Genomic DNA, 72,089 nt, shown 5'->3' on the forward strand with positions numbered 1-72,089 from the left:
CTCCTAAAGAAAGGAATGGTCCAAATAATTGATAAAGGACCAGTTACATGAGAAGTGGCTGGTCCAGGCTGTCTGCTCGGCTATGAGGTGGCCGAACAAGGAGAGAAGTCTATCAGATGTTGAAGTAGAGGGAACACTTTGGAAGAGTCCAGAAACAGAGCTATTCCGTTAAAAAGTGATATCCCGAGAATATAGGATCTGTAAAAGATACCCAACGGGAATGGGATGTTCAGCTTGTTATGGAAAAAGAGTCCTACAAGGATTAAGGAAATAAACTGATAAGGGAACGAGAATCCAAGATATCCTGGTCTTCCTATACGAGGTAGGAAACCTAGGGCAATATGGATACTTGGGCAACAAGCATCCATGAATCTATAAATATGAGGTAAACCTAGAGGGAAAAGGTACGCAATACATTGCATTCATACGTGACTTCCTATTGATATTTAGGTTTACAATCAGTACGAGATACTAACAAAGGCATCGGAGGGCCTTTGCCACGAGAGGCAAAGGTGCGCTCACTCCTTGTCTGTTTTGCAGGTCAAGGGTTCCAATGACGAATTAGGGTTCCGGTCAAGAGGCACGAGAAGCCGTTACAATCTAGTGCTATTCAAGCACTAATTGAATTTGTCCACCTACAATTGGCGCTGTCTGTGGGAAACGAAAGAGTTCCCTTTGAAATACGACCATGGTGGAAGTAGATCCAGCAACACCGCACGACCCGAAGGACGTGTTAGATGGAGGAAGAGATAAATCTCCACCTAGGGCTCCAAGAAAGCCCGAGGGTGGACATAGGAGGACCACGAGTAAGGGCCGCCCCCTTACCATCCACAATAAAAATAGAGATGGAGAGACGGCTTTGAGATCCACGAGAAGGAGTAAATCCCATTGAAGGGATGAATCGGTTGCACACTCCAGGAGTGTGCACCGTAGCGAAGACGTTCTTGATAAAAAGAGGCAAGAAATTGAGGAGTATGCTCGTTTGATTCAAAAATGAGAACATGAGATCAGAGAACTAGAGAGAATCAGGGAACATCCAAAGGATTCCGGACTATCTCGAAGAAATTCTAGAGGTAGTGGGTATGCTATGGTACAATACAGAAAAGCTCCTTCACGAGGAAGAAGGAGCAGAAGCAGAAGCCCAACCCCAAGGCGACGTAAAGCTTCTCCACAAAAAGAGAGGAGCAAGACCCGAACGCCGGAGAGAAGGAGGGATTCTCCAAGAAAGAGGAAAAGTAGAGGTCGAAACTCTACCCCTGAGGAGGAAGGGAGTAGGAAACATCATAGGGACAGGTACGAAAGACCTGATTCCGATTGGGAAAGAACTAGACCCAACGAAAAGAAAGGACAAGAGGATGAAACCATGACTGCACGAGAAGCAGCACGGAAAACACTCAAGAATATAGCATCCTCCCCTTTTGCAAGAAAGTTATAGGAGGCTGGGTTGCCAATCAGAGTGAAACACGGAACGTTCATCCTCTACGAGACAGATGCTGATCCCGTGGCACATATACAGCATTACCAGCAGGCGATGTTTATGTATGAAGGAGATGATGCAATTATGTGCAAGATGTTCCCGTCAAGTTTGGGGAAGGTAGCTTTGTCTTGGTTTCACAGGTTGGGTTCACGCTCCATCCGAACATGGGTGCAGTTGGCCGAGAAATTCACTGCACGGTTTTTGACGAGCAAGAAAGCTCCAAAAACTTTTAAGAGTCTTTCCTTTATAAAGCAAGGCGAGGACGAGCTGATCAGGACATATGCAAAAAAATACTGGGAAACCTTTAACGAAATTGAAGGTTGCAGCGAAGAATACGCCATAGCCACGTTCAAGACAAGTTTGCCTATTCGGGGGGAGCTGCGTAAGTCCTTAAACATGAGCCCAGCGCAGACACTAGCAAAGCTGATGGAGCGAATTGAGCAGCACGCCAGAAACGAGGATGATATTCTTCGGGAAGATGGCAAGCTGGTCGCCGAGCAAGTAAAGGGGCCTATAAAGAAAGCAGACAAGCCAGAGCCCAAAACTTATCGTGAAAGGAAAGATTATGGGCAGGCAAAGAAAGAGCAGTACAAGGACAAACAAGCTCCAGATCCAAAGTCATTCTTCTCAATAAATACGGTCTGGAAAGAGCCCATTTACAGAATTCTTTATCGAATAAAGAATTAGCCCTATTTCAAATGGCCTCTAACTCTAGGTGGGAATAAAGATGCAAAATGTGCTACGAATCAGCACTGCAGCTACCATAAGGATTGGGGCCATATGACAGAAGATTGTGAGATGTTTAAATGGCATCTTGATGATTTGGTCTCACGAGGTTATCTCAAGGAATTTATCCAAGAAGATCTCAAGGACAAAGAAAAAGCAATGGAGTTGGATTACGAGCAGAATCCAAAGGGAGTAATCCATATGATACATGGATTAGCCGAGCCTTATACGAGAAATGAGGTGAGATTGCTTCAGAGACAAATAAAACATGACCCACATGTGATGCAGTTGGGAAAGAAGAGAGGGCGTAACGAGGAAGTATGCAACGAAGGCATAGTTTTTACAGATGAAGATCTGGGAGGAGTCCAGGTACCTCATAATGACGCTTTAGTCATAACCCTACGAGTTGGGGAATATGACATGGAAAGAATCCTGGTGGACTCTGGGAGTTGCACCGAAGTGCTGTATTACGATGAATTCAAGAAATTGGGACTGACTCAAGAAGACTTGGTACAATCAGTAACCCCTTTGGTCGGATTTGGAGCAGGAGCAGTCTGGCCATTGGGAAAGGTAACTTTACCTGTTCGGGCTGGTACAGTGGTGCTACGAACCGACTTCCTGGTGGTGGATGTACCGTCCTCCTATAACGTGATTATAGGGAGAACATGGTTACATAAGATGAGGGCAGTCTCTTCTACTTTCCATCAAATGGTAAAGTTCCCAGGATCCAATGGGATTGAACAGATCAAAGGTAACCAAAAGGTAGCTCAACAATGTTTGGTATCCATCATAAAAAGAATCCATAACGCCCACCATGTCAACACAATGGAAATTCCAGATCAGCCGACCATTGAGGATATCGGTAGGGACCCAACCGAGAGGGTAGTTGAAGGCTTGGAGAAAATTCAGATCAACGAGAATGATCCTGAAAGATATTTCTTAATCGGAGAATCATTACCAGCGGGCGAAAAGGCCGAATCAATAAGGTTTTTGAAAGAATATGTTGATGTATTTGCATGGGTACCAGAGGAGATGCTCGGAGTGGATGCAGGTGTGATCTGTCACCATTTAAATGTTGATCCTCAGCATAAGCCAATCATTCAAAAAAATAGAGGGTAGCCGTGCAGCATGTGGATGCAGTTATCGAAGAGGTCGATCGTTTGTTGGAGGCCAAAGCAATATGTGAAGTCTACTACCCAGAGTGGTTATCCAACACCGTTGTGGTGAAGAAAAAGAATGGAAAGTGACGAGTCTGCGTAGACTTCACAGACCTGAACAAAGCCTGCCCAAAGGATAGCTTTCCTCTTCCAAGGATAAACCAGTTGGTTGACGCAACTGCTGGGTAAGAGCGAATGAGCTTCCTCGACGCATATCGGGGATATCATCAAATTGCCATGTTCGGACCAGATCAAGAAAAGACTTCTTTTATTACACCACGAGGGTTGTACTGTTACAATGTCATGCCCTTTGGATTGAAGAATGTAGGGGCAACATATCAGAGATTGGCAACCATCATGTTCAGAAAATTACTCGGCAAAACTATGGAGGTTTACATAGATGACATGGTGGTGAAAAGTAAAACTGGGCAAGGCCATATAGCAGATTTGAAGGAGGCTTTTGGAATCTTGAGGATATACAAATTGAAACTCAACGCCTCGAAGTGTGCGTTTGGAGTCGGTTCTGGAAAGTTTTTGGGCCACCTTGTAACTTTGAGGGGGATAGAGGCGAATCCCGACCAAATAAAGGCCTTACAAAATCTGCAGAGTCCTCGGACAACGAAAGAAGTCCAACGGTTGACTGGGATGGCAGCGGCTCTTAATCGATTTATTAGCCGGTCAAGTGACAAGTGCAGACCTTTCTTAGCTGTTAAAGAAAAGGGAAGGGTTCAAATGGGGAGCAGAATGTGAACAAGCCTTCCAAGATCTGAAGGGATATTTGGCCTCTCCTCCCCTTCTTTCGACTCCAGAACCAGGTGAGTCCCTAGTTTTGTACTTAGCTGTTTCTGAGCATGCTGTGAGTGCAGTCCTTTTGAGAAATAAGGGATCCGAGCAAATCCCTGTTTATTATGTGAGCAAAACGTTGTTAGATGCGGAAACAAGATATTTGCCCCTTGAGAAGTTAGTCCTGGCACTAAGGACAGTAACCAGAAAATTGCCACATTATTTCCAGAGCCATAAAGTTGTGGTTTACACTGAGTTCCCATTAAAATCACTGCTACGAAAAGCAGACTTCTCGGGAAGGATCTCAACTTGGTCCGTTGAGTTGAGCCAATATGACATCGATTATCAGCCGCGCATAGCAATCAAAGGTCAAGTGTTGGCAGATTTTGTGGCAGAATTCTCACCCACAGTAGCACCTTTGCCTCCTACGAGAAAGGAGCAGGAAGCACTAACACCTGTAACGAAGAAACAGGTATCAGCCGAACAAGATCCCCTGGAATAGAAGCTGTTCGTTGACGGGTCAGCTTGCAACACTGGATCAAGAATCGGGGTTGTGCTTTTACCCCCTGAAGGATCAATGTTGGAACTATCTGTTCGGCTAGGGTTCAATGCATCAAATAACGTGGCAGAGTACGAGGCACTCTTAGCTGGTTTGAGAAGTGCAAAAACCCTAAACGCAGAACGTGTTAGGGTGTATTCTGATTCACAACTTGTAGTCCATCAACTGTCTGGGCAATATGAAACCCGGAGCGAGAAGATGGCGGCCTATGTACAGGCGACCAGAGATCTGCTCGATACTTTCGAAATGGTGTATATTGAGCAGATAAGTTCTGGAAAGAATGCTCATGCAGATTCATTGGCATGGTTAGCCGCAGCTGTACCATCTGAGTTTAAAAGAAAAATAGCCGTAGAGTATCTGACTGAGCCGAGCATTGGGAGAAGCGTGGAGATGGTCTTGGACGTGAACCAAGGACCAAGTTGGATGGACCCAATTGTGGAGTTTTTACGAGATGAAACACTCCCTTCAAACAAAAAGGAGGCTCACAAAATAAGGACCAAATCTGCTCGGTTTTGGTTATCCCCAGAGGGAAAATTATATAGGAAGTCTTTTACAGGACCCTATTTACTTTGTGTGCATCCAGAAATGGTGCAAAAGTTCCTCCACGAAATTCACGAGGGAACATGTGGAAGCCATGCTGGGGGGCAGGTCTATAGCCCATCGAGCAATCACCCAAGGTTATTGGTGGCCGTACATGCAAGAAGACGCTAAGGTATACGTTAAAATTTGTGAGAAGTGTCAGAAGTTTTCACCAATGATTCGAACACCAGCCGAGGATCTGGAGCCTCTGACAAGTCCCTGGCCGTTTGCTCAATGGGGAATGGACATAGTGGGTCCACTACACAAAGCAACTGGGTATCGAAAATTCCTGCTAGTTGCAACAGACTATTTCACTAAGTGGATTGAGGCAGAACCATTGGCCAAGATCACTGAACCTATGATAGAAAGGTTCGTGTGGAAGAGCATCATCACTCGTTTTGGGGTCCCTTATTCATTGATTATAGACAATGGGTCCCAGTTTCAGAAGAAGTTCAAAACTTTTTGTGCCCAGTATGGGATAAGAAATTACTACTCGACTCCAGCCTACCCTCAAAGTAATGGACAAGCAGAAGCTTCCAACAAAACAATTCTTGATGGAATCAAGAAAAGGTTGGATAAAGCCAAGGGGAAATGGCCTGATGAATTGCCATTGGTGTTATGGGCATACCGAACAACGCCTAGGAGGTCTACGGGAGAAACCCCCTATTCATTAGCGTATGGAACGGAGGCTGTTATTCAATTGGAAATAGGTTTGCTGACCAACAGGACCACTTTGGTTGAAAGTGGAGGAAATGATAGAGCCTTGGAGATTGAATTAGACCTTGCCGAGGAACGACAAGAAAGGGCCCTGGTGCACTTGGCCTCATACCAAGAGCAGCTAATCAAAGGCTACAACAAACATGTACATCCACGAGAGTTTGGTGTTGGAGACCTAGTGTTACGAAAGGTGCTCGGCAACACTAAAGTGGCCAATGAGGGAAAGTTAGGGGCCAATTGGGAAGGCCCATATCGAGTTACTGAGATTGTGGGCATTGGGGCTTATCGATTGACAGACCTGGACGGGAACCCGGTGGCAACACCTTGGAATGTCCACAACTTGAGAAAGTTCTTTATATGAATATGTTTGAGCATATTTTTTCTTTTTGCACATCGTGATTGTGTGAGAGTTACGAATAAAACTCTCCTGTGTTTTTAATTGCAAGGGGTACGAGTAATGCCCCCTTGAGTTTTTCAAATTCCAATAACATGTTCTTCTTTCAAATTTTATTCTGGGTTCTATAATATGAAGTCTGCCATTTCTTTTTCAAACATCCTTCATATTGGGGAGCAGGGCATGGTCCCATACGATTCCATACGCTTCTACGTTTTTCTTTGCTTTCTTTACATACGAGAAATGTAGGTTGCAGTATGAATAAACTGAAAACCAAGTACCAGTTTATACGAAATATATAGCTGAAATGCTTTACGTACGAGTATACTTAGGCATATATCCAAGCACAACTGTTCAAGTACGAAAAATCTTGGAAGCATACGAATACATGCATAAGTACGAGAAACTTAAACACTTGGAAGCATATGAATACATGCGTAAGTACGAGAAACTTAAACACTTGGCTTCATACGAATACATGCTTAAAGTACGAAAGACTTACATAAGTACGAAATACTTAAACGTTTCAAATATAGTATTCCAAGACCACAACACCCATGTTAAAACCCAACATTTGGAACTTGTACCATGAAGGGAACAATTCAAAATAGATGCCAAACAGAATGTCAAAAGATGATTGAACTCATTCATCTTCAGTGAGATCTTGAACAGTTGTAGGAGCAGTTGTAGGAGCTGCTGGTGCAGACGAATCTTTCATGGTATTTTTATCTCCAGGTTGACCACCACTGACTTCCTTTTGGCCAGGGTTGGTCATATCATTACCAGGTTCAACATCAGCAACAGGTGGCTCAGACGTGTGCACTTCTTGCTCTTCATCTCCCTCCTTCGTGATACCTTCCTCTTGACCAGCAACTGAGCTTGGTAGTTCAATGTTGGTCCAGAGGGGAGATGACTCAGGTATCTCAACTTTTGCAAGGCAAGCTGTCCAGGAGGCCACCCAAATTTGATCCTGTATCCCAAGCATCTGGTTCGTGTAGCTTTCCGTAGCTACTTTGATTCCTTCGTTGTATCCCTTTTCAAATGCAGCTTTGGCTTCATTCTGGCTCGCCTCAAGTTCTTTCAGAGTTTGATTCAGACTGTCCTCAGCCCCCTTCAGTTGTCCCTTTAAACCATCTGCTACCCCCAGGGCTTGGTTTCTTTCTCTCTCGAGCCTGATAATGGTACATTGCAATTTGGTATTCTCACTGATAAGCTTGGCACGTTGGGGCTCGGATTGGCTGAGCTTCTGGGCCATAGCCACCATCTTTTGCATCACCTGAAACATTCAAACAAATAAACACAGATACCAAAAGATATGGTTTACAAAGGGAAACTTTACCTTGGCATTATGGGACATGAACGAGCTCAGAAGGTTGTCAGGAGAGCTTGCCACTTCTTTTTGCATGTCTCCAGGTAGTAGAAAGGCTTGGGACAGGGCAAGAGCAGTGCCTTCAGACTTAACACTGTCCCGAGCAGTGATAGCTCGATTCCCGTGAGAGAAGGAAGGAGCCCATGTAGGAGCTGGAGATGAGGTGGCTTATGGGGGTCTTTCTTGAGATTCTTCCACCCGTTGACGTTTTTCTCGGTGGAGGGCTTCAATTTCCTCTAGAGAGAATCCTGGAGGTGCATCGGATTGAACCTGGGCACGACGCCCATGACCTTGAGGACCACCTTGTCCCCGAGCAGCATTCCTACCCCGGCCAGGAATAGTAAGAAGGCTTCCTAGGTCAATTGGCCAGTTCATTTCTGGAGGAGAGGGGGTATAACCGCTGGAAAAAGAACTGGATGGGGAACTGAAAGCCTCCTCAGCGAGAGGGATTGGTTCGTCAGAAATTGGAGGTGTTCGAGAACGCCTTTCTTCTTGCTTAGGGACTGGTCTTGAAGGACCAGCTATAATGGGGTTGTCGGCTGCAAGGGTTCGCCGATCAATAAAACCACCGTACGAAGCTTTGTAGCTGAGTAGTACCTGAGCTGCTCTTGCTCAGCCTGCAAGGTATGTCCCATCACCGTTGAAAGCAAGTGCTCGTTTGATATCTGCTACGTGAACTTGAGGGGTTATGATATTATATCCTCGATTGATGTTTGAAGCTGATACATAACACAAAGTATGAATAATTAGAAGCATGAGAAAGCTTTTAATTTGAAAAAAGAAAAACCATATGAATTAGGAGGAAAGCACTAACGTGGGCTCCCGAATACGTGAGGAGCATGAAAACCAATCACTTGGCCGTCCTCATTTCTGGGTTCGAAGTTGCCCGTAACAATCAGAAAGTCGTCGTCATCCCCTTGAGCAGAATCAGGGAGTTCAAGGACAAGTTTCTTTCTAGAATCCCTACTTTTTAAATAATACGTAAGGGCATCCCCGGTTCTGGAGATACTGTATAAATGGTGAATGTCGTACAAACCTAAAGAGGTCCCTAACATCTGATTTAGGGCATTTATACCCATAACCACTCGAAAGAAATTGGCAGAAACCTGCATTGGGGAAAGCCTATAGTACGTTAGGACCTGACGAAGCAAGGGAGCTAATGGAAACCTAACCCCGCCCTCAACGACGGCAACTACTGGAATATGAAGGGTGTCAAAGTCAAAACTTTCACGGATGGCATCCTCAGGAGCCAAAACTGTAGCTACGTTGTCAGGAATCTCATAACGAGATCTGAAACTTGACATGGTTTGAGGAGTATTACAATGCCTCCGAAATCTCCCCATAACCAGACAAGCTATTTGGTTCTTTGAAATATAGAGAAAGGGGGACGACGAAACCCAAAAAAGATTGTAAGCAAATCCACCAGAGAAATGGAAGCGAAAAAGAATGGTGACTTACGAAATTGGAAGATGGAATCCCTAAAGCAGAAAGGAGGAGGCCTTGAGATGATGAATAAAGCTTCAATGGCGGGTAAAAGCTTGAACCTTCTTTTCTGCAGAGGGAGTCTAAGAGAGAGATTGGGGTTTTGAAAAATGGGACGAAAACCCAAAAATACCCTAAAAGTGGGATGGCGTATGTGAAACGTCACCCCAGACGCCGTTTGGGTGTTCCGTTCCCCAAAACACCTCTGGCCGCATTTAATGTAGGCAATACAATGATCGACACGTGTAAAGATTAGGACTAAAAGCCTGTACCAGTCAAACGAAGAGATGTTTTCGACTTGGCAAAAGGATGAAAAGTTGCACCAATATATGAAATAAGATGCAGGAGCAGAATAAATTTGCTCGGTAAAAGAGGTTTAATCGTCATCTGAGTAAAACATAATGAGTAAAACTGGGGAGCAATTGTACGTAGGTATTCCCGAACAGGCCCAAGAAGAGCCCGAACACGGTGTGAAGAAAAAGTCAACGCGCTATGGACCAGTGACATGAGAAGTCAATGGTCCAGAGAGGTTGTACGATTCTCAGTTCAGTAAAACATGAGAAGTTATTGGACCAAATAAAAGGAAAAGTGACATGTGATGCCACTGTTCAAGTAATTTGTTCGGCGACGAGAAAGCCGAACAGGAGGAGAACTCCTAAAGAAAGGAATGGTCCAAATAATTGATAAAGGACGAGTTACATGAGAAGTGGCTGGTCCAGGCTGTCTGCTCGGCTATGAGGTGGCCGAACAAGGAGAGAAGTCCTATCAGATGTTGAAGTAGAGGGAACACTTTGGAAGAGTCCAGAAATAGAGGTATTCCGTTAAAAAGTGATATCCCGAGAATATAGGATCTGTAAAAGATACCCAACGGGAATGGGATGTTCGGCTTGTTATGGAAAAAGAGTCCTACAAGGATTAAGGAAATAAATTGATAAGGGAACGAGAATCCAAGATATCCTGGTCTTCCTATACGAGGTAGGAAACCTAGGGCAATATGGATACTTGGGCAACAAGCATCCATGAATCTATAAATATGAGGTAAACCTAGAGGGAAAAGGTACGCAATACATTGCATTCATACGTGACTTCCTATTGATATTTAGGGTTTACAATCAGTACGAAATACTAACAAAGGCATCGGAGGGCCTTTGCCACGAGAGGCAAAGGTGCGCTCACTCCTTGTCTGTTTTGCAGGTCAAGGGTTCCGACGACGAATTAGGGTTCCGGTCAAGAGGCACGAGAAGCCGTTACAATCTAGTGTTATTCAAGCACTAATTGAATTTGTCCACCTACAGAATAAACCCCAAATCCTCCAATTCTTGCAATTGAATCTTCAATTATCTCAACTCGGCTGGCGCAAAATGATAAGGAGGTACGGAGATAGGAGCGGTACCAGGAAGCAGATCAATAGAAAATTTGATTTCCCTCTTAGGTGGTAAATCGGGTAACTCCTTCAGAAACACATCCGGAAAATCACAAACAATAAGAGGCAACTCCCTACACGCGGATACATCCTCATCTAAGGCAAAACTTGCTAACAAAGCATACAACGACTCTTGCTCCCAAGACCCACACAGATATGGCTCTAATGGTTCCTGACGCTCCCCAAAGAATTCAAAACAAGCAACCCTAAGCGGACAAATGCAGACTTGACACTTGAAGCAATCTATAGTGGCATGAAATGCAGACAACCAATCCATTGCCAAAATAAGATCGAACCCTGACATATTTAGCACGATGAAATCAAAGGTAAAATGACGATCTTGAATGATAAGCTCACAATCCCGACAAACACGATCTAGTAGCAACTTACCTCATATAGGTGTCTTAACAAATAAAGGAGGACTAATATTTTCAATTTTCAATCCCAAAGCACAAGCAAAAGATGTAGCAATGAATGAATGCGATGCTCCAAAACCAAATAACACTCTAGCAAAGAAGTTAAATAAGAGAAATGTACCCCTCACAACTAAAGTTTCTAGGGCCTGAGAAGTAACAGGAGGTGGTGTAGGCGGTATAGCTGAAGTGATAGTAAAAGCCCTACCCTGAGTCATCAGGCTTTGAACATGTCCACCCCGCTGGCTAGAACCCTGAGTAGGCGTAGATGAACTAGCTCCCCTCTCAACCTGAGATCCCTAAACCGAAGTGGTCTGACAAAAATGGGGCTCCTGTTGCCTCTGATTACCCCGAAATGGTTGGTGATTTGAACTCTATCCACCCCTCGGTTACTGCATCGAACCCGACTCACTATGAGTCCCATCCCCACACGGACAATTCCTTGCAAAATGGCCTGATTTCCCATAAGTGAAACATGTTCCCAAAAGCCGCGGACACTAGGCACGAACATATCCCGCTTGACCACACTCGTGGCATACGATCGAAGGTCTATTGGAGACTCTCCGAGTCCCAAACGAAGAAGAGGGTGAAGGCCTAAAATTTGACGGACCCTGCGAAGTCAACATTTGATCTCGTTGTCTCTTCCTCCATTGACTACCGAAACTTCCCGACGAAGAACTCATACCTCCCACTGGTTGTCTTGGTTCCCAAACCTTAGGATTTTTGGGTGCCTCCTTAGGCGTCTGAATGCTCCTCGCACACTCAACAACTTCAGAAAACTTCCCTTTGTGTTGTGCCATAACTTACTTCTTCACGGTGTCGTGCAAGCCCCTTTCAAACCGTCTACATTTCCTTTCTTCAGTAGCCACTAACTCCGGCGCGAAACGGGACAATGATTGAAACTTTAAGGAATATTCCGACACGGTCATATCCCCTTGCTCTAACCTTTCAAACTCATCTCTCAATTGGTCATGGCTCATTTTCGAAAAATATTGCTCCTCGAAGAGCACCTCAAATTCGGCCCAAGTTATGTTCTCAACATCTAGCTCTTTTGCTTGAGACGCGGTCCTTGCCGCTCTCCTTGCATTCTTTCGTGATTCTAGCACCGACTCCCACCACTCATTTGCTTCCCCGGTTAGTTGAACGACCATAATATTGACTCGCAAGTCATCCTCCGTGATTTTAAGAGCCCTAAAAGTTTTCAAATTTGAGCTAGCCAATGGTCGGCTACAAGAGGGTCACTGCTCGACCCATCGAACGTAGGTGGATTTCTTTGACTAAACTCTCTCATTGCCGACAAAGCACAACTATTTGCACTCTCCCTAGGAGCAGGGTTCAAAAGGTTCGCAGCAGCAAGAGCCGCGACAAAATCCCTAGCGAAATGATTTTGAACAATCGGTACTTCCTCTCCTTGACCATGTTCTGCCCCTTCCCTCGGATTCCCACTCGAATTTTCCCCATGGTGGCTAACTTTATCCTTAACCGGCACTTCTCGGCCACGACCACAACCACCCCTACTTTCAGCCTCACCTGCCCTATCTCGCGTTCTCGGAGGCATCTTACTACAAGTTATAAGAAAAGAATGGTTCATCAATACAGCATCAATTCATGAGGTCAAAGCCCAGAACTATCCCAACCTGGGTCAAAGCAACTCTACGCCACTCTACTATATTGAAACGAAATGCCACATAAGTCAAATAATATCAATGCACCCAAGTACACATATGTTATGAAAATGGCATGACATTTTGAACCCATGAGACTAGAAGTCTCCCCATGGTCTCAAAGTATTCAAACCTAGATGCTCTAATATCAATTTGTCAGGCCCTCGATTTTCAACATAAATAGATAATCCAATTTAATAATAGATCCTCGCATAACATAAATAATACCCAAAAGAGTTCCCCACTGTTTAACTTTACATGCAAGTCCCCAAAAGTTAAAATTTCTACAACTTTGGCTCCACGGCCCAAATCAACTTAATTACAAGTACGAATCTATTTAGAATATTATAAACTTTTTAGTCAAAAGGAATTTAAGAACAATTAGTTACAAACTCATCTTTACCAAAAGTAAATCAATTACAAAAGATGATTAAGTAACTAAAAACAAGGTTAGCTCCCAAAAATCTTCATGTCCAAGCACAAGAATGCAAGCAATCTATTGCCCAGCATTTTGTCCTGAAAAGAAAGATTAGGTTGAGCTACATAGGCCCAGTAGGAAAATCTTTACCAATCTTATATGTAAATATGAGGATAGATGCAAAGAAGGAAGAAAAGTGCAAAATATGATGTCAAAGAGAGGTAGCTCAATCATGAGATAACGATTGGTTCATAGGTGAATCGACATTCATTATGTTTGTTTAAGATATACCAACATCACAATTAGCCACACAATTTATAAGACTCCAACACTCCCCAATCGCAACACGACTCGCTATTCCAAATTCTCACCATCGGTATTTCCACCTCTTGTGTTACCGTATACACCATGTGGATTATCGTGTTACCACCCCTTGCATCATAGTGATCCCTAACAACTCGGTTCACCGTATTACCACCCCTTGCGTTACGAGACTTCCTAGTCCATCCCTTGGCTCATTCGCTTACCCTCGCACTCTACAAGCCAACTAACACTTTACCTTAATCACACATTTACATGAAACGTCATACGGTGTTTCTAACAATGCTCTAAGTATGCCACAAACATAATCGAGAATCAATTTATCATTAAGATGTATTTTTGACAAAACTCTAATAAAGTAAAATTCTTATTCGGTTTTTGCTAACGGGAAGCCAACGGACCAAGGAATACATTGAACCATCATAGGAAGTCAATTAGACATGCTTAAGATTGCTTAGGAGGTGCCCAAAAGGGTTTGGAATGATCGGGGGTCAAAACAATGGAGTTTGGAGCAAAACAGCAAAATCTGATTTTAAGCCTGTTTGTATCGATATTAGCAATCCTAGTATCGATACAGATGGACTTCAAAACACAATAGAGAGTCTTGTATTGATACCAATTTGAGCTATATCGATACAATACTAGTTCGAGCATAATTTCTACAGAATTTCAAGGATTCAACCACAACATCAACAACTATTATAGGCGCGATATTTGCATGAAATCAACATATTCAGACATAAAGAAGGCAAAGAAATCCCTACCTCGAGTCAAGGAGTGAAACCCAAGAGATTCGAATGAGCCCTAGCTCCAAACTCCTTGAAATCAACCGAAATCCTCTCCTCCAAGCTTAACCCACGAAATTTTGAGCTCAAAGACGAGATTGGAAGACTTGAATGAGGTTGATTCTTGAAGTTTTGGAAGAGTTTTTAAGAGAAGGCAAGAGAGAGACAGATATCGGTGGAGAGAGGGGGGGAGACTGGATGAGAGAGGGAGAAAAAGGGAGATGAAATTATCTCCTACAACACATATTCCACTATATATACTCACACACAAGTAAATCACACTCTCACCCCCTTTAATCTCTATCATTTCACTTTTATCCCCAATCCAATTAACCACAAATAAACCATACTTTCTCAATTTAGGCATTTTAACAATAATTTTCAAAATTTAAAAATATTCACATCTCTACAGAGATTGATTAGAGGGCCAGAAGATCGATCTCACGGCCGAATAATTGATGTCTCGGCCGAAGGATCAAAGTCGCGGCTGTGTAATCGCTTGGGTTCCAGAGCTTTATAAAAGGCCGCGACCTCGGCGTTTTATTTTCATTTCTCTCCTTTCTCTCTTTTCTCTTCATTCTCTCCGCATCTGAGAACTCCTTTGGTTTCTTCGTTGGGCTTGAGTGATGGGGATATGCCAGCGTGGCTGGCATGTGTGGAGGGATACCGCACCGTTCTTGGTTCTGTCTTGATGCTTGATTAAGGACCCTTGCATGGGGGGCTTGCTTCCTTGACATGGAACTTCTGGGGTGGCGCTTGTACACGGTATGATGATTTTTCTAGGCCACGTGATGTCTCTTCTGCACCGCAGTACTTCTCTGGTATACGTCACTTCAGGGGTGTCCTCTTCTTTTTGCAGCTGGTCTCTGGTGTTCGGACTACCAGAGGATTCGGCATCCTCTTCTCCTTCTTGTTTTTTCTCTGATTTTCTTCCTGCATAGGCTAGTCTGACAGGAAACTAATGTATAGTTTTTAGGAAATGTGGGATGATCCACCTTGTGATGTAAAAAGCTTTTGTTATATGAAACAAAATCTTTTGCTCTGATATGTGATTGTGTAAGCTGCATTTGTGTTGTTTTGTTTAGTATGAAATTCGTATTTCAATGAAACTAGACAAAACCGTGAAACTTCTCTGTAAAACAGTCATTCTGGGGGTCGAGCCATCGATTAGGCAGTCGAGGGATCGATTCATTTTCTTTGGGGTTGACTCACTTTGAGTCAACCCTTATTTTTCACGGGCCAAGGAATAGATCCTACGGCTGCCATATCGAAGTGTCGGCCGAGAGACCGACTTGATTAATACGGATTTAGAATCTGATTTCGATTCAAATTAGGACTCAACCTAGCCTATAAGTACGCGTTCTACGAACCCAATGGTTTCGTCAGCAATAGTTTCTTACATATGGCACAATCGGTTCTTGATCAGTGGTTGAATTCCTTCAATGGCCTCAACCGTCTACTCTTTACGTCCTTTGGCATGAATTTCCTCTTCTCCCTCCGCCATATTCTGGTGAATTTTGCTTTTATTCGTGCAGCCACTAGCTTGTGGGATCCTGTTCTTCATGTTTTTTGATTCAAAAGGGAATAGTTGTGTCCTACCATCGAGGAGTTTGCAGCCATTATGGGTCATTCGGATAGAGAAGGTTTCATTATCCCTAACCCTTTGTTTAATCATGGCGACCTTTTGAAGGTTCTGTTCCAAGTTCAAAAACACGAAGTCAAATTCTTCATGGTGAATGAAAAGTTGGAAACTCTGCAGCTTATTCAGCGTTTTGGTGTAGCTAAAGCTCATCGCCAGATTCCTTGACAGAAGGCGTGCTTTCACGCGTTGTGTGTTTGTCTTCTCCACTATCACTTGCTTGGCCCTTTCTCTGGCCATGCTGATTCTATGCTGCTTGACTTCACCCAACAAATTAGAAATCGTGTAGGTTTTGCTAGTTTAGTGTTGGCAAAGACCTTGATAGGTCTTGATGCAATGAAGGGTAATCCAACAGCCCAGTTCTCAGGAAATCCTTTGTTATTATAGGTTCGATGTTTACTTGTTTACTGTCAAGTTATCTTTCCGCTCATCACTCTTTTGTTTTAACTCATGTGTTCTCACAACTCGCAATTTTCTCTTGTTTTCTATAGGTATGGCTTTATGAGAAGTTGAGGGTATGGGATGCGCCAGAGCGACTTCCCTATAGTTCAGATCATTGCACAGAGCATTGTGTAACCATACAGTTTCCAACTGAGGCTGCTTGGAAGGCGTGGATGGAGACTCGCAAGGGCGATCGGATCCAATGGGTTTGGCCCTGGTATGGTATTGGAAGCATGACTATGAATACCATGAGCCATTTTTGGTGTTGCGATGATTGGTATCACTCGAGTTACCTTCTATTTTCCTGCTCACTTTCAAAGACAGTTCGGGGCTGAACAAGCTAAGGTGCTGGGTGATCCTGAGTATGCTGTTTCCAAGGCCTATGATGCCAACCTTCATCGCAATGTGCTTTGTCTATGGCCGAATCGGGTGATGCAAGATATTGCTGAGAACTTTGCTGACAAGCTATCTAGTTCGTATAAGAGTTGGTTGAAGAAAAACCTTTTGGAAGGCAAAAGTGCAAAGAGAAGGAAGACCTAGAGAGTGATGCATTGCTTATGTTGTAAAAAATGTTCTTTCTTTGATTCTAGCTTTCATTAGATCAAGAATTGTTGAAGCTTGCCTTTACTCTTTTTTTTTTCCTTAAAATATTGGTTGCTTTATTATTTTTTAAAAAATAAGTAAGAAGTCTTTGTCATGGTTTGATAGTATGCTTTTAGGATAGACCTAGAAATTCGGAGGTGATAGTGATAGTAGTGGTCGAATCTCAATCTAGAGACTGCCTATGTATCCCACGAAAGGAATCAGGCTATAAACCTAGTTCCAAAAAGATTTGTTTTTTTGTTTTTTTTTTGGCAAGGGTTCATTCGGATATTTTCTTCTCCTTTTGTGCTCTTGATTTTGCCTAAACCGCCCTTATGGGTTTTCAGTTTAGCGAGCTCTTTATTTATGCCTTAGTTTTTGCCTACGCCGCCCTTGCGGGTTTTCGACCTAGCAGGCTGCTCTAATTTTTGCTTGGGTCCACCCATCCTTGTGGTTTTTGGCCCAACGAGCGTCTCTTAGGGGTAATACTTCCTCAGCTTGTCGATATTGACTGGTGTTGCGAATTCCATCCCATCCAATGTATGCTGCTCCTCCAAATAGTATGCGTTTGATGAAGTAGGGTCCTCCCCAGTTTGGTTTAAACTTGCCTCTCGGGTCTGAAATGTGGCGACGGATTGCTTTGAGTACCATATCTCCCACCTTGATGTCCCTTGGCTTCACCTTTTTGTTGAATGCTCGTGCAATGCGGCGTTGATACCTTTGAACATGGTATAACGCCCTCAGCCTTCTTTCATCCAGTAATGCTAGCTCATCGTAGCGGTTTTGAACCCAATCCTCTTCAATCATTTCAGTCTCAGCCAAAACCCTTAGTGAGGGTAGTTCTAGTTTGACAGGCAAGACAGCTTCCATCCCATAGACTAGGGAATAGGGGGTAGCCCCAGTTGAAGTCATTTCAGTTGTTCGATAACCCTATATTGCTAGGGGTAGCATTTCTGGCCAGTCTGTGTAGATGTCGATAGTCTTCCGTAGAATCCTTTTGATGTTTTTGTTTATGTCCTTAATTGCTCCATTGGTTTGAGGCCGATATGTAGATGATCGATGATTTTGTATGCCAAATTTAGCGAAAAGCTTCTTCGCTACCCTTTTGAAGTGAGATCTGTTATCACAGATGAACTCATGAGGTACACCATACCGATAGATGATGTTGGTGCGGATGAACTTGGCTACATGAGTAGCTTTGAGGGTAGCATAAGAAACTGCTTCTACCCACTTTGTGAAGTAGTCAATGGCCACTAGGATGAACTGGTGCTTGTATTCCCTTTCGGACTTATACTCCTAATGACGTCTATTCCCCAGGTGGAGAATAGCCAAGGGGATGTCATGCTATATAATTCCGTAGGAAGAATGTGCAAGCGATCAGCATGAGTTTGGCACTTATAGCATCGGCGAACATAGTTAGCACAGTCGGCCTCCATCGTAGTCCAGTAATATCCTTGACATAGGATCTTCTTTGCCATTGTTGCCCCACTCATATGTGGCCCACAAATTCCTTCGTGTATTTCCTTCATCATCTTTTGGTTTTCTTCTATTGTGACACAAAGTTGATTGGGGCCTAGGTTTGCTTTTCGATACAATGCTCCACCACAAAACTACGAATCGGGCGATGAACTTTCGTAGAGCCATCTTATCCTTTAAGGTAGCTTTGGAGGAATACTCTCCCTCTTCCAAGAATTTCTTCACGTCCTCATACTATGGTTTTCCATCATCCTCACCTTCCTCAGTGAAAGTGCACTCACATGCCTGCTTGACCTTTTGCTCGATCATTAGCGGCCGCATTATGAACCCCAGGGGTATCTTGACCATAAAGGCCAATGTTGCTAGTGCATCTGCAAACCTATTGCTCACTCGTGGAATGTGTGTGAAGATAACAGAGTCAAATTGAGGAATTAGAGCTTCTAGCACAGAGTGATACAGTTTTAGCTTGTCTTCTTTAACCTTTCAGTCTCCTCTTGCTTGGGACACCACTAAGTTCGAATCTCCAATGACTTCTACCCTCTTTGCCCCTAATTCCAGGGCTACCTCCATTCCAACTATGCAAGCTTCGTACTCAGCTTGGACGTTGGTGACTTCAAACCTTAGCTTATATGACAGAAGAATATGAGAGTCATTTGGGGACACTAGCAATACCCCTATGCCATATCCACATTGGTTTGATGCTCCATCGAAATAAAGTTGCCAGGTGTCGTCTAGGAGAAATAAAATGTCTTTGTCTGGGAACATGAAGTATTATGCCTTAGCCTCTAGTACAGGATGATCTGCCAAAAATTCTGCCGCAGCCCTTTCTTTTACTGATTTCCTTGTCATGTACTTGAGTTCAAACTCTGCTAGCAACACCAACCATCTAGCTAGCTTTCCAATAAGTGCTGGCTTCTCGAAAAGATGATTTGATGTAAACGAGAAACTAGGACTACCGGATGTGTTAATAGGTAATGCCTTAGTTTCTTTGTGGCCCATACTAGCCCCCAGCAGGTTTTCTCCAAGGGAGTGTGTACCTTGTTTCATAGTCCATCATCTTTTTGCTAAGGTAGTATATGGCGCACTCCACTTTGGCATCATTTTCTTGTGCTAGCATACATCCCATGAATGCACTAGCATACATCCCATGGCTCCAGCGTTCTTCAACCCGAATGGCATCACTCGGTAGCAGTAGGTTCCCCATGGCGTGGTGAAGGTGCTCTTCTCTCTATCTTCAGGAGACATCAGAATCTGATTATACCCAGAAAACCCATCCATAAAAGATAGCAATGCATGTCCTGCGATGTTGTCCACTAGTTCGTCTATGTGCGGTAATGGAAAGTCATCCTTCGGACTAGCCTTGTTGAGATCTCAGAAATCTACACAGACCCTGATTCCCCTAGTCTTCTTTGGTACTTGGACGATGTTAGCTACCCACTGAGGATATTCGGTGACTATGAGAAAACCAGCGTTGATTTGCATAGTGACTTCTTCTTTTATCTTTAAGACCCAATCAGGGCGCATACGTCTTAGCTTTTGTTTAACTGGTTTTACATCAGGATGGAGGCGAATTTTGTGCTAAACAATTTCGGGGTCTATTCCAGGCATGTCCTAGTAAAATCAGGCAAAAACATCTTTGTATTCTTTTAGCAAAATGGTTAGTTTTCCATTCTCTTGAGAAGATAGTGTTGCACCAATTTTAAACAATTTGAGCTCGTTTTCAGAGCCTATGTTTGCTGTGATTATTTCCTCAGAAAAAGGTTTGGCATGCCTCTCTTTTTCTTTCTCGATAAATTCTAGAATTTCTTTTGGAATTTCTTCCCTAAAAAATGGATTGTCAGAATCCACACAATTAATCATAGGCAAAGCAAAATACTCTAAATCTTCCTTCTCATTGCTAAAATTGTTAAGAGACATTTCAGAGTCAAATTCAAAGTAAATACCATGCCTTGGTGCTTTGACCAGGTTTTCCTTGCTAGACTCGGTTGTTTGAAAAAATGAAAAGCTAGACTCAGACTAGGTCGACTCGGAGTCAAAATCAGAATCGGAACTAAGACCGGAGTCAGCATTTTTTACTTTGTATTTTAGAGTGTTTTCTACGGTCCAATTTGGGTAAGCCCTTTTGCAGCATCCACAATTAGCTCAGAGCAATCTTTTTCCTCACCAAGGTTGATCATCAGCACTTTACTGTCATCTTGATTCGCACTTTTATTATTGTCACCCTGCAAGTCTTGGAGGGCCATTTGGTTTGCCACTGTTGTTGCTTCTTCTAGTTGAGCTTCGATTTTTGCTTCATCGTTGTTGTTGGCTTTCTGCGTGCCAACAAATCCCCACCGATTGTCAAACTTATCTGTGATAGGGTGGATCACCATTATTTCATTGATGGTAACCCCCTCATCAAAGAGTAGGTTTAGTGATATTTCGTCTAGTGGATCATTTTCAACAGGCTTTTCTTCTTTTGCTTCTTCAACTTCGAGGTTGCGACCTCATCTATTGGCTAGTAGTCGTCAATAGGTGCATAGGGGTCTTAGAAATAGATTGGGACCCTGTGAAGCCCTTCTTCTTCAATTATGTCTTCTATCTCTTCATCGTCGATTATCCTTGTGAACATGATGTGGTTATCCTTAGAGATAATCACCGTAGGCTTTGGTTTATCCACAGAAGTGATGTACTTGGAAGGGTCAAGAATCTGGGCAGCAGGATGGAATGGGCCAGACAGCATGGGGACAGTTTGAAAGTGCGAATTGAACACGAACAGTGATGCAGCCATTTTCACCTGAAAATTTTCCTTTAGTTAGGTTGATTTAGCTTACCCCTTTCTTCTTAATTTCAAAAGTCCCTAAGGTTTAACCTGCAAAAGAGACCTTTACAACATACACATGTACAATGGGTGTGAAGAAGAATTTTTACAAACAAATGCAAGTTGGTTCCTAGCCTGTAGGTTCCTGTCTTATTTTGATATGTTCTATGGCTTTCTAACACATGAAAGGTTTGGGTAGTCTCAAGGGTGCTCCGTTGTCAAAAGGGCACTAGTCCTTTCACCAGCCCATCATAGGCGGTAATCGGGTGATTCCTTTTTTGATATACCATTAGGTACAAATGACTGTGGGAAGAAATCAAGATGTAGGGCTTTTTGTTTAAGGGGGTTTTGTTTGGGGCTTAGTACGAAAGTAGGTAGAACGGAGGAAAAATTAGGAGGGTAGTTCAAAAGAAAGGGAAAAAATAGGTGGGAAATAGGAGAAGATTTTGGGTATACAATAGATGACGTCATTTAAAGATGGATGAAATTTCATGAGTTGATTCTAGAACTATTGATGCGCATAATTATACTAAAAACGGCATTTTTTAAAGTAAAGCCGGTTTTAAGTACTTTTACCGGCATTTTATACCTAATGCCGTTTTTAAGGTAATTTTATCCGGCATTTGTATTAATGCCGAAAATAACCAGTTTTATCGGCATTTTATAAAGTGCCTTAATAAAAATGCCGTTAAAGCCACATTTTCTTGTAGTGAGCACTGCAGCTACCACAAGGACTGGGGCCATATGACTGAAGACTGTGAGATGTTTAAAAGGCACCTTGATGATCTGGTCTCTCGAGGTTATCTCAAGAAATTTATTCAGGAAGACCCCAAAGATAAGGGGCAAGCCATGGAAATGGATTATGAGCATAATCCTAAAGAGGTAATCCATATGATACATGGATTGGCCACACCTTATACGAGGAATGAAGTTAGACTGCTCCAAAGACAAGTCAAACATGACTAGCATGTTATGGGTTGGGAAAAAAGAGACAGCGAGAAAACGACACATGCAACGAAGGCATAGTTTTTACAGACGAGGATTTGGGAAAAGTCCAAATGCCCCATAACGATGCTCTGGTCATAACCCTACGAATTGAGGAGTATGACATTGAAAGGATCTTGGTGGATTCAGGGAGTTATACAGATGTTCTCTATTATGACGCCTTTAAGAAGTTGGGACTGGCGCAGACAGATTTAGAGCAATCTGTAACGCCCCCATATTCTGAGTACGTTAATAAGACTTTTTATTACAGAAACAAGTGAGTCTGGCTCATTATTACATCACAAGTCTTACAAGAGTACTTTTAAACATACAAGGAGGGAACTAGAGTTCCTAACTACTGCTCCGCTACTTCCTCCATCCGGGCTAGCTCTTCGGCTCCAAAGGCCTATAAGGTGTAGAGTTCACCCTATTCATCTATGAGGTCTGACATATTATACCGGCGTCGCCACCAATATAATATGTCAGGGTCACCAAAAAGGCAACACCGTGAGCTACAACGCTCAATAGAATAACCCAAACCTTCTAACCCTTAACTTACAACATTAAACCATAAAATCAACGATTTCCACATAGTTCAACATATGCGACAAACAATGACACATCCGCATTCATTATCCAAACTAACGTTGGTGTCTATGATTTTTTGAGTTTTTCCTACGCGACTCCTCGTAGACCGTGTCAACATTTTCCACATTTCATAACCATATCACCTTTTCAAAATCGTTTTTAACACACCCAACCTCGGTTCCGCCGTTCTGGGTTCCCGAGGATCCTCACAATGGTTCCGCCGTCGTGGGTTCCCATTGGCACACATTGCATTGGCTCCTCTATGCGGATAACCAAGCCACACACCCAACCTCGATTTTGCCGTTCCGGTCTCCCGAGTATCCTTACAATGGTTCCGCCGTCCCGGGTTCCCATTGGCACACAAAACACACACCACACAATGGGCTACCACATCCGGCCACATTGTGGTTTCCAAAACATTTCACTTTTCAAAAACACGCCTTTTCATAAACCACACCCTAGGTGCCATGTTTCTACTTTCTCGATTTTCGTGTCTCGTTTTCATGCATCAACTCCACGGTAGGACTTTTCACATACGATATCATTCTTTGAAATCTTTAGACTAACAAGATTATCCAACTCAACATTTTACCACTAGTAATACAAGCAATTCATGCACGCAAACTCATAACTATCATAAAGATCAAAATACGAATACTTCTATCCATGATTAAGTTTCTATCTTTCGAAAACCGTTCTTTCTTCCTTTATGGGATGTTCAAGACAACACATGTTTATCGAAGTAAAGTTTCGTTATTCATCATGCTCATACCACCATTAGCAAAATAAGTTTGTTAACCATCATGCATTCTAAACATAATAATCGATAGATAATTCTTATCTACTTAAATATACTTCAAGTTATACTTTGAACTAAAGAGTAAAGACGTTCTACTTTCTAACATACGGTTCTATACATAGAGTTAGGGGACAAGGGGTTCTACATATACTTAGAGATAGGGGACAACGGGTTCTACCTTACTTCTTGGCAGTAGGGCGGCTACGGAAAGTACGTCGGTGATCGAGCGGAGTAACTTCCTACGGAATGCTTATGGTAGCTTCGAAAGAGAAAGGTTCTCTCGAAACTAAGTCTTGACTACACTACTTAACCCTTTTTGGAGTGGTTTGGTGGTATCTCTCAAGAATTTCAAAGAAAGAACAAGAAACTTGGACTTTTGAACTAGGAATACTTAGAATTTCAAGAGAGAAGTTGGAGCATATGGAGAAGGTGTGAGTTTAAGCTTGGAATGGCCTTCTATTTATTGACCAAGGCTTCTCTCTCTCCCTCTCAACCGAATTATCTCTCTCTCTCTATATATCTCACTTTTCTTTCACTTGTCAAGCTTGATTGAAAGCTTGATGGGTTAGGTTATGGCTTTCTTGTACAACTCCTACCTAGTTCTGGGCATGCAAGGCTAGATTTTGGTACTTTGAGTAGGATTATGGAAAGATTGGTGGAGGGTTGTACAAAGATTTTTGATTAAAGAACATCAAAGGACAATGAGAGATAGATTTGCTAGAAAGTAAATAACCATACATATGGAAAAGATCATGGAAGATCAATGTCAAGGTACAACCCAATCTCTCTCTCTCTCTCTCTCTCTCTCTCTCTCTCTCTCTCTCTTCTAGTACAATGTAATATATATATATATATACACACACACACATGAGAAGGACTAAGTATATAAAAATATGAGCACATAAGTACTATGTAATCTTACTAGATTTTCAAGGCCAAGATTTTCTAATAAAAAAAAAATTCTAATATGCACTTGTGTACTAGTAGGTTTATATATATATATATATATATATATATATATATATATATATATATGTATTCAAGTATGTACTGGGTAATCTAGGTATATTTTCAAATCCAATAAAAAATTTAGAAGATCAAAATTCCCATTAAAATAATCAAATAGGCACATGTCTCCAATTAAAATATTAGATTTTGTACTTAGGAAAATCTAAGGTATTAAGTCTACAAAGTACATACACATTATATATATTAGTATATCAACCCATGGGAAATCTAGAAAATGATAGTTTAATAACCCTTGTACTTATTGGAAAGAGTAACTCTATTATCCAATGGGTAATAATTACCCTAGCGGTTATTGACCAATGGGTTAAAAGAATAAGGCAATACTTAAATAAGACCTTGAAAGACTACATGTCTTTTTACTCATGTGGATATATATATATATATATATATATATCTATATATAATTGTATATATGGGTATTTTAACAAAATCTAGTAAGTACTTTTGGTAGAAAATCTAGATTTTCTATTGTCCAATGGATAAAGAATACCAAATAAGACCTTGAAAGACTACATGTCCTTTTACTCATGTGGATATATATATATATATGGGTATTTTAACAAAATCTAGTAAGTACTTTTGGTAGAAAATCTTGATTTTCTATTGTCCAATGGATAAAGAATACCCTAACATTTATCGTCCAATGGGTAATGGTCCAAAGGTAACTAAATGGTTTGGTAGTTAGGTCTCTCTAACTAATTGGTTAGAAGCTAACTATATATGCCAAGTAGGGCTTTTAATCAAGAAACGAAAGGGCTAAAATCCAAATAGAATTCAACGAGAAAATTATAAGGTCATTCAAGGGAAATTAAAGAATTTCGAATAAACAATGAGATTTTTATTTACTAAAAATTGGAGTTGTTACAACCTATCCCCCTTAAACAATTTTGTCCTCGAAATTAGGTGTACGCTCGGATTTGAATAGGTGAGGGTATTTTGCTTTCATGTTTTCTTTTCTCTCCCATGTGGTTTCTCCAGATCCACGGTGCTTCCATAGAACTCTTACCAATTTGATGGTCTTGTTTCGAATTATCTTCTCACTTCGGTCTTGAATCTCTATTGGTTCCTCTTTGTATGTCGCATCGTCTTCGATGGTGATGTCTTCTCAATTGAGAACATGGGTGGGTAAGGCGAGATATTTGCGGAGCATTGAAACGTGAAACACGTTATGCACTCTATCTAGCTGTGGTGGCAGGGCTAGACAATATGCAACCTTCCCAATCTTCTCTACGATGTTGAAGGATCCGATATAGCGTGGGGATAGTTTTCCCTTCTTCCCAAATCTGATGACTCCCTTCTTCGGTCTGATCTTTAGGAACACATGATCTCCTACTGCAAAGGATAAAGGTCGGCTCCTTTTATCTACATAACTCTTCTGTCGGCTCTGAGCGGTCTGGATTCTTTCCCGGATGGTCTTGACCTTCTCTGTGGTATCCCGCACTATGTCAGGTCCAATCAATCCCATTTCTCCAGCATCCGTCCAGTAGACTGGGGATCGACAAGGTCGGCCGTAGAGAGCTTCGTATGGTGCCATTCCAATACTTTCTTGGTAGCTGTTGTTGTAGGCAAACTCCACCAATGGTACGTGCTGCTCCCAGTTCCCAAAGAAATCCAAGGCACAGGCTCTTAGCATGTCTTCCAATGTCTGTATTGTCCTCTCCGTTTGTCCATCTGTCTGAGGATGGAAGGCTGTACTAAGCCTTACGTCTGTTCCTAACGCTTTTTGTAATCCCTTCCAAAAGTGTGATACAAAAGGTGGGTCTCTATCAGATACTATCGAGATAGGTACTCCATGTAGTCGTACGATTTCTCGAATGTATAACAGGCTCAGTTGCTCCATGTTCTCTGTCATCTTGACAGGCAGAAAATGCGCAGATTTGGTGAGTCGATCCACGATCACCCAATTGGCTATGTTGGACTTGGCAGATCTTGGCAATCCAGTGACGAAATCCATCGAGATGTGCTCCCACTTCCAGGTCAAAATTGGTAAAGGTTGTAGGTCTCCTCCTGGTTTTTGATGTTCGGCTTTGACTTGTTGACATACCAAACAGGTAGATATAAATCGGGCTACATCCTTTTTCATTCCTTCCCACCAGTACGTTCTTCGCAGGTCATGATACATCTTTGTACCGCTAGGGTGAACTACGAAGTTCGAATGGTGAGCTTCTCGGAGTACATCTTCTTGAAGGTTTCCAATACTAGGTACGAATACCTTTCCCTTGAATCTCAGGCTGTTATCCTTCTCGATTGTCCATCCGGGTAGCGCCTTTCCTTCTCGGATTCGATACCGGATGAACTCGCAATCTTGCTCGAATGTTTGGGCTAGCAAGATTTCCCGGTGAAGTGCCGGTTTGGCAACTAGAGCGTACAATCGAGCGTGCACGTTCTCTGACGATGGTCGTAGGTTGAACTCGTTGAGGGTGTCTACCATCTCCCATTCCTTAATAGCTGTCTTGACCTTTTGTGCTCTATCCTTTTGGCTTAGAGCGTCAGCTACCACATTGGCCTTGCCGGGGTGATACTGAAGCATAAACTTCTAGTCCTCCAAGTACTCCATCCATCGGCGCTGCCTCAGGTTCAACTCCTTCTGAGTGAACAGATATTTGAGGCTCTTATGGTCGGTAAAGACTTCGAATTGTTTTCCCCACAAGTAGTAATGCCAGGTTTTCAGGGCGAATACTACTGCAGCCAATTCGAGGTCGTGAGTGGGGTAATTCCTCTCGTGCGGTCGAAGTTGTCGGGATCCGTAGGCTACGACCTTCCCGTTCTACATCAGGACGCATCCCAAGCCATCTCTTGACGCGTCGCAATAAACCGTATAATCTACACCCCGCTCGGGAATGATGAGTATCGGTGCACTGGTCAGTCTCTTCTTCAACTCTTGAAAGGATTTCTCACAGGCTTCATTCCAATCTAGCTTCACTCCTTTCTGAGTTAGCTTGGTCATTGGTTTGGTGAGAATTGAGAAGTCTGGTATAAATCTTCAATAGTATCCAGCCAATCCTAGGAAGCTTCTGATTTCGAACACCGAGGTCGGCTGTTTCCAATTTAGCACTGCTTTAACTTTACTTTCATCCACCGCTATTCCTTCCTTGGATACTACTGTAGACACCCCAATCTGACTTCCCGATCGTTTTACTTTGTTCTTCGGTTTCTTGATTCCCCGATGATGAATCAGGTCGAAAACAGTCTCGAGAACTTGGAATGGCTTGAGTTTGGCATGTGAGGAACCCATCCTTAGCCCTAAAACCTTTGAATCAGAACCTGGACCTTGGGTTTGATAATCGCGCGACACACTAGGACCATCGCGCGATGGTCCATTTGCCAGGTGGTGGTCAAAGTCAAAGCTTTGACCATTGACCCTCGCGGGGGTTGGCTGGACACTCGCGCGATGCTCTCACTTCATCGCGCGATGGTCAACACCTGTCATTTTCACCCAGATTGCGTCGTGGTCAGGGGGCTACAGGCCTATGTGACCCCGTTTTTCTCTGTTGAACAGCGTTCTGGGGGCTCCCCTTGCACCACCTCACCCCCCATTCTCCCATCACCTTTGCCACCCCACTCCTCCACCAAGCAATTGTAACCAGCATTGTTGGCTGGTTACAAGGCCTTGGCTAGCCACCAACCAACCCTTTCTCCTATAAGTACCCCCCCCCCCCCCCCCCCCCATGCTTCATTGCAAAGGGTTACCAATCTCTCTCCAAGAAAGAAGAAGGCAAACTCAAGCACAAACATCTCACACTCCACTCACTCCCACATAATCACCCTCCAAATCTCACCATCTCATCATTCAAGCCATCTCAAGCAAAGGTATAATATCTTTCTGCTCACTGTTCGAACCCCTGAGGGAGGCTGGCAGGGTCAAGGCTGGTAATCGATACCAGTTCTGGCCCTAAAGCTAGCAGGGTTTCAAGAGCTGTTACCTGGGAAACCCTCGCGCGATGGTCCCATGTACTCGCGCGACACTTCTGTCTGCGTGAGATTGGACCACGTGGGGAAGGGACCCTGGTCTTTAAGTTTATTATTGTGTTCATAGTCTTTTTAAAGTCTTTTAAGGAGCTTTAGCTCGCTGCTTTGCCGTTTTGCATGTTGAAAATCATTGTTTAGCTTAGTTTATAACACCTCTTGGTTTGGAATGCTCTTGAACATGTCTCAGAGCCCTAAGTATGCAAAGCAATTCCTGGAAGTCCAGTCTGAACAATCGCGCGCCTGTACCACTCTGTCGCGCTATGGTTCTCTGTCTTCCAGGGACTGCCCTTGCATGAGCAGCTTGGCCTTGGCCTCTGTTTAGACACCCCCACTGTTTAGGGGTCATGTTTTCATAATATTTCCATCTGTTTGCTGTAATATTGTTTACTTTCAAGTACTTATAAACTGCTTGGTTTGCACCTGGGTGAGCACTGTTCCTTCCAGAGCCCAGAAGGGGGTGAAATTCAAACCATTGGTGAAGCGTCAATACTCGCGCGAGTATATGGTTGTGTCGCGCGACGGTTTGCTTGCATGCAGATGAACTCACGCATGCAAGCTGGCTGTTTGTTCGTGCCAAAATCATACACAGCGCTGCCTTGATGTATGATCGACGTTTTGAACTTCATTCCATTTATTACTTGTCATCTCACTAATCCATGCCATATCTTATCACATTCTGCAAATTGTTACAGTTTTAATCCCCGATTAACTGTTCCCCACCCTAATTGGCTAAAAAAATTGATTAATCAAACAGAATCGCAAACAAACATTTTTGCAAGTGCCTAAGTAGAGACCGATCTCCGGATTGGGCGAGAGGGGTGCCATAAAACCCTTCCCCTCTCGTAACCTGGCTCCCGAACCCAGATATGGTTATGACGGACTGGTTCCTTAAACTTTTTCAAATCAATCAGCGCGGCAAGTGCTTCGAAATACGGTTCCTTGGGTGTCAAACCTTCAAACCCGAGTGGCGACTCTGTATTTTGCGAGCGCTTGCTTCCCCGCTCGCGCTCCCTCGATCTGGGCCCTCGCGTTTCGAAATCCGAAAATTCCAAGGGCACGCTGCCCACAACTACGTGCCCCAAGAACTTAACCACTTCTAGCCAAAACTCGCATTTACTTGCCTTGGCATAGAGTTGGCTATCTCGGAGTACTTGTAGCACTATCCGAAGGTGTTCCTTGTGCTCCTCCTTATTGGCGGAGTATATCAAGATGTCATCAATGAACACCACTACAAATTTGTCTAAGTAGGGTTGGAAAATCTTGTTCATGAGACACATGAATACTACCGGAGCGTTAGTCAGTCCAAACAGCATCACCACAAACTCGTAGTGTCCGTATCTGGTGCGGAAAGCTGTTTTGGCGATATCTTCCACCCGAATCCTTAACTGATGGTAGCCTGATCGGAGATCGATCTTAGAAAAGCAAGTTGCTCCTCTTAATTGATCAAATAAGTCATCGATCCTAGGCAACGGATATCGGTTCTTGACCGTAACTTGGTTTAACTTCCTATAGTCAATACACAGTCGAAGGGTTCCTTCTTTCTTCTTCACGAACAATGCAGGCGCTCCCTAAGGTGATGTACTTGGTTGGATGAATCCTTTGTCTAACAACTCCTGCAATTGGGTGTGAGCTCCTTTAGTTCTGTAGGGGCCATTCTGTATGGTGCCATGGAGATTGGTGTTGTTCCCGGTTGAAGTTCTATAGAGAAGTCTATCGCTCTTTGAGGTGGTAAACCCGAAAGTTCTTCAGGGAAAACATCGGCGTACTCGCAAACGATGTGCGGTAATCCCAATTCCATCCGGTCGGTTTCTTCCATTTGGAGACTAGCTAGCCATCCAAACAGTTGATTCTGCCACCTGGATCTCTTCGTCGTCGAGCTTGCCATTTGTCTATCCCCCTTAAATCGAAAACGAGTTCCTTCAGAGGTATGAGCAGTCACCGTCTTCTGGAGGCAGTCTATGACTGCTCGGTGAGCTGATAGCCAATCCATTCCAAAGATTACGTCGAAATTCGCTATATCGATTACTCTGAGGTCGCAGGTCAGACGTAGGTTAGCTATTTCTATCTCGTACCCTCTACACACTAAATTAACAGCTATACTCCCCCTTAACGGCGATTTGACTTTCGTACTCGTACTTAGGGGTTCTGTTTCTAGTGCGAGAGCAGTTACACAGGCAGAAGATATAAACGAATGCGATGCTCCAGAGTTAAATAATGCTTGCACGCAGGTACTATACAATAGTAGCGTACCTTGGATCACAGAGGGATCCTGTTCCTACTCCTCTGACTGTAGCGCAAAGATGCGCCCTCCAGTGCTCTGTTGGGTTTCCACAGGCTGCTTCCCCTTGTTCTGCCCGTTCAGCTGCTGTGATGGGCCTCCGGGGTTTTGTTTCCCAAATCCGGCTTGTCCCGGCTGTTGAGCTTTCTAGCGTCCAAAGTTTCCAGTTCTCTCCCTCGGGGGCTAGGGGCATTCACATTTGTAGTGGCCCATAGCCTGACAGTTGAAGCACTGAACTGTAGCTATGTTTCTGCCGCCTCTCTGTTGTTCGCCACGTCCTGGTGCAGCAGTCTTCCAAGGTTGGTTGTTTTGTGATGGGGGTGAAGGGTTTGGTATGGTAGGGCCCATGATTGTTGTTGGAAGGTTGAGTTCGGATAGGTCTGCCAGTGTTGCTTGTCGCCTTCCTCCATCGGGCTTTGAAGTCATTTTCCTCATCTCCAGTTGAAGAGCACACTTCACGGCATCGGCATAAGTGGGAAAGGCTTGAGACACCACAGCCCTTCTAGCAGTTGTCAGCCCCCATTCAAACCTCCGTTGCTATGGCGGCTAGGGCGTAGCGGGACAGTTCCTCGAACTTGGCCACGTATTGGGTAACGGTCATCGTTCCTTGTTTCAGATTTAGAAACTCTTGTTCTTTGACCAAACGAAGAGGCGTGGGAAAGTACTTGTCAAGAAATAGGGTCTTGAACTCGTCGAAGGTCATGGTGGCTATGGTATGGGTTGCCTCTGTCAAATCCCACCAATAACGGGCTTCTCCTTTTAGTTGGTATGTGGCTAAGGCTACACGATCTCCATTTCGGGTAATCTCCAAGGTGTCTAGGATCACCTTGACTTCTTTTAGCCATGTTTCAGCCACAGTGGGGTTGGTATCTCCATTGAAGGTCGGAGGTCGGCGTTTGCAAAATTCGTTCATCGCGCGAGTTCGGGTCATAGGTTCATCATCACGATTTTGGTTTCGGCGGTTGGCGTTTAAGGCTGCTACGATTGCTTGCATGATTTGAGCTAGGTCGGGGTTAGTGTTAGAGGATTCGCCGTTCTCATATCCTAATCCATTGCGTCGGTTCACCATCTACGAGTAAAAATTGAAAGGGGGAGTTTTAGTCTACTTAACATTTTTTCCTTTTGTAAAAGGTATGTCTTTCTAGAAGTCAAACGCAATAGATTATATAGTATGCAACAGCACTCTTAAAAATAAGGCAAGCTTTTCATAGATAAGCAGGGCATTACAATTACAAACATAGAGTTCTACTATAAAACAAGTAGACTTAAACCAAGACTTCCTAAGACAAGTTGAAACCAGCCTACACATTCCTACTACATAGTCGTTCTAGCCTTAGTGCTTACAAGGGCAACTTAAGCTTTCAGAGTCTTATTCTAATACTACTACTCTACTGACGAGGTGGGATGAGTCCGAAAAACTCTTTCAACTGTTCCATCCATTCCTTCTCTCTTATTTCGAGCCAACGCTCCCCCTTTTGGCAAATCTTCTCGGCTAGCTCCCTAGGCTGTGGGTCCTGAGGGTCGACTGTCATGTGCTGGTCCTCACTGGTAAAGGGTGTCATCACAAATAGCTCGTACAACTAGTCACCAGTCTCAGGGTCGCGGACTCCCAAGTGGGGTATAGGAATGAGGCTCTCGGGTGCTAGCAAGGTCTTGTAATATAACAGATCCGCTACGGTGGTCGGGGCAGCAAAGGTGGGGCTATCCATATCTACAAGGAAAAATTGTATATTAGACTTAAAGGTGTACGGTGTAGACTGAACATAAATAAACACAAGTAAACAGTGATCATATGCAAAGAGGAAAATACAAGTCTTTCATTACCAAGCAACAAGTACATCATAGATGGCCTACTAGCCTAAGCTTCCTACTACATCCTGATTACAACAAAAAGATCCAACCACTTGCTAAGCTTTCCTAACTAGTCTAAAAAATGTTTGGGAATTTGATCCTAATTGCACCTATGTCGGTCTCGAAAGGTGGTGGAGGCACATCTTTGGTGTCAGAGTATATGTCTATGACCTCGGGTTCTGCTCCTAGGAATGCTTGTGCTTCTTCTTCCGACTCCCACCCCTCATCTTTCCAAATTTCCATGGGTTCTTCTTCGGGAAGCTCCTCCTCCTCGGAGTCTTCCTCGGGATCTTCTTCAGGATTCTCCTCCAAATTTTCCTCGTCATCGGACGGTAAGTCTGGGTTTGGCATTAACATTAAATGCTGCCAGTCCTCTTCATTTATTGGTGGGTTGTGGAACTCTTTGGGATCTTCCTTAACTCCCTCGACCATGTTGTCGGGGGGTGCTATTGGAACTAGGGCGGGGGCTGCTTCGACATCGTCCTCCTCATTTCCCTCAATTAGAAATTCCACATTGTTGGGAGGTGCTATTTGGACTAGGACGGGTGCTGCTTCAGCTTCATCTACTTCTTCCTCATTCACGGGAAGTATAAGGGTGCCATGCTCTTGGTAGTGGTCATGGGTGTAGGGGAAAGCATAGGGAAAATAAGGATCTTCCACTAGTTGGTTCATCATTGATCTTAGGGTGCTTGCAAGTTGATGAGCTTCCGTTAGTAGGTTGACTTGGTAGGGACTCAAGTGATTCATCTACAAGAAAAGTTTTAAACCACAATTAATAACGTTTTAAGGATAAAGGTTTACTAATCATTAAGAAAACTTTTGAGTTTCTAAGTTCCACATTCGATCCTTGATTTAAGTCATCATCCAATTATTCGGGAATTCCCAGCTCGGCGGTACTGCCAATTTCCTACACCTTGCTTCAATCCGAAGATTGTTTTGTCAAAATTCCACCCAATTTGCGATGGTAAACTTAAACTCAATTCACGTTTGTGCAATGGTCAAACTATCTCATGGTTCTACCCATTCTACCCATGGCCGGGGTTTTGAACCTAAAGCTTTGATACCAAGTTGTAACGCCCCCATATTCTGGGTACGTTAATAAGACTTTTTATTACAAAAACAAGTGAGTCTGGCTCATTATTACATCACAAAGTCTTACAAGAGTACTTTCAAACATACAAGGAGGGAACTAGAGTTCCTAATTACTACAAGAAAAAACACATTTGGCGACCAACTTTCGGCGACCAAATTATTTTTTGTCGTTGATTGTCAACTTTTGGCGACTAAAATAGTTTTGGTCGCCGATCGTAGACATTTGCCGACTAATTTTTTTTTGTCGCCGATTTTGTAGACCTTTGGCGACTAAAACATTTTTAGTCGGCGAAGTGCTACCATTTGGCTACCAACGATCATTTGGTCGCTGAAAACAAACAATTGGCGACCAACCAATAGTCGGCAAAGAAAAACATTAGCCGACAAAAATATTAGTCGGGGAAAGCTACCAATTGGCGACTAAATTCGCTTTGCCGCCGTTTGTGTGAACCTTTGGCGACTAAAACATCTTTAGTCGGCAAAAAGCTACCATTTGGCTACCAAATGTCATTTTGTCGCCGAAAATTTATATATTATATCATGATAAATTTATATATTTATTCCATCTACTTAATCGAAGTTTAACCCATATTCCACCGTTAACTTCTTAATTAAATCTCACTTTTTTTTAAATGGCAACTCCTTAAATCTAATGTTAAATGCTACCAAAGTAACCAAAAAAAAAAGCTCCTTAATTAAATCTCACTTTTCTCCTTACATTTCTTTTTTTTTTTTTAATTCAGTTTCTCTCTCTTCCATACGTTCTCAACAAAGCAAAAAAAAAAAAAAATGCTCCTATGAGTGGAGAAAACCTTCGTTTAAAATAAGGAAGAGGAAAAATCTAATAGAATTTATCCAATTAACTCTTATGCTAATCTTTATGAGAATCAATCAAATTGTATAATCTTGTTATTCAATCAATCATATACAGTCCAACTTCTAGCTACTATAAAATGAGTTACCAATATCATTTTTTCCATCTACATCGATGAAAATATTTTTCAATTGCGGCATTACATTGTTGGAATTCAAACGGCAATGACATTTTTGCTCTGGACTCTTTTGAATTTGATTGAACGTCCAAATTAGCTATTCCAACTTTTTCTTTTTTAAGGTTTCCCATTGGCGTTCATCTATTGGATATGTGTTGTTTCGTGTTTTTTTATTGGTTTTTTTGGATTTTTCTCTATTATATTTTTAGACAAAGAAAGATTGTCTAGCCTTATAACTAATTCCTCGATGAGAGAAAAAGGACATTGAATTGTTGGAGTTAATGGGGAAAAGGATTAATTTCCATACGGTGGAATATGGGTTGGGCTAACTTCCGTTAGTTAGAGGTTAGGCAGATTAAGGAGAAAGGAGCTTAGGCCAACGAAAGGTTGTCGTGTGTCTGAGGTTGGAGGGAGTCCTCCTACTGGGGTAGGAGGAGATCTGCGTTCATCATCTAATCAAATAGCGCGCATCTACAAAATTACCCGAGCGGATGAAAATAACATGCCGTTTTGTGGGTCATTTAGTTTTTCTAAGATGCCCATTGGTACATTGCACAAATTCTCGTCATAAAAACCCCACTATGAAAAAAAAATATGAATTACGAAGAACTTCTCAAATCTCTATCTGGCCATGGTTTCTCCATTTTTAACTCCAATGAAAAAAATCCTCTTATGCTACTAAGGCACTAAAAAAATTAGACACTAATTTAATTTACGCTTTCCAGGTCCATTAACAAGACATAACCACAGGTCCATAAAGCGTTTTAAAAAAAAGCAAGACAGGAAAAAAGTTGCGTTAAACTCATTTGATATGGGACATGTTCGACTATTATGACCTTAGGCATGTAACAAAATTATAAAAAAAAAAAAAAAGAAAAAAGAACAAGAACAAGAACAAGAAGAAGAAGGTTGCTTCAATGTGATAAAGAAACGGAGTAGGACGAGGATAATTTTTTTAGAAGTTAGAGTTTTTTTTTTTCGATGTCGAAGACTCAAAGGTAGTGTTTTAGAGAGTCCTTTTTGGTAGAAGAAAGTATTTCGGTTGGGGTCTTGCGATAGTGGACTATCAATTTAGATTAGGTTCTTAGGAATTTTTTAAATTTTAATAAAAAAACAGTTATATCAGTAATGGAAAATATTCGAAGAGGATTTCTGATCATTATATGCTAAAAGGCCATAATTAATTTTGTCTCTATGGCTTTTATGATTAAGTTACATTTTTCATTTGTTCATATGGCTCTAATATGAGAGCATAAAGTTAAAAATTAACTATCACTATTTTAGAGTAAATTATAAATAAATGTAATTAATTTAACCATATTTTTACTATTTATTATATCATAATAAACATAATTATATTATATATATAATTTTTCGTACATAATATATAATATATAATATTATTTTATATAAATATTGTTTTATAAGTTTTATTTTATTTTCCTATGAAATAAATATATTATCTTTAGAAATAAAGAACAAGTTAAGCGCGTAGCCCAGTGGTTGTGCATCCTCATAAGGTAAGGGAGGTCGGTGGTTCGATTCTTGGCAAAGACATAGGATTGGATTATTCCACACGTGCCACGTGGAGGATCTAGGTTGGTCCACGTGGCGGTACAAAGACGGGGCCACGTGGCACCCAATTTTTTTTTAATATTATTTATTTGGCATGACATTTGGCGACAAAAACATTTTAGTCGGGGAAAGTTGTATTCGGCGACCAAAAGTTTGGTCGCTGTATGTAAATATGATTTTCTGAAATGGTTTGTATTAATTAGATGCAGCGACTAAAGTTAGTCGCGAATACCTTTCGCGACGAAAGTGTTTTGTCGGGAAAAACAATCTTCGGCGACAAAAAATTTTGGTCAGCAAAAACTTTCCCAGACCAAGTGTCGCCGACCAAAGTGGCGACCAAAAATTTAGTCGCGAAAAGGTTTTGACAACTAAAAATAGCCATTTGGCGACTATTATTTTAGTCGGCAAAAGTGTTTTTTCTTGTAGTGTATACTGTTCCGCTACTTCCTTCATCCGGGCTAGCTCTTCGGCTCCAAAGGCCTCCAAGGTGTAGTGTTCACCATGTTCATCTATGAGGTCTGACAAATTATACCGGCGTCGCCACCAATATAATATGTCAGGGTCACCAAAAAGGCAACACCGTGAGCTACAATGCTCAATAGAATAACCCAAACCTTCTAACCCTTAACTTACAACATTAAACCATAAAATCAACGATTTCCACATAGTTCAACATATGCAACAAACAATGACACATCCGCATTCATTATCCAAACTAATGTTGGTGTCCATGATTTTCTGAGTTTCTCCTACGCGACTCCTCGTAGACCGTGTCAACATTTTCCACATTTCATAACCATATCACCTTTTCAAAATCGTTTTTAACACACCCAACCTCGGTTCCGGAACTTCCGCCGTTCCGGGTTCCCGAGTATCCTCACAATGGTTCCGCCGTCCCGGGTTCCCATTGGCACACATTGCATTGGCTCCTCTCCGCGGATAACCAACCACACACCCAACCTCGGTTCCGTCGTTCCGATCTCCCGAGTATCCTCACAATGGTTCCGCCATCCCGGGTTCCCATTGGCACACAAAACACACACCGCACAATGGGCTACCACGTCCAGCCACATTGCGGTTTCCAAAATATTTCACTTTTCAAAAACACGCCTTTTCATAAACCACACCCTAGGTGCCATGTTTCTACTTTCTCGATTTTCGTGTCTCATTTTCATGCATCAACTCCGCGGTAGGACTTTTCACATACGATATCATTCTTTGAAATCTTTAGACTAACAAGATTATCCAACTCAACATTTTACCACTAGTAATACAAGCAATTCATGCACGCAAACTCATAACTATCATAAAGATCAAAATACGAATACTTCTATCCATGATTAAGTTTCTATCTTTCGAAAACCATTCTTTCTTCCTTTGTGGAAAGTTCAAGACAACACATGTTTATCGAAGTAAAGGTTCGTTATTCATCATGCTCATACCACCATTAGCAAAACAAGCTTGTTAACCATCATGCATTCTAAACATAATAATCGATAGATAATTCTTATCTACTTAAATATACTTCAAGTTATACTTTGAACTAAAGAGTAAGGACGTTCTACTTTCTAACATACGGTTCTATACGTAGAGTTCGGGGACAAGGGGTTCTACATATACTTAGAGATATGGGACAAGGGGTTCTACCTTACTTCTTGGCGGTAGGGCGGCTACGGAAAGTACGTCGGTGATCGAGCGGAGTAACTTCCTACGGAATGCTTATGGTAGCTTCAAAAGAGAAAGGTTCTCTCGAAACTAAGTCTTGACTACACTACTTAAGCCTTTTTGGAGTGGTTTGATGGTATCTCTCAAGAACTTCAAAGAAAGAACAAGAAACTTGGACTTTTGAACTAGGAATACTTAGAATTTCAAGAGAGAAATTGGAGCATATGGAGAAGGTGTGAGTTTAAGCTTGGAATGGCCTTCTATTTATAGACCAAGGCTTCTCTCTCTCTCTCTCTCCCTCTCAACCGAATTCTCTCTCTCTCTCTCTCTCTCTCTCTCTCTCTCTCTCTCTCTCTTTCTCTCTCTCTATATCTCACTTTTCTTTCACTTGTCAAGCTTGATTGAAAGCTTGATGGGTTAGGTTATGGCTTGCTTGTACAACTCCTACCTAGTTCTAGGCATGCAAGGCTAGATTTTGGTACTTCGAGTAGGATTATGGATAGATTGGTGGAGGGTTGTACAAAGATTTTTGATTAAAGAACATCAAAGGACAATGGGAGATAGATTTGCTAGGAAAGTAAATAACCATACATATATAAAAGATCATGGATGATCAATGTCAAGGTACAACCCAATCTTTCTCTCTCTCTCTCTCTCTCTCTCTCTCTCTCTCTCTCTCTCTCTCTCTCTCTTCTAGTACAATGTAATATATATATATATATATATATATATATATATATATACACACATACATGAGAAGGACTAAGTATATAAAAATATGAGCACATTAGTACTATGTAATCTTACTAGATTTTCAAGGCCAAGATTTTCTAATAAAAAAAATTCTAATATGCACGTGTGTACTAGTAGGTATATATATATATATATATATATATATATATATATATATATATATATATATGTGTGTGTGTGTGTGTGTACATGAGTCTATATATATATATATATATATATATATATATATATTCAAGTATGTACTAGGTAATCTAGGTAGATTTTCAAATCCAATAAAAAATTTAAAAGATCAAAATTCCCATTAAAATAATCAAATAGGCACATGTCTCCAATTAAAATATTAGATTTTGTACTTAGAAAAATTTAGGGTATTAAGTCTATAAAGTACATACACATTATATATATTAGTATATCAACACATGGGAAATCTAGAAAATGATAGTTTAATAACCTTTGTACTTATTGGAAAGATTAACTCTATTATCCAATGGGTAATAATTACCCTAGCGGTTATTGACCAATGGGTAAAAAGAATAAGGCAATACTTAAATAAGACCTTGAAAGACTACATGTCCTTTTACTCATGTGGATATATATATCTATATATATTTGTATATATGGGTATTTTAACAAAATCTAGTAAGTACTTTTGGTAGAAAATCTAGATTTCCTATTGTCCAATGGATAAAGAATACCCTAACATTTATCGTCCAATGGGTAATGGTCCAAAGGTAACTAAATGGTTTGGTAGTTAGGTCTCTCTAACTAATTGTTTAGAAGCTAACTATATATGCCAAGTAGGGCTTTTAATCAAGAAACGAAAGGGCTAAAATCCCAATAGAATTCAACAAGAAAATTATAAGGCCATTCAAGGGAAATTAAAGAATTTTGAATAAACAACGAGATTTTTTTTTACTAAAAATTGGAGTTGTTACACAATCAACGACACCCTTGGTTGGGTTTGGTGCAGGAGCAGTTTGGCCCCTTGGAAAGGTGACATTACCTGTTCGGGCGGGGTCAGTAGTACTAAGGATTGACTTTTCTGGTTTTAGATGTTCCTTCCTCCTATAACGCGATTATAGGGAGGACTTGGTTACATAAGATGAATGCAGTTTCCTCGACTTATCCCTAGATGGTAAAATTTCTGGGATCCAATGGGATTGAAAAGATCAAGGGTAACCAGAAGGTGGCTCAACAGTGCTTGATTTTCATTATTAAGAAAATCCAAAAGGCCCACCAGGTTCACACAGTAGAAGTACCAAATCAACCCACTATTGAGGATGTCGGGAGAAGTCCAGTAGAAAAAGTTGTTGAAGGCCTAAGGAAAATACAGATCGATGATACTGATCCTGAAAGGTATTTTCTGATTGGGGAATCACTATCAGCCGAGGAAGAAGCCAAATTGGTGGGTTTCTTAAAAGAACATGTTGATGTGTTTGCATGGGTACTAGAGGAGATGCCCGGAGTAGATGTAGATGTAATCTGCCACCGTTTAAACGTAGATCCTCAGCATAAGCCTGTGATTCAAAAGAAAAGAAGGGCAGCTGTATAACATGTTGACGCCGTTATTGAAGAGATAGATCATTTGTTGGAAGCCAAAGCAATTCAGGAGGTTTACTATCCGGAGTGGCTATCCAACATTGTGGTAGTAAAAAAGAACAGAAAATGGCGTGTCTGTGTAGATTTCACAGACTTGAACAAGGCCTGTCCAAAAGACAGCTTCCCTCTTCCCAGAATTGACCAGTTGGTTGATGCAACTGCTGGATACGAGCGGATGAGTTTTTTCAACGCATATCAAGGATATCATCAGATTGCTATGTTTGGACCTGATCAGGAGAAGACTTCTTTCATTTCACCACGAGGGTTGTATTATTATAGTGTCATGCCTTTTGGACTGAGAAACGCAGGGGCAACATATCAAAGATTGGCAACCATTGTGTTCAAAAGGCTCCTTGGCAAGACCATGGAGGTTTACATAAACGATATGGTGGTGAAAAGTAAGACCAGACAAGGACACATAGCGGATTTAAAGGAGGCCTTCGGAATCCTGAGGAAGTACAAACTAAAACTCAACGCCTCGAAATGTGCGTTTGGAGTTAGTTTTGGGAAGTTCTTGGGCCACCTCGTAACCATAAGAGGGATTGAGGCAAACCCTGATCAAATAACGGCCCTACAAAGGCTACAAAGTCCTAGGACAACAAAGGAAGTCCAAAGGCTAACTCGGATGGCAGCAGCCCTCAATAGATTCATCAACAGGTCAAGTGATAAGTGTAGACCCTTCTTTCAGTTGTTAAAAAAAATAGAAGGATTTGAGTGGGGTGCAGAGTGCGAGCAGGCCTTCCAGGATCTGAAAAAGTATTTGGCCAAGGCTCCACTCTTATCAACTCTAGACCTAGGTAAGTCCTTAGTTTTGTATCTAGCTATTTTTGAACATGCTGTAAGTGCAGTGTTGTTAAGTGATAAGGGATCCAAGCAAATCCCTGTCTACTATGTGAGCAAAACATTGCTAGATGCAGAAACGAGATATCTGCCCCTCGAGAAATTGGTCCTGGCGTTAAGGACAGCAACTAAAAAATTGCCACATTATTTCCAGAGCCATAGGGTTGTGGTGTATACTGAGTTCCCGTTGAAATTGCTACTACGAAAAGCAGACTTCTCGGGAAGAATTTCAACTTGGTCCGTAGAGTTAAGCCAATATGACATTGACTATTAGCCGCGCATGGCAATCAAAGGCCAAGTTTTGGCTGATTTTGTGGCAGAGTTCTCACCGGCAATAGCACTCATGCCTCCTACGAGAAAGAAGCAGGTGACTGGATCGCCGCTTAATGAAGAGAAATCCCTAGCCGAGCAGGATCCCTAGGAATGGAAATTGTTTGTTGACGGATCAGCATGTAATACTGATTCAGGAATCGGGGTTGTGCTTTTTCCCCCTGAAGGAGTAATGTTGGATGTAGGGGGATGAAAACAATTGACGCTTCGGATCAACTGGATTGCAACGGCTTATTCGTGCCTCTTCACCGGAACCCTAGCTCGACGTCTGAACCCTAATCTGCAAAATAGACAGGGGGTGAGTGCACCTTTGCCTCTCGTGGCAAAGGCCCTCCGATGCCTTTGTTAGTATCACGTACTAGAAAACTCAGCCCTAATTATCAGTAGGAAAGCAATAATAATGCAACGTATTGCGTACCTCTCACCTCTAGGTTTTCCTCATATTTATAGATTTATGGATGCTTGCTGTCCAAGCATCCTTATTGCCATAGGATTCCTAACTCGTATAGGAAAAACAGGATATCAAGGAGTCTCGTTTCCTTTATCAGTTTATGGGAAAGAGTCCTTTTAGGATTCTTTTCCTTTAAGAGCCGAACATCCCATACTCGTTGGGTATCTTTCTCAGATCCTATATTCTTGGGATCTTTATCCCTATAAGAGACATGACTATTCTGGAATCTTCCAGAGTATTCTCTCTGCTCCTACTCTCGATTGGAGTTCCATCTTTGTTCGGCCGTCTCATAGCCGAACAGACGGCTTGGACCAGTTACCTCACATGTAACTGGTCCTTGAGCCCGTACAACCTTCCTGGACCACTGACTTCTCATGTCACTGGTCCATATTGCCGAACACTTGTTTAGCATGATGACTGTCCTGTCTATATTCAAACTATGGTCCCACGTACCATTTATTCGGATATCGATTGCATTGCTTTCAACCCGTGATCACTCGTATTACGTGCAAGGTTCTTTACATCATCTGTTCGGCTGTATCATAACCGAACAGTCTATTTATAGCCATGACTTCTCATATCACTGGTCCATATCGCTGTTCACCGAACTGCTCGGCGATAAGTCCAGTCGTATTTACCACGTGTTCCCAAACATCACGTGTTTGGTAACTAAATGTATCTGCTCGGGAATACCTCCCTACAATTGCTCCCCAACTTCATGTATTTACCACTGTTCGGGGGTAATATATGACGCTTAGAAACAGAATCCTATCTAGACCAAACTCTTTTGATCCCGTGCAGTCATAATTTCAATACTTCATTGATGCCTTTTGGCGCCTATGTCATTATACCATTTCGGGGTAAACGACTCCACGTGGCACGTTTTCGTATGCCTAGCATTAACTTCGAACTGACGTTCTATGAAACGGCGTCAGAACGGTTTCTGCTTTCCGTTACTTTTTCCTGTAACGGTGTGAGAGGAGACGTTTCGTCTCCGTCTCTCACCCTTAAACCCCTGAAAGGGCTCCGTCTGGTCTTTTACCCAGAACTCGAACTTTCAGTCTCCCTAAAAACCAGGCGAAAGCATCCCGCTATCTGCCATTGCCGCCATCTGCAAATTCGATTGCACTCCAAGAATTCATCACGATATCGTTTGTAAGACTCTCGTTCCAACTCCATTTCTTCTGCTTAGGTTTTCATCTGAGATTTCATTCTCAGATTGTGGTCACTTCTAGGGTTTCAATCACGCCCATTCTTTCATTTACGTTTTCTTCGAGTATATCCATGGCGGATGAACGTGATACCCCTCCTAGACCCAGTAAGTTTAGGAAACTCTGTGAAACCCCAACTGCCATGGCGGCATTTAGGTCTGAGTATAGTATCCCTGATAATGTGGGGCTCGAACTCGCCCCGTTAGGAGCAGATAGGGATGGTGGCTCCTGGGATAGAATGTGCATCCCTATCGTGGCCATCGTCGAAGGTGGGGTCCGATTTCCTCTTCACCCACTACTCCGTCAGATCCTAAACTGGTATCGACTCACCCCCATGCAAGTATCAACAAATGTCTTTAGGCTGATAATGGGTGTAATTGCTTTGAATAGGATTCTAGGGACCCAGTTAGGAATTTGGGATATTCAGTGGTGGTACAGTATTGTACTAAACCCTGACTATAATACCTACTATTTCAAAGTTAGAAGGGCAGAAAAGCGCTTCGTGCTCAATCTGCCAGATTCTGCTCGTGACCACGAGATCGACTTCCTCTATGTGACTGGAGCATTCGAGCCCTTAGGGGAAGATGGCCAAGTGATAGGGCTCCATTGCCCCCACATATGGGGTTATCCACGTATGCTCTTGCTTTTTATCTTTTGCAATTTCTTCATTTACTGCTTTCTCGTAGCTTTCTTATGAACTAAATTTGGTTTTTCAATTTGAAACTTGCAGCTGAAAACGTTAACAAACGTCCTAGACGTGAGCCGAGCTACGTCCGAGCAGGGGACATTAACAGGATACTAAAGTACACAGGAGAACCAGGAACCCGAACAGCTAGTCGGGGTCGAGACGCTGATATACTGCTGGGATACGATCCTTCGTACAGAGGGGTCATAGATAGAAGACTTGCTCATCCCAGTACCAGTGCTGCATCCACCTCATCTGCTCCTCAAGAACGTATCTCAAGACTTCAAACTGGGGTTACTGTTGCTGGCCAACCTGGTGAAGTTCCCATTTCAGAAGGCGTGCCACTTCCTCGTTTGAGACTCAGAAGATCTTCTCGTGGATCAGTCTCTAATCAACAACAATTCGAGCAGCTGATTGCAAATCGTGATACCAGCCAGTCTTCTTCTTCTGGTTATTCTCGATCCCCTTGTAACCCAGGTACAATGACCCGTCAACCTCTTAATCTCAGCTCCTTACTTACTGTGTCCGCACGAGGACGCGGTGCTACCAACAGGGTAGCATCAACTGGCGCTCCGCCCCCACAACCTCGTCGCAATAGGGGGGGATCAGCAAGATCGTCATCTTCTCCTCGGGGGGAGGAGGGTTCCCTTGATGCTGCTGACGCACATCGAGACAAACGGCCGAGGTCTGATGACCCAACTGGTTCTGTCCCACAGACTGATACAGAAACCCATCTCCCCGTGTCACCAACTGCTCAAGTACTCCCCCAGACATGGACTCCTTCTTTTACTAGGGGAGACCGTCTTGTCCATGTTGGGGATAGTGCTAGTTCATCTGAGACTGCTCTAGCCTTGGCCCAAGGGTTAATGCTCCCTGTTGATTTGCAAAAGGAGTCTCTGTCGTCTCCTGATCGGCTGGTGTCTACTGGTCTTGTTAATGGAATTAAGGTAATGTGACTCAATCGTTTCGTATAAGTCTCTATGTATATTTCGTATACCACATATCATATACTGCTACACTTGTCACTTACCACTCGCTGTGTTTGCCAGTTTATCCAAAAAATGGTAACCATAGGGCAGAAGTACCAAGAAGCTGAGGCCGAACAAATCAGGTTGCTAAATGACAACACTCGACTTCTTCGGACAGTTGCTCGGCTTGAAAGGGAAAGAGACAAAGCCAAGGCGGATTTTAATGGTGCTAAAGGCAAGCTGCAAGTTGCCGAAGAGAGCCTAAACCAGGCTTTATCTGAAATTGACAGCACCAAGAAGGCTTCATATGAAGATGGCTACCAGAAGGGTTATGATGCCACAACTGCCAGTTACGTGGAACAGATGCCACTACTACAAAATGATATAAAGATCACGGTACAAAAATTAAAAAGATCTCACTTTTTGTAAAAGCGTAGTAAAATGTTACAGACTATAGTTTTCATCTCAGTTATACGAAAAAACTGAGATGGAAAGATTTTTTAATTTCAGTAATCTAAAAAGTGAGATCGTAACTTGAAGAATAGATCTCATTCTCAAAAACCTGAGATTATATATGAAAGAATATATCTCGTTTCGAAAAAAACTGGGATGAAAAGATTTTTTAATCTCAGTAATTTAAAAGCGAGATTGTAACTTAAAGAATAGATCTCGTTTTTGAAAAACTGAGATTGTATATGAAAGAATATATCTCATTTAAGAAAAACTGAGATAAAAAAAATCTTTAATCTCAGTCATCTAAAAACTGAGATTGTAAGTTAAACGCATATGTTATATATTAAATATTTCAATTATATATTGAAAAGTGTGAGTGGTGTAGTTAGTTAAAGCTTCTATATAAAACTCAAGAGACTTGGGTTCAAAACCCAACAGGAGAAATAGAGTAGAATTTTTTCCCTTAGGAAAACACCACTTTTAATCTCGATTTTTTCAAAAACTGATATTATTTCTCTCTAAATAACCACGGTTTTATAATAAAACTGAGATGTTAAGCTATTAAAGGTCACGGTTTTATCAATTTAATCATAGTTTTTATGTTTTTAGTCACGGTTTAAATGAGTTTTAATCACGATTTTTATCCTGTGGTTAAAAGATAAAGACTTTTAGTTACACCTTGATAGACCACGGTTTTGAATGCGAGATTAAAAGTGAAAGATCACACCAAATGACCGAGATCTTTATCTATTTTTGTAGTAGTGTGCCAGCTTTATAGGACCAGGTCTGGATTGCCAGCTGGGAAACCTGTCTGACAAAACTAGGGGTTGCTGAGGATTCACCCTTCTGGGTTGAGAACGAGCTGCCTAGCACCCGTGTTCAGAACATCGAGGACATTCCAGAGCCAACAGGACATCCAGAGGAAGACTTTGAACAGCAAATTGAAGAATTTGCTAATGCTGAGGAAGATATCCCCACGGATGTGGTCCCTACTGAAGCTCCTGCTCGGGATGTACCTGTTGAGCCCATTAACCTGGAAGAAAATGTAGTCGAAGATGGTGCTGATACTGACATCAACACTAACACTCCTGAGGTCCAGAATGTGGACTGATTTGGTAAGTATAAGAATTGTTTTGGTTGCTGGTCCTGCGTGACCATAAGCATACTTTGGCCCTGTGAGGCACCAGTTCAGTTTGAATACTTTGTTAACACAGGTATTTGGCCCTTCGTGGCATAACCTTATGTTTTGCTCGGCATCCTTTGTTGTTGCAGCTGTTCGTATGCAATGTTTCAATCTAAGTATGTCGTATCATTTGTTTGCATAAGTATTTCGTACTTTTTAGCAAATCTTTCACGCCTGTTAAGTTTCACATACTTAAATTTGTTTAAGTGTCACGTACTTCAAAACATTTGTTTCCCAGTGTCTCGTACTGTTTTAAGTTTAGTACTTTACAAGTGTATTCATACTTGTTAAGTATCACGTATTTAGAACATCACACAAGTGTCTCGTACTTGTGTTTCAGTTTCACGTACTGAACTAAATGTGGCTTACATTTAAGTCAAGCCAATATAGGTTCTCAAGTATCACGTACTTAAAACACCATATAAGTATCTCGTACTTTGAACGTCCATACAAGTATTTCGTACTTGTATTTGTTTAAAAGAAAACAAGTATTTTCATACTTGCTAAGTATCACGTACTTTAAGAAAAAACATACAAGTGTGTTCATACTTGCATTCAAATGTATACCCAAGTCTCACATACTCAAAAGGTATACCCTGCTCCCCAATACGAATAAGGAGAACCAAACTCGTAGTTCGTATTTAAATACCACAACAATTATTCGAAAGAAGTGATTGTATTCATAATCTGTAAAACGCAAGAGGGCGTTACTCGTACCCTTTTAAAAAACAATCAAAACTAGAACAAAGGAATTATATTCGTAATTCCCACACAATCACGTAGTGTAAATCCAAAACAGGATTTAATACTTCTAAACAAAGAACTTTCGTAAATTATGAACATTCCAAGGCCTTGGAATTGGATCACCATCCAAATCTGCCAATCGATAGGCTCCTATGCCTATAATCTCAGTTACTCTATATGGGCCCTCCCAGTTGGCCCCCAGCTTGCCTTCGTTAGCCACCTTGGTGTTGCCGAGCACTTTTCGTAGCACAAGGTCCCCAACACCAAATTCTCGAGGGTGAACATGCTTGTTGTAGCTTTTCATCAGCTGTTCTTGGTAAGAAGCAAGATGTACCAAGGCTTTTTCTCTCCTCTCCTCGGCAAGGTCAAGCTCGATTTGAAGGGCCCTGTCATTGCCTCCACTTTCAACCAGAGCTGTCCTGTTGGTCGGCAGACCCACTTCCAGAGGTATGACAGCCTCTGTTCCAAATGCCAACGAATAGGGGGTCTCTCCCGTAGACCTCCTAGGCGTTGTTCGGTGAGCCCACAAAACTAACGGTAACTCATCAGGCCATTTTCCCTTTGCTTTGTCCAACCTCTTCTTTATCCCATCTAGGATAGTTTTATTGGATGCCTCTGCTTGCCCATTACTCTGAGGGTAGGCTGGGGTGGAATAAAAATTTCTTATTCCATATTGGGCACAAAAAGTCTTGAATTTCTTCTGAAATTGGGATCCATTGTCTGTAATCAATGAATAAGGGACCCCAAAACGAGTGATGATGCTTTTCCACACGAACCTTTCTATCATAGGCTCAGTGATTTTGGCCAGTGGTTCTGCCTCAATCCACTTTGTAAAATAGTCAGTTGCAACAAGCAGGAATTTTCGATTCCCAGTTGCTTTGTGCAATGGACCCACGATATCCATCCCCCATTGAGCAAAAGGCCAGGGACTTGTTAAAGGCACCAGATCTTCGGCTGGTGTTCGAATCATTGGCGAGAATTTTTGACACTTCTCACAAATCTTTACATACACCTTTGCATCTTCTTGCATGTGTGGCCACCAATAGCCTTGAGTAATTGCTCGGTGGGCAATAGATCTGCCTCCAGCATGGCTCCCACATGTTCCCTCGTGGATTTCATGAAGGAACTTCTGTACCATCTCAGGATGTACACATAGCAAATAGGGACCCGTAAAGGATTTCCTATACAACTTACCCTCTGGGGACAGCCAAAACCTAGCAGATTTGACTCTTATCTTGTGGGCCTCCTTTTTATCAGAAGGGAGTATCTCGTCTCGTAAGAACTCCATTATTGGGTCCATCCAACTTGGTCCTTGGTTCACGTCCAAGACCAAGTCTACACTCCTCCCAATGCTCGGCTCGTTGAGGTATTCTACTGCCACCCTTCTTTTAAACTCTGTTGGTACTGCTGCAGCCAACCAAGCTAAAGAATCTGCAAGAGCATTCTGTCCAGAACTTATTTGCTCAATATATACCCTCTCGAAAGTATCGAGCAAGTCTTTTGCTGCCTGCACGTAGGCTACCATCTTTTCATTCCGAGTCTCGTACTCGCCGGACAGTTGATTCACAACAAGCTGGGAATCACAATACACCCTGACCCGTTCTGCTTTAAGGGTCTTCGCACTTCTCAATCCTGCCAAGAGTGCTTCATATTCAGCCACATTATTCGATGCACTGAATCCAAGCCGAACAGAGAGTTCAATCAGAACTCCTTGAGGAGGAAAGAGGACAACTCCAATTCCAGAACCAGTACTACACGCTGATCCATCAACGAATAACTTCCATTCTTTTGGATCCTATTCGGCTACGGGTTGATCCTTCAAGGATGATGTCTTAACTGCCTGTTCCTTTCTCGTAGGAGGCAAGGGAGCAACAGTGGGGGAAAACTCTGCCACAAAATCAGCCAACACCTGGCCTTTAATTGCTATGCGTGGCTGATACTCGAGATCATACTGACTTAACTCCACGGACCACGTCGAGATCCTTCCCGAAAAATCTGCCTTTCGAAGCAGTGACTTTAATGGATACTCAGTATAAACCACAACCTTATGGCTTTGGAAGTAGTGTGGCAATTTCCTGGTTGCTGTCCTAAGTGCCAGGACAAGTTTTTCTAAAGGCAGATATCTCGTCTCTGCGTCCAACAATGTCTTGCTAACATAATAAATGGGGATTTGCTCGGTCCCCAAATCCCTCAATAAGACTGCACTTACTGCGTGCTCGGAAACAGCTAAGTACAGAATTAAAGACTCACCTAGCTGTGGAGTTGACAGCAGTGGGGGTTCGGCCAGGTATTTCTTCAGATCCTGGAAAGCTTGCTCACATTCTGCTCCCCATTCAAATCCCTCCCTTTTTTTCAATAGCTGAAAAAAGGGTCTGCATTTATCGCTTGACCTGCTGATGAATCTGTTGAGTGCTGCTGCCATTCCAGTCAGCCTTTGGACTTCCTTGGTAGTTTTGGGACTCTGTAGTCTTTGTAAGGCATCAATCTGATCGGGATTTGCCTCTATCCCTCTCAAAGTTACCAAATGGCCCAGGAATTTTCCTGAACCAACTCCAAATGCACACTTCGAGGCGTTGAGTTTCAGCTTATACTTCCTCAGGATTTCGAACACTTCCCTTAGATCAGAAATATGCCCTCCCTTTTCTCGACTCTTTACCACCATATCATCTACGTAAACTTCCAAAGTCTTCCCGATGAGCTTCTTGAACATAATGGTTGCAAGTCTTTGGTATGTAGCCCCAGCATTCCTTAGTCCAAAGGGCATAACACTGTAACAGTATAACCCTTGTGGTGTGATGAACGAAGTCTTCTCTTGATCAGGTTCAAACATAGCAATCTGATGATATCCTCGATATGCATCGAGAAAACTCATTCGCTCGTAGCCAGAGGTTGCATCAACCAATTGGTCAATCCTAGGCAAAGGAAAACTGTCCTTAGGACATGCCTTGTTCAGGTCTGTGAAGTCCACGCAGACACGCCACTTTCCGTTCTTCTTCTTTAGCACAACAGTGTTGGATAACCACTTTGGGTAATAGACTTCACGTATTGCCTTGGCCTCCAATAAACGATCGACCTCTTCAATCACTGCATCTACATGCTGCGCGGCAGCCCTTCGTTTTTTCTGAATGATCGGCTTGTGTTGAGGGTCAATGTTTAAATGATGACAGATCACGTCTGCATCCACCCCGGGCATTTCCTCTGGCATCCATGCAAAAACATCAATGTATTCCTTTAGAAATCTTATCGACTCAACCTTTTCGTCTGCTGGTAATGATTTCCCAATCAAAAAATATCTTTCAGGATCAATCTCGTTGATCTGAATCTTCTCCAGGCCTTCAACCACTTTTTCAGCCGGGCTTCTCCCAACGTCCTCGATGGTTGGTTGATCTGGTACTTCCAGTGTGTGAACATGGTGGACCTTTGGGGCTGTTTTGATGATGGAAATCAAGCATTGCTGTGCCACCTTCTGGTTTCCTTTAAGGACTTCAATCCCATTTGATCCTGGGAACTTCACCATCTGGTGATAAGTCGAGGAAACTGCTCTCATTTTGTGCAACCAAGTCCTTCCTATAATCGCGTTATAGGAAGATGGGACATCGACCACCAAAAAATCTGTTCTCAGCACTACTGATCCGGCCCGAACAGGTAACGTTACCTTTCCGAGGGGCCAGACTGCTCCTGCACCGAACCCAATAAGAGGCGTTGTAGACTGTTCTAAGTCTGATTAGGCCAGGCCCAGCTTCTTGAATGCATCATAGTACAACACCTCTGTACAGCTCCCCGAGTCCACTAGAATTCTTTCGATGTCGTACTCCCCAACTCGGAGGGTTACGACCAATGCATCATTGTGGGGTATTTGGACCTCCGCCAAATCATCGTCACTGAATGCCATGCTCTCGTTGCATGCATTAGTCTCTCGCCCTCTCTTTTTTCCCAACCGCATCACGTGCTGATCATGCTTGACCTGTCTTTGCAACAGCCTCACCTCACTCCTCGTATAAGGTGCAGCCAGCCCATGTATCATATGGATCATGCCTTTAGGGTGTTGCTCGTAACCCAGTTCCATGGCCTTCCCTTTCTCTTTAGGGTCCTCCTGGATAAACTCCTTGAGATAGCCCCGAGAGACCAAATCATCAAGGTGCCTCTTGTATACCTCACAATCCTCGGTCATATGGCCCCAATCCTTGTGATAACTGCAGTGCTGATTCGTAGCACGTTTTGCATCTTTGTCTCCACCTAGACTTGGGGGCCATTTAAAATATGGCTGATTCTTTATTCGATAAAGAATCCTGTATATTGGCTCTTTCCAAACCGTAGTGATAGAAAAGAAGGACTTGGGGTCAGGAGCTTGCTTGTCCTTGTATGCCTCCTTCTTAGCCTGCCCGTACTCCCTTCTGTCTTTGTAAGACTTGGGTTCTGGCTTATCCACCTTTTTGACAGGTGCCTTCTGCTGTTCGGCAACCGTCCTGCCATCCTCACGGAGTATGTCATCCTCCATTCTGGCGTGTTGCTCTATCCGTTCCATCAATTTAGCCAAGGTGGCTACTGGATGTTTGTTCAATGAACGGCGCAGCTCCCCCCGAACAGGCAAACCAGTTTTGAACGTAGCAATTGCATACTCTTCACTGCAACTTTCAATCTCGTTGAAAGTTTCCCAGTACTTCTTTGCATAATCCCTGATCTGCTCGTTCTCCTCCTGCTTCATGGTGGAAAGACTCTCAAAAGTCTTTGGGGCCTTTCTGCTCGTTAAGAACCGAGCAGTGAATTCCTCTGCCAACTGCCTCCATCCTCGTATGGATCGTGGGGCCAACTTATGAAACCAGGATAAAGCCACCTTGCCAAGACTGGAGGGAAACATCTTGCACAAGATGGAATCATCCCCCTCATGCATAAACATGGCCTGTCGGTAATGCTGTATGTGAGCTACGGGATCCGTATTTGTCTCGTAAAGTACGAATGCACCGTGCTTCACTCTGCTCGGCAACCTTGCTTCTTGTAGCCTCTTTGTAAAGGGAGAGGCTGCAATATTACTCAGGGCCTTGCGTGCTGCTTCTCGTGCAGTCACTGTCCCATCCTCTTGCTCCTTTGACTTGTGGGCCGAAGTCTTGACCCAATCAGCATCAGGTCTTTCGTACCTGTCTCGATGATGCTTTCTCGTGTCCTCTTCCTCGGGGGTAGAACTTCGGTCTCTGCTCCTCCTTTTTCGTGAAGAAGTCCTTCTCTCTGGTGTTCGGCTTCTACTTTTTCTTCCCCTTTTCCGTGGAGAAGCTTCATGACGCCCTATGACAGGACTTCTGCTCCTTCTTCCTCGTGAAGGATCTTTTCTGTATTGTACCATAGCATACCTACTGCCTCTAGAATTTCCTCGAGACAGGCCAGAATCCTCCGGATGCTCCCTAATTCTTTCCAATTCTCTGATCTCATGCTCTCGTTTTTTAATCAGACGAGCATATTCCTCGACTTCTTGCCTCTTTCTATCAAGAACGTCATCACTATGGTGCACACTCCTGGAGTGCGCGATCGATTCATCCCTTTGACGGGATTTACTCCTTCTCGTGGATCTTGAAGCCGTCTCTCCATCTCCTCTATTTTTGGAGTTATGATGCACGGTAAGGGGGTGGTCCTTACTCGTGTTCCTTCTGTGCCCACCCTGGGGCTTTCTCGGAGCCCCAGGTGGGGATTTGTCCCTTCCCTCATCTAACACGTCTTTTGGTTCATGCGGTGTTGCTGGAGTTACTTCCACCATGGTCGTATTTCAAAAGGGAATTCTTTCGTTTCCCACAGACGGCGCCAATTGTAGGGGGATGAAAACAATTGACGCTTCGGATCAACTGGATTGCAACGGCTTATTCGTGCCTCTTCACCGGAACCCTAGCTCGACGTCTGAACCCTAATCTGCAAAATAGACAGGGGGTGAGTGCACCTTTGCCTCTCGTGGCAAAGGCCCTCCGATGCCTTTGTTAGTATCACGTACTAGAAAACTCAGCCCTAATTATCAGTAGGAAAGCAATAATAATGCAACGTATTGCGTACCTCTCACCTCTAGGTTTTCCTCATATTTATAGATTTATGGATGCTTGCTGTCCAAGCATCCTTATTGCCATAGGATTCCTAACTCGTATAGGAAAAACAGGATATCAAGGAGTCTCGTTTCCTTTATCAGTTTATGGGAAAGAGTCCTTTTAGGATTCTTTTCCTTTAAGAGCCGAACATCCCATACTCGTTGGGTATCTTTCTCAGATCCTATATTCTTGGGATCTTTATCCCTATAAGAGACATGACTATTCTGGAATCTTCCAGAGTATTCTCTCTGCTCCTACTCTCGATTGGAGTTCCATCTTTGTTCGGCCGTCTCATAGCCGAACAGACGGCTTGGACTAGTTACCTCACATGTAACTGGTCCTTGAGCCCGTACAACCTTCCTGGACCACTGACTTCTCATGTCACTGGTCCATATTGCCGAACACTTGTTTAGCATGATGACTGTCCTGTCTATATTCAAACTATGGTCCCACGTACCATTTATTCGGATATCGATTGCATTGCTTTCAACCCGTGATCACTCGTATTACGTGCAAGGTTCTTTACATCATCTGTTCGGCTGTATCATAACCGAACAGTCTATTTATAGCCATGACTTCTCATATCACTGGTCCATATCGCTGTTCACCGAACTGCTCGGCGATAAGTCCAGTCGTATTTACCACGTGTTCCCAAACATCACGTGTTTGGTAACTAAATGTATCTGCTCGGGAATACCTCCCTACATTGGAGCTATCGTTCGGCTTGGTTTAAATGCATCGAATAACGTAGCAGAGTACGAGGCACTCTTAGCTATGTTAAGAAGTGCAAAAACCCTGAAGGTAACACAAATTAGGGTATATTGTGATTCACAACTCGTGGTGAATCAACTGTCCAGGGAATACGAAGCTCGGAGTGAGAAGATGGCAGCCTATGTGGAAGCAGCCAAGGATCTACTTGATACTTTCGAAAAAGTGTACATCGAGCAGATAAGCTCAGCATAGAATGCCCATGCAGATTCACTAGCCTTGTTAGCCGCAGCTATACCAACAGAGCTCAAAAGAAAGGTGGCGGTAGATTATCTTGTTGAACCGAGCATTGGAAGAAGTGTAGAATTGGTCTTGGACGTGAACCAAGGACCAAGCTGGATGGATCCAATTGTGGAGTTTCTATAAGATGATACACTCCCTTTTGATAAAAAGGAGGCTCACAAAATAAAAACTAAGTCTGCACGGTTTTGGCTGTCACCAGAAGGTAAGTTGTACAGAAAATCCTTCACTGGTCCATATTTACTTTGTGTGCATCCCGAGATGGTGCAGAAATTCCTCCACGAAATCCATGAGGGGACGTGTGGAAGCCATGCTAGGGGCAGGTCCATTGCCCACCAAGCAATTACCCAACGTTATTGGTGGCCACACATGCAGGAAGATGCAAAGGTGTACGTGAAAATTTGTGAGAAGTGTCAGAAATTCTCACCAATGATTCGAACCCCAGCAGAAGATTTGGTGCCATTAACGAGTCCTTGGCCCTTTGCTCAATGGGGAATGGACATCATGGGTCCACTCCACAAAGCAACTGGGAACAGGAAATTTTTGCAGGTAGCAACTGATTATTTCACAAAGTGGATCAAGGCAGAGCCTTTGGCAAAGATAACAGAGCCTATGATAGAAAGGTTCGTTTGGAAGAGTATAATTACTCGTTTTGGAGTACCTTATTCTTTAATTTTGAATAACGGGACGAAGTTCCAAAAGAAATTCAAAGCATTTTGTTCCCAGTATGAAATAAGAAACTACTATTCAACTCCAGCTTACCCTCAGAGTAACGGACAAGCAGAGGCATCCAATAAAACCATTCTTGATGGGATCAAGAAAAGGTTGGATAAGGCAAAAGAGAAGTGGCCTGATGAGTTACCACTGGTGTTGTGGGCACACCAAACAACACCTAGGAGGTCTACGGGAGAGACCCCCTATTCATTAGCATATGGTACAGAGGTAGTTATACCCCTAGAAGTTGGTCATCCAACCAACAGGACTGCATTGGTTGAGAGTGGAGGCAATGACAGGGCCCTTGAAATTGAGTTTGACCTTGCCGAGGAAAGGAGGGAGCGGGCCCTGGTGCATTTGGCCTCTTATCAAGAGCAACTTATGAAAAGCTACAACAAGCACGTTCACCCCACGTGAATTTGGTATTGGAAACCTTGTGCTTCGTAAAGTGCTCAGTAACACCAAAGTGGCAAACGAGGACAAGTTGGGGGCCAATTAGGAAGGCCCATATCGAGTAACTGAGATTGTGGGCATAGGGGCTTATCGATTGGCAGACCTGGATGGAAACCCAATGCCAAGGCCTTGGAATGTCCAATATCTGAGAAAATTCTTTGTTTAAAAAGAGTTTAGTTTTATTTCACTCTATTTTAGGATGCACTACGTGATTTGTGGGAGTTACGAATAAAATTCCCTTGTTTTTTATTTTTTAGTTACAAGGGGTACGAGTAACACCCCCTTGAGTTTGAAGGATTATGAATAAAATCGTCTCTTTGCAATATATCAATTTTCCAGAAATTTTGTTTCCCGTTCTACCTATCTCTAGTTATTTTTTCTGTAAATACGAACAATGGCCTTGTTTTCCCTTCTTTGTATTGGGGAGCAGGGAATGGGCACAAGTACCCTGGTACGTACGAATATTCATATTGACTATTTAAGTATGAGACACTTTTGATTTTTCAAGTATGAAAACACTTGAATTGCATGCGTAAAAATGCATAGTTTGCTAAGTATGAATACACTTACGATTCAGTCTAAGTATGAGAAACTTAATGGCGTACGATTTTCCGGGTATGAAATACTTGGAGAGAAACATAACGAGCATATGTTCAGAAGTTTTTTACTAAGTATGAAATACTTAGGGTTCAGTCTAAATATGAAAAAACTTAGCTGCATTTGAACATATGCATTTGAAACATACAGGTGTATATGAGTATACACGATATACCTGGTAAGTATGAAACATTTAGATCATTAAACAAAATGCAATTCTAAAAGCCACGAGAGGCTGAGCAAAAACGATAAGGCCATGAACGGCCACTAAAACATATGTTATGCCACAAGGGCCTAATACCTGTGTTATCAAAAGTATGAATATACTGATGCCACGCAGGGCCAAAACTACGGTCACGCAGGACCTGTAAAATTGACCCAAGAGTTTGAAAGACGTGGAGTGCTTATCTATCGAATCAATTGAGATTCTCAATCTCAAGAGGATTCTAACTAGGGATTTTTGCTCTTACCTCAGTAGTGGAACCTCCACCAGCAGCGTTATCTTTTAAGTTAATGGGCTCATTGATTGACTCCTGAACAGGCGACCGTTCGGCAACGACATCATGTGACCCAGCAAGAGTGTCCTCTTCTGTATCAACAAAGTCTTCAATTTGCTGCTCAACATCCCCCGTCGGCTGCTCCACTGGTTCATGAGAATTGGAAGCCCGGGTGCTCGAAAGTTCGTTCTCAACCCACAGGGGAGAATCATCTGCAATTTCGGCCTTTATTAGGCACATTTCCCAACAAACAACCCATATCTGGTCCTAAATGGGGGGCATCTGTTCGACATAACTGGTCGTCACCGTGTCAAAACCGTTCTGATATCCATCTTCGAAAGCAGCCTTCTTTGTGCTGTCTATCTCAGACAGAGCTTGGTTAAGGCTGTCCTCTGAGTCTCCAGCTTCATCTTCATCAAGTCCAAGTCCAGCTTTGCCTTGTCTTTCTCTCTCTCCAACCTTGTGATTGTCTGGAGATGCCTAGTGTTATCTCGTAGAAGCATGTTCCTTTCAGGTTTAATTTCTTGCAGCTTCTGCCAAGTGTGACCATCAGTAACAACTCCGATTTTTCATTCAATAAAAATCTCGTTATTCAAAATTTCTAAATTTCTCTTAATTGCTCGATGGTTTTCGTATTAATTTCTAGCGGTTTGTCTTCAAGCAATTGAACGCCTTATCATCATATTCCTCGACCAGAAAACCTAATTGCCATGCCTAGTCGATTTTCAACCAACTAGTTGGTATAACCAAACTAGTTAACCATTTAGTTACCTTTCAACCATTAACCATTGGACAATAACTGTTAGGGTAATCTTTACCCATTGGACAATAGCTTTTCCAAATATTATATCTTGATAAGAACATATATATATATATATATATATATATATATATATATATATATATATATATATATATATGCATATGTGTATTTGCCACATGCTAAGGACATGTAGTCTTTTTATAAGGCTTAATTTATTATTTAAGGTACTAGTCCTTTATTACCCATTGGTTATTAACCATTAGGGGATTTATTATCCATTGGTCAATAGGTTAGTCTTGCCAACTAAGTACTAGGCCTATTAAACTAAGCTTTTATTAAGATTCTCGGAAGTACAAAGAACACTATTATATTAATTAAGTACTAGTACCTTTTGTATTAGTTTAATGGGAGAATCTTGACCTTTTCAACCCTTAAATCTTGTACTTAGGTACTTACTTATATATTATTAGTATTAGTCTTTCTTAGTACTTATATATATACATATATATGTGAAAGAGAGGAGAGAGAGGCCGAGAAAGAGAGGAGAGAGGCCGGGAGAGACAGGGAGGAAGAGGGAGAGAGAGAGGGAAGGAGGAAGGAAGAAGAAGAAGATGGGACTTGTACCTTGTTGTTCTTTCACCTTTTCAACTTTTGGTTTGAATATCTTCCAATCCATCACCTTTTGTCCTTCAATTATTCTTTAAACACCAAATCTTGTACCATTGTCTCCTTTCCTTCCAACAAATCTTCCAAAATCTCACCCTTGGTACTAAACTAGCCCTGCAAGCCTAAAACTAGGTGGTTAATGTGCAAGCAAACCTTAACTTCAACCATCAACCTTTCAATCAACCATGACAAGTGAAAGCAAAGTGAGAGAGAGAGAGAGAGAGAGAGAGAGGGGAGTCTTGGCCTATAAATAGAAGCCATTCCAAGCTTTAAACTCACACCTTCAAGCTTTGCTCTTCCTTCTCTCTAGAAATTTTAAGTGTTCTTGCTTCGAAAGTTCAAGTTTTCTTGAGTTCTTGAGTAATACCACCAAACCACCTCTTAAAACCACCCATAGATCTTTAAAGTAGTCCACATTAGTTAGTAAAGTTGTTTCTAGGAAAAGAAAGTACATCTCTTTTCCTTTCGAAGCAAACCGAAGCCGTTACGCCGCCGAAACACAAAACCGACGACCAAATCTTCATAGCCGACCACCGCCAAGAAGAACGGTAGTTATCCTTATCTACTATCCCAAGTATAAAGTAGTTTTGTACCCTAATTTTAAATATAAGTTCATTAGGAAGTAACTTTGATCATTTTATTTAAACTAGATAAGGTTATCTTTTGTTGGGAACGTATGAAATGCATGATGTTCGTTATTGGTGATTCAAGCATGTTAAGTAGTCTAGAGTTGGATGATCTTGTTGGATTCATTTTGAGTTTCAATAAATGCTAGTTTACGTGGAAAGTCCTACACCACGGAGTCTATGCATGATAATGTGACACGAGAACCAAGAAAGTAGAGACATGGCACCTAGGGTGTGTTAACGAAGATGAAAATGTGTATATCCAAGGGAGGAAATATTTTGAAACTACATAATGATCGGTTTTGGTGGCATTATGTGAGTTGTGTGTGTGTGTGCCAATGGGAACCCGGCGCGGCGGAACCGAGGTTGGGTGTGTGGCTTGGTTATCCGCGGTACGGAGCCAATGCAATTATGTGCCGATGGGAACCCGGCGCGGCGGAACCGAGGTTGGGTGAGTTAGAAAGGTGTTTGGAAAACAAAGGTGAAAATAACGTCACGGTCTACGATGAGTCAGAAAAGTCAACATTAATGTTAGTAAGAAATGAGGATTTGATTAACTGTTGTCATTACGCATGATTTATATCTTGTTGTTATGATTTTCTTGTTCACAAGTTAAGGGTTAGAGGGTTTGGATTATTCTATTGAGCGTTGTAGCTCACGGTGTTGCCTTTTTTGTGACCCTGACATATTATATCGGTGGCAACGCTAGTATAATATGTCAGATCTCATAGATGAGCAGGGTGGGCTTTATACTTTGGAGGCCTTTGGAGCCGAGGAGCTAGCCGTGATGGAAGAACAAGCGGAGCAGCAGTTAGGAACCTTAGTTCCCTTATGTTTGTAATAAAAGTACTTCTTTTGAGCTTTGTTGTAATAAAGAGCCCGACTCAGTTTATTTTTCAATAAAATTTCTTATTTAACGTACCCAAAATTGGGGGCGTTACAACTTGGTATTAGAGCTTTAGGTTCAAAACCTCAGCCTCGGAATGGGTAGAACCACGAGATAAGTTTGACCGTTGCACAAACGAGAATTGAGTTTAAGTTTACCGTCCCAAATTGGGTGGAATTCTATCAAAACAATCTTCGGATTGAAGCAAGGCACGAAAATTGGTAGTACGGCTGAGCTGGAAATTCCCGAACAATTGGATGATGACTTAAATCAAGAATTGAATGTGGAACGTAGAAACCTGAAAAGTTTTCTCTAAAGTTTTACTAAAACTTCCTTTCAAAACTTGACTAATAGAATTCTTTCATTGTAGATGAATCACTTGAGTTCATACCAAGTCAACTTGCTAGCGAAAGCACACCATCTTGCAAGTTCCTTAAGGTCAATGACAAACCAACTAATAGGAGATCCTTACTTTCCATATGCCTTTCCCTACACCAATGACTACTATTAAGAACATGGCACTATCATACTTCCCGAGGAAGAGGATGATGCCGAAGCAGCACCCGTCCTAGTCCAAATAGCACCTCCCAACGACGTGGAATTCTTAATTGAGGGAAATGGAGAGGACGATGCTGGAGCAGCCCTTGCCCAAATTCCAATGATCCCGCCCATCAACATGATTGCGGGAGAACCCGAAGAAGATCCCTAGGAAGATCCGAAAGAAGATCCCGAGGAAGAACCTATGGAAGAACCTGAAGAGGACTCTGAAGAGTTCAACGATCCCCTAATAAACGAAGCAGATTGGCAGCACTTGATGCAAGGACCAGATCTCGATGCGCCGTCCGACGATGAAGACTTAGAGAATTGGGAAGATGAGGATGGAGAATCTGACAAGGAGGAAATGGCATTTCTAGGAGCGGAGCCCGAAGTCATGGATATAATCGCTGACTCCGGAGATGTGCCACCACCACCTTTCGAGACCGACATAGGCGCATATCGGGTGGAATTTCCTAGTATTTTCTAGAATAGTTAAGAAGGCTTAAGTAGTAGATGGATCCTTTTGATGTAATCAATTCTAGTAGGAAGCTGTGGCTAGTAAGCCTTCTATGTTGTACTTGTTATTTAAGTAATGATAAACTTGTGTTCTTTATTAGTCATGATCACTGTTTATGTATAGTTATGTGCGTGCGATTTCTTCCTGCCATCTTAAGTCTAATATATAACTTTCCTTATTGTTGATATGGATTGCCGTACCTTTGCTACCTCAATCACCGTAGCAGACCTGCTGTACTACAAGACCTTGCTAGCACCCGAGAGCCCCACTTTCATCCCACACTTGGGAGTCCGCGACCCCGAGGCCGGTGAACAGTTATACAAGACAGTTGTAATGACCCCCTTCACCAGTGAGCAGCAGTACTTGACACTCGATCCTCAGGACTCACCACTTAGGGAGCTTGCTGAGAAGATTCGCCGAGAGGGAGAGCGTTGGCTCGAGATCAGAGAGAAGGAGTGGATGGAGCAGCTGAGAGAGTTATTCGGACTCATTCCACCTCGTCAGTAGAATACTAGTATTAGAATAAGATTCTGATAGCTTGAGTTGCCCTTGAAGCACTAAGGCTAGAGGGACCATGTAGTAGGATCGTCTCCACTTGTATTAGGAATCTTGTTTTCAGTCTACTTATTTTATAGTAGAACTCTATGCTTATGATTGTAATTTCTTGCTTATCTATGAAAAGCTTGCTTTCATTTAAAAGTACTGTTGCATATTATTTGATAAATTGCGTTTACAAAAAGGAAAATTTTTAAGTAGACTAAATCGGCCCCTTGCAATTTTTACTCGTAGATGGTGAACCGACGCAGTGGACTAGGATACGAGAATGGCTAATCCTCTAACACCAACACTGACCTAGCTCGAATCATGCAAACACTTGTAACTGCCTTGAACGCTAACCGCCATAACCAAAACCGCAATGATGGACCAATGACCCGAACCCGGGCAATGAATGAATTTTGCAAGCGTCGACCCCCAACCTTCAACGGAGATCCTAACCCCACCATGGCTGAAGCCTAGCTGAAAGAAACCAAAGTGATCCTGGACACCCTGGAGATTACCCGGAATGGAGACCTTGTGGCCTTAGCCACTTACCAGCTGAAGGGAGAAGCCCGCTACTGGTGGGAGTTAATGGAGGCCACCCATGCCATAGCCACCATGACATTTGTCGAGTTTTGAAACCCTATTCCTCGATAAATACTTCCCTACACCCCTTCGCCTAGCCAAGGAGCAGGAATTTATGAACCTGAAACAAGGGATGATGACCGTGACCCAGTACGCGGCCAAATTTGAAGAGCTATCCCGTTACGCCCCAATCGCTGTGGCAACTGAAGACAAGAAGGCAAGAAGATTCGAGTGGGGGCTGACTACCGCTCGAAGGGCCGTAGTGGCACAAGCCTTTACCACCTATAATGGTGTGGTCCAGTGTGCTCTCTGCCTGGAAAGCGAGGAGGCTGACTTCAAAACTCGATGGAGGAAGGCAACAGGCAGCACTGGCGGGCCGATCCGAACCCAGCCACCCAACAACAACTGCGGACCCTACCCGACCAAGCCTCTCACCCTAGCGCAAAACAACCAACCCTGGAGGACTGCTGCAACCTGGCGTGGTGAACAACAGAGAGGCAGTCAAAACAAAGCATCGGTGCAATGCTTCAACTGCCAGGCCATGGGCCACTACAAGCGTGACTGCCCTCAACCTCAGAGGGAAAGGAATGGAAACTTTGGGAATCAGAAAACCCAACAACCTGGACAGACTGGCTTTGCGAAGCAAAACCCTGGAGGCCCACCGTAGCAGCAGAACAAGCAAAACAAGGGAAAGCAGCCCATTGGAACCCAGCAAGGCACTGGAGGACGTATCTTTGCCCTACAGACTGAGGAGCAGGAGTAGGATCCCTCTATGATCCAAGGTACGCTATTATTGTATAGCACCTGTGTACAAGCTTTATTTGATTCTGGAGCATCGCATTCATTTATATCTACTACTTGCGTAACCGCCCTAGCACTAGAAACGGAACCCCTGAGCAAAAGTACTAAAGTAGTATCACCAATGGGAGGGAGCATAGCTATTAATCTAGTATATAGAGGGTGCGAGTTTGAAGTAGCCAACCTGCGCTTGACTTGCGATCTCAGAATGATCGACATGGTGGATTTCGACGTAATTTTGGGCATGGACTGGCTATCGGCTCACCGAGCAGTCATAGATTGTCATTAGAAGACAGTGACGGCCTACACTCCGGAGGGAACTCATTTTCGTTTTAAGGGGGATAGAGAAGTAGCAAGTTCGACAACGAAAAGATCTAGGTGGCAGAATCAACTATTTGGATGGCTAGCTAGTCTCCAAATGGAAGAAACTGACAGGATGGAGTTAGGATTACCTCACATCGTGTGCGAATACGCCGATGTTTTCCCTGAGGAACTTCCTGGCTTACCACCTCCAAGGGAGATAGACTTCTCCATAGAACTTCAACCAGGAATGGCACCAATCTCGATGGCACTATACCGAATGGCCCCGGCCGAACTAAAGGAACTCAATACCCAGTTACAGGAACTGTTGGACAAGGGATTTATCAAGCCGAATACCTCACCGTGGGGAGTGCCTGCTCTGTTCATGAAGAAGAAGGAAGGGACGCTGCGATTATGTATCGACTATAAGAAGTTGAACCAAGTCACCGTCAAGAATCGATACCCGTTGCCTAGGATCGATGACCTTTTTGATCAATTAAGGGGAGCAACCTGCTTCTCTAAAATCAATCTCCGATCAGGCTATCATCAATTACGGATTCGAGATGAGGATATTGCCAAGACGGCTTTTTGTACCAGATACGGCCACTACGAGTTTGTAGTGATGCCATTCGGGCTGACCAATGCTCCGGCAGTATTCATGTGTCTCATGAACAAGATCTTTCAACCCTACTTAGACAAGTTTGTAGTGGTGTTCATTGATGATATATTGATATACTCTGCCAACAAGGAGGAGCACGAAGAGCACCTTCGGATAGCGCTACAAGTACTTCGAGATAACCAACTCTATGCCAAGGCAAGTAAATGCGAGTTTTGGCTAAAAGTGGTTAAGTTCTTGGGACATGTAGTATCCAAGGAAGGGATTGCAGTGGACGGAAGTAAGGTCGAAGCAGTGCTGAACTGGAAACAGCCGACCTCGGTGTTTGAAATCAGGAGTTTCCTAGGATTGGCTGGGTATTACCGAAGATTCATCTCGGACTTCTCAACCTTGGCCAAGCCAATGACTAGGTTAACTCAGAAAGGAGTGAAGCTGGATTGGAATGAAGCCTGTGAGAAATCCTTCCAAGAATTGAAGAAGAGACTGACCAACGCACCGGTACTTATCATCCCTGAACGAGGAGTAGATTATACTGTCTATTGCGATGCTTCGAGAGATGGATTGGGATGTGTGCTGATGTAGAACGAAAAAGTCGTAGCCTACGGATCTCGACAACTCCGACCGCATGAGAAGAACTACCCCACTCATGACTTAGAATTGGCTGTAGTAGTATTCGCCCTCAAATCCTAGCGTTACTATCTGTGGGGAGAACAATTCGAAGTTTTTACCGACCACAAGAGTCTCAAGTATCTTTTCACTCAGAAGGAGTTGAACTTGAGGCAACGTCGATGGATGGAGTACTTGGAGGACTACCAGTTTACATTGCAGTATCACCCCGGCAAGGCCAACGTGGTAGCTGACGCTCTGAGTCGAAAGGAAAGAGCACAGAAAGTCAAGACTGCCATTAAGGAATGGGAAATGGTAGACACCCTCAATGAGTTCAACTTGCGACCATCGTCCAAGAACAGGAACGCTCGATTGTACGCTCTAGTTGCAGAGCCAACACTTCATCAGGAAATCTTACTAGCCCAAACCTTCGAGCAGAATTGTGAGTTCTTCCAGCATTGAATCTGAGAAGGAAAGGCGGTGCCAGGATGGACTATCGAGGAGAATAACAGCCTGAGATTCAAAGGAAAAGTATTCGTGTCTAATGTTGGAACCCTTCGAGAAGATGTACTTCGAGTAGCTCACCATTCGAACTTCGCAGTTCACCCTGGCGGTACAAAAATGTATCACGACTTACGAAGAACGTACTTGTGGGAAGGAATGAAGAAGGATGTAGCACGGTTCGTATCTACCTGTTTGGTGTGTCAACAAGTCAAGGCCGAGCATCAGAAACCTGGAGGAGATCTTCAACCCTTACCAATACCGACCTGGAAGTGGGAGCACATCTCCATGGATTTCGTGACGGGACTGCCAAGATCTGCCAAGTCCAACACAACCATCTGGGTGATCGTAGATCGACTCCCCAAGTCTGCACACTTTCTGCATGTCAAGATGACAGAAAACGTGGAGCAACTAAGCCTGTTGTACATTCGAGAAATCGTACGCCTCCATGGAGTACCAATCTCGATAGTATCTGACAGAGACCCATATTTTGTATCACACTTTTGGAAAGGATTGCAGAAAGAATTGGGAACGGACGTGTGAGGCTTAGCACGGCCTTTCACCCACAAACAAACGAACAAACGGAGAGGACTATTCAGACCCTGGAAGATATGCTGAGAGCTTGCGCCTTGGATTTCTCTGGAAACTGGGAGCAGCATTTACCGTTGGTGGAGTTCGCCTACAACAACAGTTATCAAGCAAGCATCGGGATGGCACCATATGAAGCTCTATACGGTCGACCCTGCCGATCTCCAGTCTGTTGGACCGATGCTGGGGAAACAGGATTGATCGGGCCTGACATAGTACGGGATACCACGGAGAAGGGCAAGACTATTAGACAGATGATCCAGACCGCTTAAAGCCGACAGAAGAGTTATGCAGATAAAAGGAGCCGACCTTTGTCTTTTGCGGTAGGAGATCATGTATTCCTGAAGATCAAACCGAAGAAAGGAGTCATCAGATTTGGGAAGAAAGGAAAGCTATCTACATCGGACGTTTCGACATCGTGGAAAAGATCGGGAAGGTTGCATAACGCCTGGCACTGCCACCCCAGCTGGACCGAGTGCATAACGTGTTTCACGTTTCCATGCTTCGCAAGTATCTAGCCTTACCCACCCATGTTCTCAATTGGGAAGACATCACTATCGAAGAAGACGCGACATACGAAGAGGAACCGACAGAGATTCAAGACCGAAGTGAGAAGACTATCCGGAACAAGACAATTAAGTTGGTACGTGTTTTGTGGAAGCACCGCGGTTCTGGAGAAACCACATGGGAAAGAGAAGAAACCATGAAGGCAAAATACCCTCAATTGTTCGAATCCTAGCATCCACCTAATTTCGAGGACGAAATTGTTTAAGGGGGATAGGTTGTTACAACTCCGATTTTTCATTCAATAAAAATCTCGTTGTTATTCAAAATTTCTAAATTTATCTTAATTGCTCGATAGTTTTCGTATTAATTTCTAGCGGTTTGTCTTCAAGCAATTGAATGCCTTATCATCATATTCCTCGACCAGAAACCCTAATTGCCATGCCTAGTCGATTTTCAACCAACTAGTTGGTATAACCAAACTAGTTAACCATTTAGTTACCTTTCAACCATTAACCATTGGACAATAAATGTTAGGGTAATCTTTACCCATTGGACAATAGCTTTTCCAAATATTATATCTTGATAAGAACATATTTATATATATATATATATATATATGCATATGTGTATTTGCCACATGCTAAGGACATGTAGTCTTTTTATAAGGCTTAATTTATTATTTAAGATACTCGTCCTTTATTACCCATTGGTTATTAACCTTTAGGGGATTTATTATCCATTGGTCAATAGGTTAGTCTTGCCAACTAAGTACTAGGCCTATTAAACTAAGCTTTTATTAAGATTCTCGGAAGTACAAAGTACACTATTATATTAATTAAGTACTAGTACCTTTTGTATTAGTTTAATGGGAGAATCTTGACCTTTTCAACCCTTAAATCTTGTACTTAGGTACTTACTTTTATATTATTAGTATTAGTCTTTCTTAGTACTTATATATATATACATATATATGTGAGAGAGAGGAGAGAGAGGCCGAGAGAGAGAGGAGAGAGGCTGGGAGAGACAGGGAGGAAGAGGGAGAGAGAGAGAGGGAAGGAGGAAGGAAGAAGAAGAAGATGGGACTTGTACCTTGTTGTTCTTTCACCTTTTCAACTTTTGGGTTGAATATCTTCCAAATCCATCACCTTTTGTCCTTCAATTATTCTTTAAACACCAAATCTTGTACCGTTGTCTCCTTTCCTTCTAACAAATCTTCCAAAATCTCATCCTTGGTACTAAACTAGCCCTGCAAGGCTAAAACTAGGTGGTTAGTGTGCAAGCAAACCTTAACTTCAACCATCAACCTTTCAATCAACCATGACAAGTGAAAGAAAAGTGTGAGAGAGAGAGAGAGAGAGAGAGAGAGAGAGAGGGGGGGGGGGGGGGGGGGAGTCTTGGCCTATAAATAGAAGCCATTCCAAGCTTCAAACTCACACCTTCAAGCTTTGCTCTTCCTTCTCTCTAGAAATTTTAAGTGTTCTTGCTTCCAATGTTCAAGTTTTCTTGAGTTCTTGAGTAATACCACCAAACCACCTCTTAAAACCACCCATAGATCTTTAAAGTAGTCCACATTAGTTAGTAAAGTTGTTTCTAGGAAAAGAAAGTACATCTCTTTTCCTTTCGAAGCAAACCGAAGCCGTTACGCCGGCGAAACACAAAACCGACGACCAAATCTTTGTAGCCGACCACCGCCAAGAAGAACGGTAGTTATCTTTATCTACTATCCTAAGTATAAAGTAGTTTTGTACCCTAACTTTAAATATAAGTTCATTAGGAAGTAACTTTGATCATTTTATTTAAACTAGATAAGGTTATCTTTTGTTGGGAACGTATGAAATGCATGATATTTGTTATTGGTGATTCAAGCTTGTTAAGTAGTCTAGAGCTGGATGATCTTGTTGGATTCATTTTGAGTTTTAATAAATGCTTGTTTATGTGGAAAGTCCTACACCACGGAGTCTATGCATGATAATGTGACACGAGAACCAAGAAAGTAGAGACATGGTACCTAGGGTGTGCTAACCAAGATGAAAATATGTATATCCAAGGGAGGAAATATTTTGAAACTACATAATGACCGGTTTTGATGGCATTATGTGAGTTGTGTGTGTGTGTGCCAATGGGAACCCGGCGTGGCGGAACCATTGTGAGGATACTCGGGAACCCGGCGCGGCGAAACCGAGGTTGGGTGAGTTAGAAAGGTGTTTGGAAAAAGAAAGGTGAAAATAACGTCACGGTCTACGATGAGTTAGAAAAGTCAACATTAACGTTAGTAAGAAATGAGGATTTGATTAACTGTTGTCATTACGCATGATTTATATCTTGTTGTTATGATTCTCTTGTTCATAAGTTAAGGATTAGAGGGTTTGGATTATTCTATTGAGCGTTGTAGCTCACGGTGTTGCCTTTTTGGTGACCCTGGCATATTATATCGGTGGCAACGCTGGTATAATATGTCAGATCTCATAGATGAGCAGGGTGGGCTTTATACTTTGGAGGCCTTCAGAGCCGAGGAGCTAGCCGTGATGGAAGAACAAGTGGAGCAGTAGTTAGGAACCTTAGTTCCCTTCCGTTTGTAATAAAAGTACTTCTTTTGAGCTTTGTTGTAATAAAGAGCCCGACTCAGTTTATTTTTCAATAAAATTTCTTATTTAACGTACCCAAAATTGGGGGCGTTACACCATCTTTTGAATGAACTAAGAACATCCAAGAATAATGAAAAATGTTACAATAAAAGACAAAGGGAACTCGGAGTGTTGTTAAAGTAATGAGAATACTTTACCTTGATCCCACTGACGAGACCAGTAGAGATAAGCCTGTTTGGGGGAGACAGAGACTCCTTCTGCATATCAACAGGCAATAATAGGCCTTGAGCAAGGGCCAGGGTAGTTTCAGACGAACTTGCACTGTCCCCAATGTTAACGGGCCAATCTCCCCTAATGAGCTGGGGGGTCCAAACTTGAGGAAGTACTTAGGGACTTGAAGATAGGGGCGGCTGAGTAGATGCATCGGCCTGCACGGCGGCACCGATTGGGTCCTTGGCCCTAGAACGTTTGTCTTGATGGGGATCACTGGCATCGAGAACAATCTCAGAGCCCCGAGGAGACGAGGAGGACCAAGTAGAACCCTCTCTGGTGCACCGAGGTGCCGGAGGAGCATTCCCCGTAGATGCCACCCGGCCAGTACCACGTCCTCGTGATGATACAGTTAAGAGAGAGCTTAGATCCATGGGTTGTTGAGACATCGTACCAGAATCTAGTGGAGATGGAGAATAATCGGATGAGGAGGATTGACTGGTATCACGATCAGCAGCAGGCTGTTCAGGTTGCTGTAGAGAGACAACCAGGCATTGGGAGGACCTTCTGAGAACCAAGCGGGGGAAGGGAATGCCTTCAGAAATTGGAACATCACCTAGCTGTCAAGCAAATGTCACTCCGGCTTTGGATCTTGAGTTCCTCGGCTGGGGAGCAGTTGAAGTTGAGGCAGCACTGGTGTTTGGGTTAGCAAGCCTTCTGTCGATAAACCCCTTGTAGGCAGGGTCGTAGCCCAGTAAGACGTTTGTGTCGCGACCTCTACCTGCTGTCGAAGTGCCAAGCTCCCCTGTGTACTTCAGGATCCTGTTGATCTCTTCTGTTCGAACATAGCTGGGTTCTCGTCTTAGATGCTTGTTAGCATGATCCGCTGCAGATTGATAAGTCAACAAGGGTTAGAAAATGCAAACAAAAGCAGTTAATAGAGAAATTAATGAAATACGAAGCCAATCAAGAGCATACGTGGGTAGCCCCATACATAGGGGCAATGAAAGCCCACCACTTGACCATCCTCCCCCAGTGGCTCGAAGCCTCCAGTGACGTAGAGGAAATCGATTTCGTGATCACGAGCAAAGTCTAGCATGTAACGCCCCTGAATTTTGGTCAATAAAAATTTCGTTAAATATTTGAATTTTATTTTTACTTTTTATATTCCTTCTATATTTCCAATATTTCGTGATAATTAGATTTTCGTCCCTAAGTTTTAACCATTGGCTTAGTAGTTTCCCGAGCACATAGAACTAGATTCTAAACCGATTAGTTAGAAACCAACTACCTAGTTCCTTGGATCCTTTACCCATTGGGTAATAACCGTTAGGGAAGTTAGTGACCCTTGGGTAATAGAGTCTTTTGACCAATAAAGTACCGATGTGACTAGGGAATCTTCCAATTAAGTTGATTTGACTAGTCATAATAAAGGAATCTTGTACCTTGTTTCCTAGAAGCCAACCTTGTCACTTCAAACTTTCTCATCAAACTTACTTTATTCTTTTATCCATTGGTCCATATTGTTAGGGTAACTTTTGTCCATTGGTTAATAACCTTTTCATTATTATATTTTGTTTAAAGTACATATAGGACATGTAGTCTTTTAAGAAATCTTATTTTAAGTATAAAAGTACTTGTACTTCTTTTATCCATTGGTCTTTACCCGCTAGGGAAATTATTACCCATTGGTTAATACCATTAGTCATTCTTTGATTGACTTGTACTTGAAAGACTTGAAGATTTGACTTGTACCCTAAGATTCTTTAGTACTTTATATTATTCTTTAAACTAGACATGTGCCTATTGATTAATCTTTGTCCTTAGGATTTATTAGCTTATATATAGTACCATAAGTACATATGTATACATATATATATGTGCATTAGTGTTCTAGCAAGAGAGAGAGAGAGAGAGAGAGAGAGGCCGTGGGAGAGAGAGAGGGAGAGAGAGAGAGGGTCGGTTGGAAAGGGAGAGAGAGAGAGTGATGTGTGATGTGTTGTTGTACAAGCTACCTAAATAGGCCTAAGTCTATTTTGCCTAAATGCCAACCCATTCTAGTGTCTTCCTAGCTTCCAAAAGTACACCCTAGCCTTGCCTAGCTAGGTTATAATTACCTAGATTCACCTAGAAAGGCTAAAGATCTTATTTGATTTCATAGCCTTACACCTAAGATTTGGCCTAAGATTGGAGAGAAGGCTATGACTTGATTGAAAGGTTTGATTTGACAACTTAATGGAGCAAATCCATGAAGGATTTGGAGAGAGAGAGGGCCAGCCATGAGAGGGGAGGGGAAGCCCAAGATTTTGGCTATAAATAGCACCCCATGTTTCTCATTCAACTCACACATTCACCTAGCAACTTCTCTCTCTAGAAAAATCTTGTTCTTTCTTTGTTTTTGCTTAGTTCTTCCTTGTTCTTGAGTTTTTCTTGTGTTCTTCAAGAAACTCATCCAAAGCCGCAACTAAACCGCCACTCGACCACCCTTCAATCCAAAAAGTAGAGTAGTGTTAGTCAAGAAGAAGTTTCGAGAGAAACCTTCTCTTTCGAAGCTACCGGAAGACCACCGTAGGAAGTTACTCCGTCCGACCACCGATTGCCATCCGTAAGCCGTTACTACCGCCAAGAAGTAAGGTAGGATCTCCTTATCTTCCATCCCAAGTAGAAAGTAGGTTATCTTTATTTACATTCCATCTCAAGTATGTTGTTCTGATCTCTAAGAAAGAACGGTTTTTCGAAAGTTAAAATTTTACTATTTGAATTGAAGTATTTGTATTTTGATATTTCGAGGAGTTGAAATGGTATACATGAATTGATTGTATTACTTGTAGTTGGATGATCTTGTTAGATTACAATGAATGATTCATGCTTACTTTTGTTCTACCGCGAAGTCTTTGCATGTAAACGAGACACGAGAATCGAGAAAGTAGAAACATGACACCTAGGGTGTGATTAATGAAAGGGAATGTATTCTGAGGAAGGAAATATTTTGAAACTACATAATGACCGGTTTTGGTGGCATTATGTGAGTTGTGTATGTGTGCCAATGGGAACCCGGCGCGGCGGTGCAGGGGGATGAAAACAATTAATGCTTCGGATCAATAGGATTGCAACGGCTTATTCGTGCCTCTTCACCGGAACCCTAGCTCGTCGTCTGAACCCTAATCTGCAAAATAGACAGGGGGTGAGTGCACCTTTGCCTCTCGTGGCAAAGGCCCTCCGATGCCTTTGTTAGTATCACGTACTAGAAAACTCAACCCTAATTATCAGTAGGAAAGCAATAATAATGCAATGTATTGCGTACCTTTTGCCTTTAGGTTTATCTCATATTTATAGATTTTCGTATGCTTGTTGCCCAAGCATTCCTGTTGATACAGAATTCCTAACTCGTATAGGAAACCCAGGATATCAAGGATTCTCGTTTCCTTTATCAGTTTATGGAAAAGAGTCCTTTTAGGATTCTTTTCCATTAAGAGCCGAACATCCCATACTCGTTGGGTATCTTTCTCGGATCCTATATTCTCGGGATCTTATTCCTAAACGGAATACTATTGTTTCTGGACTCTTCCAGAATGTTCCCTCTGCTCTTACTCTCGATTGGAGCTCCTTCTTTGTTCAGCTGTCTCATGGCCGAACAGACTACCTGGACCAGGGACTTCTCATGTAACTTGGTCCAAACGTAATCA

The 72,089-nt window shown here is 42.6% G+C and overlaps 1 protein-coding gene across 1 annotated transcript; it reads right to left on the reverse strand.

The window, feature by feature from the left end:
- Positions 1 to 31,375: 31,375 nt before the first annotated feature.
- LOC131330590 (uncharacterized) lies at positions 31,376 to 31,921 on the reverse strand. Its single transcript, XM_058364225.1, has one exon. It carries the CDS (start codon positions 31,919 to 31,921, stop codon positions 31,376 to 31,378), a length of 546 nt encoding a protein of 181 aa, XP_058220208.1.
- Between the last annotated feature and the right edge of the window lie 40,168 nt (positions 31,922 to 72,089).

The sequence above is a fragment of the Rhododendron vialii genome, chromosome 1a (genome assembly GCF_030253575.1).
Source record: "Rhododendron vialii isolate Sample 1 chromosome 1a, ASM3025357v1".
NCBI lineage: Eukaryota > Viridiplantae > Streptophyta > Magnoliopsida > Ericales > Ericaceae > Rhododendron > Rhododendron vialii.

Excerpts from the sequence above, each read along its gene's own strand:
- LOC131330590 (XM_058364225.1), bottom strand. The coding sequence starts at position 31,921 with ATGGTGAACCGACGCAATGGATTAGGATATGAGAACGGCGAATCCTCT.